The sequence below is a fragment of the Oryza glaberrima genome, chromosome 3, assembly GCF_000147395.1.
Source record: "Oryza glaberrima chromosome 3, OglaRS2, whole genome shotgun sequence".
Classification (NCBI taxonomy): Eukaryota; Viridiplantae; Streptophyta; class Magnoliopsida; order Poales; family Poaceae; genus Oryza; species Oryza glaberrima.
The window spans coordinates 10,078,073-10,146,239 of NC_068328.1; the positions used below are offsets into that span (position 1 = coordinate 10,078,073).

The 68,167-nt window shown below is 45.6% G+C and overlaps 11 protein-coding genes across 15 annotated transcripts in view; 9 read left to right on the plus strand and 2 right to left on the minus strand.

The window, feature by feature from the left end:
* Positions 1-455, plus strand: part of LOC127768385 (pentatricopeptide repeat-containing protein At5g50990) — a 5,403-nt gene extending 4,948 nt beyond the window's left edge. For both annotated transcript variants that reach the window (XM_052293960.1, XM_052293961.1), the window contains exon 4: positions 1-455. This exon is cut by the window's left edge and continues 34 nt beyond it. In XM_052293960.1, the coding sequence (XP_052149920.1) occupies positions 1-175 (175 nt within the window). In that variant the 3' untranslated portion in view covers positions 176-455.
* Positions 456-1,190: 735 nt separating this feature from the next.
* Positions 1,191-3,239, plus strand: LOC127765241 (putative zinc finger CCCH domain-containing protein 21). The gene is made up of 3 exons (XM_052290098.1): positions 1,191-1,196; positions 1,281-2,282; positions 2,928-3,239. Exons 1-3 carry the CDS (start codon positions 1,191-1,193, stop codon positions 3,237-3,239), a joined length of 1,320 nt encoding a protein of 439 aa, XP_052146058.1.
* Positions 3,240-5,234: 1,995 nt separating this feature from the next.
* LOC127765690 (calmodulin-binding protein 60 D-like) lies at positions 5,235-8,808 on the plus strand. The gene is made up of 8 exons (XM_052290632.1): positions 5,235-5,645; positions 5,757-5,838; positions 5,938-5,990; positions 6,404-6,891; positions 6,991-7,151; positions 7,275-7,472; positions 7,667-7,832; positions 7,931-8,808. Exons 1-8 carry the CDS (start codon positions 5,545-5,547, stop codon positions 8,185-8,187), a joined length of 1,506 nt encoding a protein of 501 aa, XP_052146592.1. The 5' UTR covers positions 5,235-5,544; the 3' UTR covers positions 8,188-8,808.
* Positions 8,809-9,130: 322 nt separating this feature from the next.
* Positions 9,131-13,045, minus strand: LOC127768542 (probable protein phosphatase 2C 33). Its single transcript, XM_052294149.1, has 7 exons — positions 12,550-13,045; positions 12,273-12,444; positions 11,955-12,172; positions 11,739-11,846; positions 11,525-11,650; positions 11,186-11,424; positions 9,131-9,998 (listed from the first exon to the last, which is right to left on the minus strand). Exons 1-7 carry the CDS (start codon positions 12,760-12,762, stop codon positions 9,776-9,778), a joined length of 1,299 nt encoding a protein of 432 aa, XP_052150109.1. The 5' UTR covers positions 12,763-13,045; the 3' UTR covers positions 9,131-9,775.
* Positions 13,046-16,039: 2,994 nt separating this feature from the next.
* Positions 16,040-23,907, minus strand: LOC127767573 (kinesin-like protein KIN-14F). Its single transcript, XM_052292952.1, has 19 exons — positions 23,565-23,907; positions 23,270-23,436; positions 23,015-23,161; positions 22,610-22,852; positions 22,449-22,520; positions 22,250-22,318; positions 22,025-22,120; positions 21,759-21,869; positions 21,592-21,673; positions 21,405-21,500; positions 21,116-21,289; positions 20,932-21,038; positions 20,626-20,806; positions 20,346-20,505; positions 20,004-20,257; positions 19,747-19,910; positions 19,474-19,662; positions 18,804-19,300; positions 16,040-18,189 (listed from the first exon to the last, which is right to left on the minus strand). Exons 1-19 carry the CDS (start codon positions 23,683-23,685, stop codon positions 18,057-18,059), a joined length of 3,063 nt encoding a protein of 1,020 aa, XP_052148912.1. The 5' UTR covers positions 23,686-23,907; the 3' UTR covers positions 16,040-18,056.
* A 9,541-nt stretch (positions 23,908-33,448) lies between these two features.
* Positions 33,449-34,738, plus strand: LOC127765522 (peroxisomal membrane protein 11-2). The gene has a single exon (XM_052290437.1). It carries the CDS (start codon positions 33,575-33,577, stop codon positions 34,337-34,339), a length of 765 nt encoding a protein of 254 aa, XP_052146397.1. The 5' UTR covers positions 33,449-33,574; the 3' UTR covers positions 34,340-34,738.
* Positions 34,739-35,266: 528 nt separating this feature from the next.
* Positions 35,267-36,373, plus strand: LOC127765521 (peroxisomal membrane protein 11-3). Its single transcript, XM_052290435.1, has one exon. The coding sequence runs from the start codon at positions 35,377-35,379 to the stop codon at positions 36,283-36,285; it is 909 nt and encodes a 302-aa protein (XP_052146395.1). The 5' UTR covers positions 35,267-35,376; the 3' UTR covers positions 36,286-36,373.
* Positions 36,374-36,512: 139 nt separating this feature from the next.
* Positions 36,513-43,345, plus strand: LOC127765520 (uncharacterized). 2 transcript variants are annotated; one of them, XM_052290433.1, is made up of 5 exons: positions 36,513-37,691; positions 38,213-39,380; positions 39,475-40,910; positions 41,741-42,738; positions 42,906-43,345. In XM_052290433.1, exons 3-4 carry the CDS (start codon positions 39,477-39,479, stop codon positions 42,683-42,685), a joined length of 2,379 nt encoding a protein of 792 aa, XP_052146393.1. In that variant the 5' UTR covers positions 36,513-37,691; positions 38,213-39,380; positions 39,475-39,476; the 3' UTR covers positions 42,686-42,738; positions 42,906-43,345. The 2 variants fall into 2 exon arrangements, with proteins under 2 accessions (XP_052146393.1, XP_052146394.1); XM_052290434.1 differs by having other exon boundaries at positions 38,213-40,910.
* A 6,735-nt stretch (positions 43,346-50,080) lies between these two features.
* LOC127765812 (uncharacterized) lies at positions 50,081-51,258 on the plus strand. Its single transcript, XM_052290773.1, has 2 exons — positions 50,081-50,547; positions 50,946-51,258. Coding segments are annotated over exons 1-2 (363 nt in total). The 5' UTR covers positions 50,081-50,185; the 3' UTR covers positions 50,947-51,258.
* A 7,970-nt stretch (positions 51,259-59,228) lies between these two features.
* LOC127766025 (uncharacterized) lies at positions 59,229-60,279 on the plus strand. The gene has a single exon (XM_052291027.1). It carries the CDS (start codon positions 59,390-59,392, stop codon positions 60,032-60,034), a length of 645 nt encoding a protein of 214 aa, XP_052146987.1. The 5' UTR covers positions 59,229-59,389; the 3' UTR covers positions 60,035-60,279.
* Positions 60,280-65,651: 5,372 nt separating this feature from the next.
* Positions 65,652-68,167, plus strand: part of LOC127768395 (uncharacterized) — a 4,472-nt gene continuing 1,956 nt past the window's right edge. For 2 of the 3 annotated variants that reach the window (XM_052293973.1, XM_052293975.1), the window contains exons 1-4: positions 65,652-65,799; positions 65,944-66,197; positions 66,286-66,344; positions 66,446-68,167. The exon at positions 66,446-68,167 is cut by the window's right edge and continues 45 nt beyond it. In XM_052293973.1, the coding sequence (XP_052149933.1) occupies positions 66,065-66,197; positions 66,286-66,344; positions 66,446-68,167 (1,914 nt within the window). In that variant the 5' untranslated portion in view covers positions 65,652-65,799; positions 65,944-66,064. The remainder of the gene's footprint in view (positions 65,800-65,943; positions 66,198-66,285; positions 66,345-66,445) is intronic. The other variant, XM_052293974.1, reaches the window with a different exon arrangement.

The window sequence follows — 68,167 nt, forward strand, 5'->3', positions numbered from 1 at the left end:
GAGGGAGCACTACAAGATCCCATTGGCAGGGAGCGCTCATCGAGCAATGCAGGATGTGATCACCCTCTGCTATGTTCTCCAGAAGTTGACCTTCGAGCTGAAACTAACTGTTCCTCAGCTCCTTGAGAGGTCATTCCGGGTTTCCGATCTTTCAACCCCTCGCCCTGGAAAATGACTGCAGTTGCCTCGCCGAAAGGATCACACAGAAACCTGGATTGTTTCATTGTCCTTGTATCCAGTGCTGTTGTTTCAGATCCCAGCTCATATGTTGTTCCGACAACAGAATAAGGCAGGCCTGATCGTTACCGTGATATTAATCATTTTTAGTTTAGTACTGATACTTGTTGCCCCTTGAAACATTGATTAGACGTACATTTATTCAAAGTTGTAAAGACCAAAACATGTCCTGGTTTCCAACCTGGAAGAAATGAAACGTTCTTGACTATCTGTAGTCACTGTGGTACTCCTGTTCCAGACAATTTTATGAGCTCCTGTGTGATAGACTGACACGTAGAAGTAACAAAGAGAAATTTATTCTGCCCTTGTTGAGTAGGAGTACTAGCGGAGTAATCTCCGCAAGCGGACTAGCGGAGTCAGGAGCTCAGTGATTTGTCAATTCATTTTCATCCATGCTGGGCTGTAAGCAGAGTGGCGTATCTAGACATTTTATGGGACTGGGCAAGCCTAACAATAAATTATAAAATGTACCTAATTATATACAAATCTATAGATTATTTTGGGGTGAGCATTTGCTTTGTTAGTTGTAGTTTGTTCTAAGCATGTTAATTATGTATGTACACTATACTACTGCTTCTGTCAGTGACTTAGTAATTAAAATGATTAGCAATAGCTAGGTAATTAGGATTAATTTACTGGGACATAGCTGGGCGTTTGCTCCGCCACTGGCTGTAAGCTAAAACCTTTGCTATTAATTAATAGCATGCTTATTCAGAGTTAAAATATACTATGACAATACCACAACAAGGGTTTTAACTGCAAACAAACATTTTTATCTCATTACAGATCATTGCGATGGTCAATTGCAACGTTGAGCACGGAGCCCTCGCAGTTTCCGCGGTGAAGCGTGTTCTGAACTTCTATATAAGGCGGGGGCAATCGAGTCACTTCCCCCGAGTCTCAAACCGCAGCTAACCTCCCGCTTCCCTCCAATTCCCCAACCCAACGGCCACATGAAGGTAACCGCCGCGAGCTCGTCGTCTCCCTCTCGATGAATCGATCCAAACCCTAGCCTCATCTCTCTTCTGCTGCTCCATTTGCAGCTTGGGATCTCGGGTGGCGCGGGCGAGGCGATGGAGGGGGAGCTCAGCTTCGTCTCGCCGGCGAGGTCGTCCTGCTTCTCCTTCGACGGCGGCGGTTCTGGATCCCCGACGTGGGTGTCGACGGTGGAGGCGCTGCTCCGCTCGCCTACATCGAGCGTCTCCGATGGCGGCGGAGGTGGTGGTGGTGGCTACAACTCACCGGCACGGGCGTCGTCCCCGCTGCAGAAGCAGATCCCCGACTGCCGCGACGCTGGCGACTTCAGCTCTCTGACATGGGCGTCAACTCTGGAGAAGCCGCTCGAGTCGCCCTCCTCGTGCATCTCCGACGGCCGCGGCGGTGGCTTCGGCTCGCCGACAAGCGCGTTCCCGCCTGAGAAGCTGCTCATCTCGCCCCCAACGTGCGTCTCCGACAACCGCGGCGTCGGCAACGGTGGCGGCTTCCCCTTTCTGCCATGGGCGTCGTCTCTGGAGAGGCTACTCACGTCGCCCTCATCGTGCGTCTCCGACAGCCGCGGCGTCGGCAACGCTGACGGCTTCCCTTCTCTGCCATGGGCATCATCTCTGGAGAAGCCACTCACGTCGCCCTCATCCTGCGTCTCCGACGGCCGGAGCGGTGGCTACAGCTCGCCTCTCGGGGCCTCGGCGGAGCGAGAGCGCGAGGTGCGCGAGGCGGAGATGCTCCTGCGCGCGATCGCCGAGCGCTACGACGACTGCTTCCTCCGCCTGCGCGACGCCGCGGCCGAGCTCTCAGACCTCCACCGCGAGCGCCTCCGTCTCGCCGCCGAGAACCTCCACCTCTCCCTCCTTCTCGAGGAGCTCGAATCCGAGCAGCGGAAGCAGGCATCCGCCATGGCTCCGCCGAAGCTAGAGGAGGACGAAGCAGCACAGGGGGGCGCACCGAAGAGCATCTCCATTCGTTCGCCGGGCTACCTCTCTCAGAAGCAGCCGCAGGGGCAGGCCAGGCCACAGCGCCTCCGTGTTCGCGCTTCTCAGGCGATGGAGGTGAGCCCCCAATTCCTTGCTTGTTAAGCTCGTCAGACATTTGCACACGAACCCTCACAGATAATTCAGAGTTGGTTCATATGTGATTAGATGGTGAGAATGCCAGCATTAATCCTCACAGATAATTTAGAGTTGGTTCATATGTGATTAGATGGTGACATTGTCAGCATTAAACTTTGCAAACCACACATGCTTTGGTAATTTGATGCCTTGTTTGTGATTTAGCAATGATAGGAAGCAATGTTGAATTGGATATGCTCGATTCTAGATTTGCAAATGCGGTAGCAGTCAATCTCTTAATTCTGAAAGTCTAGTTAGTGAATCTCGTTGGATATTTGCACACGAACCCTCACAGATAATTCAGATTTCTAATAATTCCTGCAAATTGGTTCATCCCTCGGATTACTGATTAGATGGTAACAATGTCAGCATTTAACTTGCAAAACTACACGTGTTCTGGCAATCTGTGTTAGCAATGATACAAAGCATCAAAGTGTGTTGAATTCAATTCTAAGTTGCATTTGCAATAACTTTCAGCCTTGTCAATATTTCTGAAAGTCTAATTACTGAATCTGGAGAAACTTCTTTAAGATTTCGCACCCCAACTGTTTGATTTTTGTGATGGGGAATCAATGTTCACCGAAGGAGGCAGCGGCAGCAGGGGATGAGGAGGATGAGGAGGACAAGGGCGGCGGCGAGGTGGAGGTGGAGGCGTACAGGCAGGGCGCGGCGAAGACGGAGCTGTGCAACAAGTGGGAGCGCGGCGCGTGCCCCTACGGCGCGCGCTGCCGGTTCGCGCACGGCCTCCAGGAGCTGCGCCCCGTCATCCGCCACCCGCGCTACAAGACCCTCCCCTGCCAGATGTTCGCCGCCGCCTCCGGCTGCCCCTACGGCCACCGCTGCCACTTCCGCCACTCCCCGCTCCGCGCCGCCGCCGCCGAGTCCTTCTGCTACTAGGCCGCGTTCAAGGTAAACACGCCTTGCCGCCTCCCTGAGCCCATAAGCTGTTCATGTTTAAGCCTCGTTGCTTGTAGCTCGTTTGGGCCGTGGTAGTGTCTAGCCACGTGATGGGCCAAATGGGCCGTATGTGATATGCTTTGCCTATATAGCCCTGGGCTTCTTATCATCCCATCACATGGATACTGCCATACTGGGTTGGGCTCTATGTAAAGCCTGGATCCTTCCTGTTTTTATCCTGCGCGTGCCCCTGCATGTTTCGATGCTTCTACCACCATGGGGAGTAGGTTAGCAGCGTTGCTGCATCTGCATGTGCCGGATCAGGTCGACCGGAAAGCTGTTTGCATAGCAAATTCAGTAGCCTATAGCCACCTCTTTGCCCGTGTCTGTAAATGTAAAAGGATCAACTCGATGCACGAAGCTGGCGAATCATAAACAGTAAAAAAAACAAAGGGAAGTAAGCAACACAGTAATTCTACAGACCTCCAGGGCTCCATCCAGTTTGCTAGGAACATCAGGGTATAGCACTTAGCATTCTTTGTGCACACCTGTGTGTCGGCCATGTCTCCTAGCCGGCTTAGCTCATGACGACACCGAGTCAGCAGCATCAGCATCAGCAGCAGCCTCGGATACCAAGCGCGAGCCCAGGGACAGCAAAGGGCCGAGCGCGCGCCCAAAGCGGGCGAGGGGAGAATCAGCATCGTGTGCTTAAAGACCTGCCCTTTCTTCCCACATGGACGAGGGGAGAGCTAGGATGCCTCGCCTTTGTTTGAATTGCTTTCCTGGAGATTTGAAGACAGCAATGGCAGTTGTGTGGCAAGAGAAAAAAAAAAAGGAAAGCCCTAGAGGAGGAGGAGCATGATGTAAGCCGCTTTTCAGTTTTTAGGGGCAAAGGCGACGGTAGAGGCGGATGAGAGGCGCTCCCCTCTGCCGCCATGTCGTCTGCTTCGTTATCCTGGGGAAGTGTGTGCGAGTCTGTGCGTGCCTGCCTGCAGATGCCCTGGTTTCGCACTTTCTAGGATTCCTTTTCGGGAATTTGGGGGGATGATAGAAATGAGAAATCCATTTGGATGCCTGCGCCTGCACGTCTGCATGGCCAGTCGGCCACTGCATACCTGCAGACTTCACATCAGGAAATCTGCAGAGAAGAAGACTAGAAGAGGCAGATAGGCAGTGCCTAGATAGAGGATCAGATTAGTGCTGCTGATACTCTGTTGCTCAGGACAAAACAAATTACTAAGACAATACACGCCCTGATCGTTGAACTGACTTACTGAACTCGCACCATTCTTCTTCCGTTCCAAGTTCCAACACAGCAATTTTCAGTAGAACCAATCATGAACTGATCAACAGTGTTCGTTCGATTTTATTCTCACATTTCCACCGCTGAATGGAGCAAAGGAGAGATAAAGTGGAAAAGAAAAAAAAAAGTAAACGCATAGGCTCCTATCACCTCATCTCCTCCATATTCTCGCCATGCAAAACCAGCACACGTACGAACGCACACGAACGCCCGAGAGATGGAGGAGAAGAATCGCAACCCCGCACTCTGTTTTTTTCCTCCTCTGCTTTGCGCTTTCTCCTCCTCAAATCTCCTTTCTTCCCTCTCTCCGGTGTTGCACCGCGCGCGCGAGGCCGCGAAAAGCTCCCCTTTGTACCCATCTTTCATCCCCCCACGAAAGCCTACTACCACCCATCCTCCCCGTAGTAGCCACCACCACCACCACCACCACCATGGCCGCTCTCTGCTTCCTCGAAGCTTCTCCAAATCCAGCCGTGCACCAGCACGGCCCGCACCCCGATGGCCCGGGCGTATGCCCATTCCATCGAACAACTCCGGGGCGCTCTGACCTCGCCCCCCCGCTTTGCCGCTTTCTGACAAAATTCCGCGCCCTTTTTGGTGGCGGCACTGAAAGAGAGGAGCCGAGGTGAGGGGGAGGAGGAGAAAAGGCGGGGAGGAGGGAGGGTGGGTGTGGCCGAATCTTGGCATTTCTAGGGATTCTGATGAGGAGCTCGCCGCTTTGCGATCTTTTTGCCGGGGAGGCCTAGCTCGTCATCTCCTCCTACCGGGAGCGTGTCCGTGACGAGACCGACCCCCCCTCTCCTGCCGCCGCCCGTGGGGAGAAGCTTCCACGCTGCTTCCTCTCCTCTTGCCCCCGCTATTTATAGCCGACGTGGTTTCTCCCCAGGGTTTTACGGCGGTTTTGTTCATCTCAGGTGAACTCAACTCAACTGAAGTCTGGTGCAGTGCAGGGTAGTGTAGTGTAGTGTAGTGTAGCTTGTTGATTCGAGCTGCATTGCGCTGATGGACTTGAAGAGGGTTTTGGAGGTGGAGGAGGAGGTGGTCGACGGCGACGAGGACGAGCTCGCCTCCCCGGAGGCCAAGCGCCGGCGAACTTTCATCAAGTGAGTGAAAATGGCATTGCATTTAGGCATTTCGGTTAAGTTCTTGGGATTCATGAGTTGGGTTCTGACTGACTGACTGACGTTTTGTCCCTTGTCGTTTTCATTGTGCAGTAATAGCTCGATGCAGGAGGCCATTGGCGCGCAGTACATGCAGAGGCATCTGCCCAAGCTGGAGCCGTTTCTGCGCAGAGTTGTAAGCAACATTCTGTAGCAGCTACTATACGGTTAGCTGCCTGTCGAGTTAGATTCTGCTGAATTCTAAATTCTCATGGTGTCACTCTCCTGAATTCAGGTGCAGGAAGAGGTGCAGAATGTTCTTATCCGCCACATTGATTCGGCACACAGGTTGGCCTCTACATTCTATCTGCATTCAGTGTTTCATAGTACTAGTAGACTAGTAGTACTTCCTTTTTGTTTCCATTTACAGAAGTTTATTGCTGTGGCACTACTAATGACAACATAGAGCATCTACGAGTTCAAGACCCTGTTTATATTTTCTCCATGTTATCTCTGAAATTTAATTCTTCTGGAACTTCCAATGTCACTATCGTATGAAACATTCTGAACCTCAATTCTCAGCTCATGCTAAAATTCCTTCAAGCTGTCGCTTATACTAATTTCTGAATGCATGCTGTCAGTTCAGTGTTGTCCTTCACCTTTTGACTGCTATATCAGTTTTACCAAAAATGCCCACTCAGATGTTCCTGTTTTTGTGGTTGGAATGTGTCCTGACTTGATGTTTGTCCTGCATTCGTCAGGCTTCCCCTTCAGCTAAAGACAAGCAGTAAACGATACAAGCTGCAGTTCCAGGGCAACCTGCCTCTGACCCTCTTCACAGGCAACAGAGTGGAAGGGGAGAACAAGCAGCCTCTCCGAATTGTTCTCACCGACGCTGTCAGTAACCAGACGATCACCTCCGGCCCGCTGTCCTCCATGAAGGTTGAGCTCCTCGTTCTTGATGGCGATTTCAACGCTGACGAGCGCTTGGAGTACACCGAGAAGGAGTTCAGCGAGAGCATAGTCTTTGAAAGGGAAGGCAAGAGGCCACTGTTATCCGGCGAGGTGATCATTGTGCTTGAGAAAGGTGTTGCATCTATCCGCGACATTTCTTTCACGGACAACTCTAGCTGGATAAGGAGCAGGAAGTTCAGACTTGGTGCGAGGATCTCTCGGGCCAGCTCCATCGAAGAAAGAGTGCAGGAAGCTGTCAGCAATCCTTTTCTCGTGAAGGATCACCGTGGGGAAGGTATGTCCTTATTGGTATTCATTTCATGCTCAAACTGTTCGTCAGTTCTATCCTTGCAGTGTTAAAGAAGAAATTAATGATAAAATTTTCATGTTTCAGTTTACAAGAAGCATCATCCTCCTGCACTAGCTGATGACGTTTGGCGTTTGGAGAAAATTGGGAAAGACGGCGTTTTCCACAAGAAGCTTGCAGACTTTGGAATTCACACTGTTCAAGATTTCCTCCGGAACTTGGTGATGGATCAATATGGACTACGTAGTGTAAGAAATTAATCATCCCTTTTACAATAAAAACTTCTATTTTTTTAGATAAACTTCTCTGTCCAACTTTAATGTAGCTTCCATGCATATATTCTCATCCTGAACTGCATGTCCATTTTTCAGTTACTTGGCAGTGGAATGTCAAACAAGATGTGGGAAGCAACCGTTGAGCATGCACGGGAGTGCGTTCTGGACGACAAGCTTTACTCCTACTGCAGCGGGCATGGGATAATCCTTCTCTTCAACTGCATCCATGAGGTTGTCGGTGTGATCGTTGGAAGCCACTGCTTCACTCTGAATGCTCTTACTCCAACACAGAAGGTAAACACCTGAAATTCTGAGAAAGACTTGCAAGTTGCCATCAATGGCATCGAAAGATGCCTGATGCACAGATGAAAGGACATCCTCATTATGAGCAGCACCTGGACAGCGTCCAAAAGTAGTTACTAATTGATTCAGATGCATGGCAGTATAATTGTCTTGTCACCCAATTAATATTGCTAATTAATTTGCAGGCGCTGGTGGTGAAGTTGCAGCAAGACGCCTACAAGTTCCCCAACCGCATAGTGGAATTCAAGGTGCAGTCCCAGTGCACCAGCCAGTCATCACCAACCACCATCCAGTCCCAGTCCGTGCAGATGCCGGCTTCAGAGAACGCACAGATTCTGAACCTACCTCAAGGTGCCCATTGCTTTCCATCAGGTGTCTTAGCTAGGTCAAAGCCCTCATAGATCATCCAACACTGACAGAGAAAGAACTCGCCACTGTTTGGTGTACAGGTGAGCTGCCGAGCTCTTCACAGGACTGCTTGCTGAATCCGCTCCAGTACCAGCCGCTCAACGAGGCGCTGGAAGACGTCCTCCAGACAGCCGGCGGCAGCCACCACCAACACCAGGGTGGTAGCGGCGAGCTGCCATGGATAGCGTCGTCGTTCGGAGCGGGCGGCTTCGTCGACGCGAGGGACCCTTTCGACGTGCAGTTCAGCGGCTCCCAGCCGTGCGGGCTGCTGCTCTCCAGCAGCGGCGCCAGATTGTGAGGACGAGACGCGTGCGTGTGCAGCAATGTGCAATGCAAGCCTCCGTCTCTTTGCATGGAGCCGAGTAATGGCGCCGCCATTGTAGCTAAGCTAAGCTCGAGGGTAGTGGCGTGGGGTCCATCTAACTGTTTGTCTGCTAACACTCACAAAGTTGTTTTGGGTGGGATATATAGAGAGAGAGATGATGATGCAGAGAAGACAATAAGTGGGTATAATTTGGTAGGGTATGTGATCTAATCTGTGCTGTTTTGTGGCATGTAAAATGACAAGAAAGCACTGGTCTGGAGATTTTTTTTTTAGTGCTAAACCCTGGATCTCCTTTGTGTAAAAGGTGCTTCTTTGTCTCATCGTCTTTTCTTTAGTGCTCTCTCAGTTTTTTTTTTCCAATTCATTTGCAAGAACAGCAAAATGAAATAGGCTCGTCGGTGGATAGATATGCTATGTGGTGTAATGAGTTTGGATGGGTCCATAGCTGGCAGTACTTGGATTATGTAATCACCTACTTTGGCGTTTCAGCTATTTATAGACCATGGCAATTGGCCGGCATGATGAGTCCCCAACCCACCCTTGTATCTTGTACAGTACTTGGCAACCGAAAATGCTGTGCCATATAAATGCATTCATCAATCATTCGCAGTGAACCAGCAAGGCGTCCTCCTTCGTAAGGGAACATATCCTGTACATATACAAGGTATTTTCAGTTAGTGTGCAGGGCCAGTGCACCTTGTGCGCACATAATACACTCCCCTTTTGTAAAGCAGTAATAATTCATTTGTTGACAATTCTGCAGAGAGAGAGAGAGAGAGAGAGAGAGACGTTCAAGGCTTCAAGGAGAGGTGCAATCGATCAATATCAATGAGAGCGAAAATGCCGTAGTTCTAGAATCAGAAGTCCGGAATCCAACGTAGATTTTTTTCTCGATTACACGATAGATGCACATGTACATAGTTACACACAACATCACATTCACATCCCCGTGAATGCGTTCCTCGACACATGCTAAAGAGAAACCAGCAACATGCCGGCATATCCCTAATATCATAATCCAACACAGATTAGGGATATGCCATGCCCGTTCATAGTGGATAAATTCCACAGGAACTTAGAAGGTAAAGGAAACACCAGATGCCCAAAAGCCTAATACAATGAAAATCAGTCCACGTAGAACACCGAAAGACATTACCATTGATTAGGATAGCATGAGATAAATAAATTAGTTTGTTCGGCTCCACAAGCATATACATTCCAAGGTAGAACAAGGAGCCTTGCCAATTGCCATCTCTTACAAACATTGTTAAGCTAGACATTTCACTTTACATACTAAGGTTAAAAAAAAAAAAACTACGGGGTTGAAATCCTGTGAGCTATCTTCCCAGTGCAAACAGAAATTTTCATCTGCGCTGTTGATAAGACTCCCAAGATTGTTAGTAGCCCAATTTGTTCAGTTCAGGCTAGATTGCAGTTAGTTTCACCAATAATACTTGGATCCAGCAGCAAACAGATTATTATCCTCTTTTTACATGTGGCAGACAACCGAACCAGGAGACCAGTTTGCACGAACAAGGACCAGTTAGTCCTATTGGCAATTTCACCTGCACGCTGTTGAGCGACTAGATCTTTTACCTTCCATTGCATCCTTCTTTTTCCTACAATCTGAACAAAGATAAGGGCCAACCCATGGTGTCGATGGGGCAGAACAGCAACCACCTCCATTATCTGTCACTAAATCTTCAAAAGGTGCTTGATCCACTTGGCAGATTGCACAGCGAGATGGGGACGAGTTTGCTTTTGATGGAAAATTCCTACCCAACCTGCAAAAGTATAGATAGGCTGTTAAGGTTCTGTTCAATAGCCTCAAATGCAGAGACGAGGTAACAACAGAGTGGGCTTCCTCAACAAACAGAACATCAATCAGTAATATATCTTAGTTATCAACAGTTAATTGGACAATGTGATAAAGAAGCGTGTGATAATGAGGAAAACAATTCAACAGAAAACATATTATCCATGGCATAGCTCAAGTAAAATTCTTCTAACTACTGGTGCAATATGTTCATTCAAGCACTATCCAACCTGGGGAACTTGGACCATCAATTGAGAAGATAAAATAGTAGGATGGTGCTGTATAGTCTAGGACTCTAGTAGCATACAACTCAAATATGACATAGTAACTTAGGCTGCAACATAAATGCAAACTAACAGAAGTGATATTTCATTCTTGAAGGTCACAAAAGTTCTGGAACTGCATGAAGCAAAGTAGAAGTTACATGACTTCTGCATTGAAAGAGAGGTTGTCTCCAAATCATATCAACCATATCAAGGTATGCCAATCTATCCTTACCAAGCTAGCTACTCAATCCCTTTTGCTTTGGTCTAACTACAATATCATAAATATTTATGCAATGCAACATAATAACAAAAAGAATGTTTCAAAAGTTAATTCGTCGGCAATTTCCCTATGTGCCATAAGCCACACAAAGGAACAACAGAAACCAAAGATGTGGCAATAGCAACAGGGAGGTCTTAGTATGAGTACATATTATCATGTTGCCAAGCCCACAAGATATAATTGACAAGCCAGGATTCTATTGCATTGAGTTCAACTAATGAGCCACAATCAGGAGTGGAAACACACCACTAACTAAAGAAAATTATGAAGTATTGATGTAGTTTTACTATACTGTTTTTTCATGAAAAAAAAAGCCACAGATGATATTGGACAACTGATCAAGAAAAAGACAACCATGCATCAGGAACTTAGGATGGAAAAGTTCAATTAGTGGTTAGTGGAGGCTGGGGACCCCCAATTGTTCCCCATTTCAAAAATATATCATATGTTATGAAACCAAGCCAGGGACATGTGATAAGGGAAAAATCATAAAGGAATCAATGACGATAACAAATACACAGATGACAATCAACCGAGTGATTAATAATGCATAGTGAGGTACTAAACAGGGGATAACAAAATGAACTGCAACAGGAAAATGATGCATGCCTTTCATCCAACATTGCGGAACCCTCTTCAAATAATTCCTCCACAGAGTCAAATGAAGCAGACTTGTTTCCAAGCTTTCCAACAGAACTATGTGACCTCCTACCAAAAAGAAGAGATCTCAACTTGTTCTGGTTTTTCTTTGGAGATAGTGATGGAGGTGTTGAAGAATGATCAGATGGGATGATATCAACAACCACACAGGTGGTGTCATCTTTCAGCCCACTTGTCTTCAGTGCTTGCTGTACAATATGAATGGATCTCAGTTGGATGATCAAGATAGTGAAGCATTCCATATAAAGTAAGATATAAACAAGAAACTGCAACCACACGTGAAACTACCTTCACGACAAGCTTTGCAGCCAGCTCTGCAGGCAATCCTCGGCATGCCTGAGCAGCAGCTTCTGAGGACAGTGCATCCCATATTCCATCTGATGCAATTATTAGCCTCCCTCCAGCATTTGATAGCTACAATTTCCCAGAATGCAAAGCATACACAGTTAAGTTCATTGCGATAAGCTACTCCTTGCATTTGATCAAACTCTTAAAATTTCACCTTCACTTGCTTGACATGTGGAATTGGCACAATGAACTCCCCAACGTCAGTATCCCCAATCGATCTTGAAAGGCACAATCCACCTGGCCAGCATCTGAGAGGTCCCACCTAAAACAACAGCAAGATTTCACATCAAAACCCATAATGAGAAATGCTTTGACAGCATTGCAGATGTATCCTTGAAGTTCTTTCCAAGAATATTTACTAGCAGCTTACCTCCTGTCCACCACACAGGTTGAGCCGGCTGACCTCCCCTCCACTCGCGGTGACGCGCTCCCGCTCCTCTACATTCTCCTCGAGACGATGGTCCACGGTTAGCAGCGAGATCACACCGCCCTGCGTGTCCAATATGCACCTGGAGTCCCCAACCGACGCCACCGTGACCGTGAACCCATCGACGACGACCAGCGTCGCTGTCGTCCCTGATGCCTCCCCTGCAATCACACTCACACAACATCCCCCAAAGTTAACATCTTCACAGCGGCGATGGTCCAGGCTTTCAAGTTTCAACGGCATTGCGAGGATCTCTCTCACCCTTGCGTTGGAAGTCGATGTCCGTCTTCACGAAGCCCGCGACCAGCGCGCGCGGCAGCGCCTGCAGCCAGTCGTCGCGGCCGATGCCCTGCGGCACGGCGCTCATCACGTGCTCCAGCAGGTGCTCCTTGCTGAACACCGCCGCCGACACGCCATTGTGTCCGTCGAACACCTGCCAAACCGCAGATCCAAGAACAAGAACAAAACCCGACACGCCATCAGCATCACGGAATCCCGAGACGAGACCAGAAACGCGACACGGGGGGAGGGCACGTACGGCGAAGACGGAGAAGGCGGAGGAAGGGTCGCCCGGGACGCGGAGGCAGTCGGGCTTGACGAGGAAGTAGTCCTCGCCGCGCTTGGCGAAGCCGAAGTGGCCGTACCGGACGAGCGGCCGCTCGGAGCCGCCGCCGCGGAGCTCGCGGCCGATCAGGGTCGCCAGGGGAAGCGACGGGGCAGCCTTCCCCTCCTCCCCGGCGGCGCTCTCCATCGCAGCCTCTCCCCGCGCCGCCGCACTCCTAGTCCTCCTACCCACCAAGCATCATCCCAAACTGCCAAGAACTCACCGAAACGGCGCCATCTCTTCCGCGGAAAAAAGCTCCGGCTGCTGCCAACGGCGGGAGGAACCCGAGATGGATCTGAGATTACTCAAGGAGTACTCGGATTTGGAGGCAATGGCGGCGCAATGCGGGTGGCGAACAGCTGCGATTTGGGGGAATTTGGTGGGGAGAGTGAAGGAAGAAGAAGTACCGAACTGAGGAACAACGATTTAATTAGCTGACGATAGTAGAAGAGGTGGGATCTTTTTGTAATTCGTAGGTGAAATAGAGGGCCTCGGTGCAAATGTGCTTGCCAAATGCCTGCATTTCTGCAAGCTTGCAGCAGCAGCGAGGCCAGCTGGTCGATAGTGGTTAGCAACTTTTGGATTAAGAAATCTGAGTTGGATTAAAGAAAAGTGTGTTCATATTGTGGATTTAGCCGCAGGTTGTCCGGTTCTGAGGACTACTAGTAATGTTTTTAAGATTTTTTAAGCATGTTTGAATGTATGGTCGCCAGCTGCTAAAATGGATATGTTTGACTGACCACAGGTGGATTTGGTGTCAGGTGTTATGGACCCATGTGCTATTGCTCGCAAGTCCACAACTCCACATATGAGTACAAGAGTAGTAGTACCAGTAGTAAGCTTTTCCAAAAATGCATTTAAAAACTTAAGATTTGGTGCAATTATTTTATTTAGTCTTTACATTCATATGCAGCTGTTTAGTTTTATGCCGTTATGTGGATATCATTTTTTGGCACGTCTCGTTATAAGTAAAATTAAATGCCTCGTCCTATACATGCTAGGTGGTGTTTGGATCCAAGAACTTTAGTATTAGAGAATGTTTACTGTAGCATCACATAGGCTAATCATGAATTAATTATGCTCAATAGATTCGTCCCGCGAATTAGTTCAAGATTATGGATGGGTTTTATTAATATTCTACGTTTAATATTTATAATTAGATCCCTATCCCATCGAATGTTTGGCCACTAATTATAAATATTAAACGTAGACTATTAATAAAACCCATCCATAATCTTGGACTAATTCATGAGACGAATCTATTGAGCCTAATTAATTCATGATTAGCCTATGTGATGCTACAGTAAACATTCTCTAATTATGGATTAATTAGGCTTAAAAAATTTGTCTCACAAATTAGCTTTCATTTATATAATTAGTTTTGTAAGTAGTCTATATTTAATACTCTAAATTAATGTCTAAATATAGGGACTAAAGTTAAAGTTAAGTTCCTGAATCCAAACACCACCAAATCAAGCGTAATGTCCCTTTCTATGAGAAAATTCAATGAACAAGAAATATAATAAAAACTAGTAGGAGCATGAGTTAGGTGTTGCCCTCCTCCCGACACGCAAAACGAAATATGTATTATTGTATAATTAATTAATAACTATTTTTTCCTAAAAAATAAATTAATATAATTTTTTAAAAAACAACTTTCATATAGAATTTTTCTACAAAGCGTGCGCGCCCTGTAAAAAAAAAACAAAGTGTGTGCGCGAAAAATAAAAGAGGGAAAACTAGGGGAAGAACATAGCCTTAGTGGTGAGTACAGCTGGTGAACCCAGATCACTGCTTGAAAAGCTTTTTTCTTTTTGCTACAGTCTATAAATCGAAAATAGATGATCGAAGTAGCAAAAAAAATTAAGGTTATATTTTTACATTTTAATTCTTAGTTGTCCAAAAGGAAGTCTAGGTAATGAAAGCGATGAAAAAAATTAACAAATTAATTCTAAAATTCAAATCCCAAAAAATACAAATTTGCTCATGACCTCCTCCGAGTTTTTGACACAACGGGCTGTAAAAACACAACTAGCATGCTTTTATCCATTAACCTAAGGGCCGTTCTAACAACCACAGGTTGAAAATGGCTAATTAGTGGCATGTAAAATGAAAAACCTAATTAATTGAGTATTTTTCAAAATTAAATTATGAATTATAATTTATTTTATTTTTTAAAACGATTTTTTATAAAAAGTTTTAACATAAAACATATCGTCTAGCAGTTTAAAAGGTACGCTAAAAAGAGAGAGTAGCGAAACAAATCTTCACTTTACAACATTCCCCAAGTCCAAACGATCATGCAAACAAAATCGCCTGAAACATTTTGTGGCGGTGATTACTCAACTTAAGGTGAACAAGAGAGAACAAAATCACAACCCTATTAGAAACAGAGCGAATAGTTTTCGCCGCTTCAGAGAAAAGCGAGCGAATACGAATATCTTTCGGTTTGGATAATTTTTAGATAGCTCGGATACAGATACGAATACGGATATTTCCTCCCGGATACGAATACAGATATGGTATCGGGGTTTCCGCCGGATAAGGATAATAACTCGGATATCCGACTAACAATGCTATTCGGATATCCGCAGAAGCCATGAGACATACCCTAAATCTTTATAACTCTATGACTTTCAATATACCTTTTTAGATTTTAATAGTAGTTCATCTCTTAATACTAGTCCACACTATTAATATTATTTAATTTTTTAAATAAATATTTATAAATTATACTATATTTTAAATAAAATGCTAATTATATATGTTGATATTTGTTTCTATTAGAAATTGATTTGATTTTTCGTGTTCCAAGAAAAAATTGTTTCCGTATTCGTGTCCGATCATATTCGATTCTTATTTGTATTCAAAGTAATCTGTATTTGTTCTATTTCGAACTATCCGTATTCGTATTCGAAGAAATATAAAAACAAATATGATATGAGCATTATTCGTCCGTACTCATTCCGTTTTCATCCTAAAAGGAACTAGGGTTGGGTGAGACGAGGCCGTGAAGGAGAGGTCCACTCGTCGGTGAAACGGCGTAGCCGCGTAGGCTTTTCTTTCTACGGTCGCGCGGCGTGGCTTTGTTGGTGGTAGGACAGCTCACCTTTTCCCTGCGGTGAGTTGGCCTCGGCTGGCAAACATGGGCTTTGGGTCGCCGCTGCTTAAGAGCAAGTTTAATAGTATAGTCAACTACTAGCTCCAATTCATTTATAGCCAATCTAATAGCTCATTCATACAATAGTTACATACTACACTATTAATACCTGGTCCCACCTGTCATACACACACTGTATCTTGGAATCCGTGCTACAGCTGGCTACAAATCCGTAGACTGCTGCTCTTCTCTCTTCTCATTTATCTTCTTAAAATATGTTTGCAGCTGGCTAAGCCTGCTATTATACCTGCTCTAATTAGACTTTGTTTGCGTAGTTGTTGTCTACTTGCCCGTTGAATACGCGGATGGTTTTCTTGTAAGATCGGTGCTCTTGAATCTTAACTGAACTCGATCCTTCTTCATGCATGCACAGCGTGTTGCATAGTCGCCGAAAATTGCTAGATTATGCTCTAAGTTTCCGAAAAGGCCTCATTGGGCATTGAACCATGATTAGACCAGTCTCTGGCCTTGAACTACTAGGCAGTGCTTTGTAGCTAGACTAACTGGGCCAAAGATTCCTGGTGAGTATTAGAAAAAGAAAGTCTATATTACAATCCGAGTTTCCTCGCAATCGAAAAATCATGTATACAACCTCCCTCAATTATCAATACCAATTCTTCATTTTACCTTCCTATGCAGTTCACACTGGTATCATCTGGCACCTACGTGGCACTTGGGTTGCATTACAATCAATAAAAAAAAATAAATAGTAAATTTCAGAAAACTACAACTTTAGTAACAAAACTATCAGTTTGTTGCAACATTAGCGACATGTTTCAGTTTACTGTAGCAATAGCGTGAGAAATTATTACAAAATTGCAACTTTTATGTTATATGCTGCTACAGTTGTCACCTATATATACTGTAGCAGCATATAACGTAAAAGTTACAGTTTTGTGATAATTTCCCACGCTATTGTTGCAACAAACTGAAACATGTAGCTAATGTTGCAGCAAACTGATAGTTTTATCACTAAAGTTGCAGTTTTCTGAAATTTACTCATAAATAAATAATGCCATGAGACCTATATGTAAAAGACCATGTTTATCTTCTTCCTCCTCGTCTTTCCCTTCTCTCATTTCATGCCATAGTTGGGATTTTGGTCTTGTGGGGCTCGGCTAAGGTCTTTTTTCCATGGAACTCCAAGACTGCATAATGAATTTCCTCCAAGCAATGCTCTTCTCCTCCAACAAATGTGTTGCTCCCTCCGTTTCATATTATAAGTCGTTTGACTATTTCCTAATCAAAATTTGTTAAGTTTGATTAAGTTTATAGAAAAATTTAGCAACATCCAAAATATCAAATTAGTTTTATTGAATCTAGCATTGAATATACTTGATAATATGTTTGTTTTGTGTTGAAAATACTATTATATTTTTCTATAAACTTGGTCAAATAAGTTTGATTAGGAAAAAAGTCAAACCACTTATAAATTATAGTAATATGAAATGGAGGGAGTAACATTTATTGCCCTAAGAGGTAAGCTCAACTCCCTTCAAAAAAAAAAGAAAAAGTAAAGCTACTATACTGTAGTCATTCTGTCTAAAGCTCAGATATATGTTGGACAGTAAAATTGTAAAACATGTCACTGCAATGTATTAGATGGTATGCACCACAGCTACAACAGACATGATTCTGCATGGTCACTTACAGGAATGAATGAAGTGGTATGTACAATCCAACGAGCACTTCCAGAACTTAAGCAAAAGGCAAGACTTCAGGACCATCACCTCTGCAGCAAAAACATGTTTCCAGGTTTCCAGGATGATCAGCAACACAAGTTTGGCTAGCAGTGTCACTGTATGACACGATAGCTGACATAAATCAATATCAATGTACATGAACATGAACATGAACTTCATGGAGCGTGGACCCGTGGAAGAGAATTCCAACCAAAGCAAAAGCTGTACTTGTTAGAATACTGGAGAATAATAAACGAAGGACATTGGAAAGAACCTTTATCAAAAGATAAAAGCGTTCAAAGAGAGAAATTATGCACCTGCTTTTGATCAACCAATTCTCTTTCTTTTCTCTTCATTATATATATTATGAACAATACACAAAGAATTAGCAAGAACTCAACATAGCCTGATAGGCCAAATAAAAAAAAAGGTTAATGGCCTCACACACCAGTTGTTGAGATCACAACTCACCACACTGAGACAATCAATTGGGTTTATTGTCACTCATTGCTGTACTCGAGAAAAACCTCGCAATCTCTCATGACAAACACTGAAAGAAAGCCAAGAAAAAAAAATGCACATGATCATTGTAGTAGTCCCTACTTTGTACCAGCATGTCTACCATTTGATGAGAGCCTTCTGCTATCGCTACCACTTAAAGGTTGCCGTCCAGATCTATTTCCATTGGAGGTTTTTCTCGAAGCAGATGGTATTTGAGAATGGAGTGGTGTCCTGATGAGTAAATACATGGAAGCATGGAATATCTTAATCAGCCTTTCATGGAGTAAAATGATATATCTTATGCGAATAGTTTAGTATGTTATAGTTTAGATTATATATTTTTCTTTTTAAATAAATATTAGTATCAACCAAATATAAAAGAACCAAAAGTTAATGGGATTAATATTTAATAGATATGTACTTCCAGTACACATTTTTCATACTAATTAAATTTCAGAGAATTAGTAACTCTGTGACTAGCCTTAGCAGACCACAATCTTGAAATTCACAGCAATCACTATTATGCATGAGGTGAACTATATCTTTAAATAACAACATAAAGATAATTTTCCATCCATGCACTATTAGTCATAACCCACAATTCACAATTAGTGTAGTCCCAAGTAATACGCTAATATCCAAGTCCATATGACTGTTTATTCAAGTTCAGTTCATCATAGTTAAATTATTTATATCTGCTTTATACCATGAGTATTGTGGGTGCTAAAACAGTGTAGGATGATTTTACTTCAACAAAAACGGGACAAGGGAGTTATTAGCCCTGTTATTCTTAAAACATAATGTTTGTTGTAAAAAAAAGTTGTTAATGTAAAAAAAATGGTTACCTGGTATCTGAGCTCTCTCTTAGCTTCGTTTGTGGTTTCTTGATCTTTGAACCATTCTCGCTAATTGAACTATTGATGCTTTGGACACTGAACTGCCATAGTGCATCTGATTCTGAGGAATCACTTGTTGCAATGTCAATGTCATCAGAATCATCAGTATTTGTGGAATAAAATCTTGGTCTTTGCTGCTCAAACTCATTTCCGTCCTTTTTTCTTGAGTTATTTCTCAGGTATTGCTTATCTCTTGTACCTGAATGGTACCTTTGGTAAAAGAAGTCAGGTAAAGCTGCACTGTCGCCTTCCCAATCACCTACTGAGTTATTGTTGTTCACTACAACCTTATCGATCCATTCCCCACCAATAGTCTCTCTTTCTTCTCCCATTTGAAAATTTGCCCTTGAAATGCTATCTGGCCATGATGGGGAATCATTTGACGCTAATAAGTCCTGGAGATCAAAGCTTGGTTTCTTCTGTCTTAATGTTGGATTGGCTCTAACCTGTATAAAAACCAGATCAAACATGATGGGACAAAAACGTTAACAACAGCATGGCCGCTGAAAGGACAGTTGTATTATCATAATTTGCTAATATCACTTGTGTAACTTGTAAATGTCAAACAAATATGAATCGTAGAAAGGTTTATAGAAGAAATAATGCAAGGCATTAGTACCTCTATGTTTCCAACGTCCTCCATTGGTTGTCTGAAGTTAGTTTGGCTAGACACCAACTCACAACTACCCTGTCGCCTATTTGAAAAGCCAGGTGAAGGCATCTTCATGTTAAATGCCTCAGGGTCACGGTTAATGTTTTGCTCTGATCCTGAATCTTTCATTGCTAATGATGATTTGAGTCGAGCAATCTGGATAGAGATAGAATATATGCATACCTTAAACAACAAATGCAGTGAGAAAATATGATACAAAGCATAGTAGCAGAAACAAACCTGCTCCTTAAGTTCTTTAACTTCTCCAGACTCTTTGTTCAACCGAGCAGCGCCAAGTTCAACAGTGGATACACGCTCGGCAAACTTCAATGTGCTTATGCTTTCTCCTAAAGCATCACTCTCTGGGCTTATATGAACAAACATCAAGGTTTTGGCCTGACCTCCTGTAGACACATTGTTAAAATTCGAGGAAATATAAATTATACTCAGCAGTCAGTGACAGCACATTAAGAAATTGCAAGAAGGTTAAATCTTACCAAGAGAATCTTGCAGGAGTTGTGTTAATTTACTATTCCTGTAAGGTACATGCACACTCTTTTGGGCAAGTGAAGCAATCACATCCCCTAAAGCCGACAATGATTTGTTTATATGTTGTGCTTCTTTTAACCTTTCTCCAGTGACCTCTGACTTATCAACCCGCTCACTGCCTGCGAGATCAACTAAGTGCATGCAGCCACGAAGAATGGTCCCTGATGTCAAATCTCTTCCTTGAACATGTACAGTTAAGCAACTGCAAGATTAAGAGAATATTTCATTATGTTCATTTATCAATTCAAATTATTTCATGTGATTTTTTTACACAGAAAAGGTTGTGTTACCTGTGGGAACGACTGCTCCGGTCATTTAGTGCAGTGGCGCCGACTGCACGGTTCTTCTGCCCAACATTCATCAATTCCATCACGTCCATTGTTGATGCGACACGGACAAGGCTTGCATCCGGCACATTAAGTCCATTCTGAGAATTATTTCGAATCTCTAATGTATATACTTGTTAAGGAAGACTATTTACTTCAGCAGTACAAAATAATTTACTTGTGAAAGCAATTTATAACACAAATAAAGTGGCACAATTTGATAGAAACATGCTGTTGTGAGGATATCTTTTGTTCAGACCATCATTGACAAGGAGGTCCCTGACTTGCTCATTATAAATCTCTATCATTTGCACAGCAATATCATAAATGAATGCTCCTTTCCTTTGTTCAGCAAGCTTAAATAGATCACTTAGTGCCCGATAATTTACACCCTGGGTTTGCTCAGTCATGTTCTTGGGCCCACTCTACATAAAAGAAATAGAGAAGATGTTAACGGTACATGAAGGGAATCCATGGTAGTATATGCTTTAGAAACACTATTAATTGATATCAGTCATATATATTGACCAAATATTGTTACTGTACTCACCATTGTATATGTCTTCCCTGAACCGGTCTGGCCATAAGCAAAGATGCAAACGTTGTATCCATCAAGTACTGAGCGAATAAGGGGCTGGGTATCTAAGAACACCTCATCTGCACGACAAAAAACTATTCGATCTTCTTCCATTCAAGAGCTCGAAAAAAAATTGAGAAATGGACAGGTAGAAAACCTTGTGTTGCTGAAGGGCCAAACACCTTGTTGAAGCTAAAAGTCTTTCGGCCTTCCTTTCCAGACTTGGAAGGAGTGATGATGGTTATATTGCCCTCATCAATTGAACCCACAGCACAAGAACTTACTTGTCCAGGTAAAAAGGGTCGTACTCTACAATATACCCTGATACTCCCTATAAACATGGAAAATAATCAAAATACATGTTTTCTTTCTGCTTCTCACAGAACATTTTTATCCTTAATTGGTCCAGAAACACTTGGCATGAATATTCGATATAACAAGCATACCTTTAAGATCTTGCACTTGGTTGTACAGCTTGCGATTTTCTTCAAGAACTATATGATAACCTGAGGCAGCATGTGCAAGGCTAAACAGATGCCTTCCTGGAATAAAATTTGCAAATGCATACTTTGTTTATTAGCGTTATATTAAAATAGTTAGTGTAATTAAGCACCTCGGGCATGCCCATTTTACCTAAGATGTTGATGTCCTCGGAGTACTTCATTTGCATAAACTCCATGCCAGCTTTTGTAGCTCTAATATCAGCCTTGAGTTCCTAAAGAAAAGAACCACAAGCAGTAATATAAATATTTAATCACCACCAAGACAATGAAAAATAAAATGAATAATTAAAATAATACCTCAACATGCTTTGACTGTAGTTGTAGCATTGAATATTGCTTCAGTGTAACTTCTCCATATGCTTCCTTTTTGGTTTGTCTATGTTTGGAGTAAACCTCTATCGTATCCATCTATAGAGGAAGCAAAAGAAATGTTGGTTGGAAACTAAAAATAGTAGCTGCTAGCAACCTACACCTATCTATTTTTGTGATTGCAACAGAGATTCCTACAGCGGTTGAAAACAAATATTTTGAACATACTAAATAAGAGCAAATTTATAGCTTGCCTTTTTCTCATTAGAATTTGGGGTGGCTTCAACCAGAACCTTTGATTTCGAGAAGGATTTGGTGCCATCTGTACCATTTTTCAGAGCCGCCTTCACCTGTTCCAATGAATTAAAAATTTGATTGTTTATATCATTTCCAGGCGGCCCAGTCTACATATTGCCATATGTCACGCAGAAAACGATTTCAAAAACAACAGATAAGAAGTGTACAAATATGATATCTACCAATTCATGTTGGCTAGTCAATCGATTCTCGAATTCCTCGACGAGTTTACTCAGCATGGACTCCAAGAGCTGCAGGCAAACAATAGCATAAAAACTCCAAGGAACCGGTAAAGCATCACATGAAAGGGAAAGCTGCTTGCATGTATCCCATTGAACCAGTAAACAGCTTACTAAATAATGGGGAACCTGATTGGCCTACCTGTGGAACTTCGTCGGGCCTCTTGTCGGACAAAACTGCACTAACCAACATTTTCAAAGGGCGTGACGTCGACTGCACGAAGCATTAACCGTTTAGCCGCATATCGTCTAGCAAAACAAGACAAATACAAAGCAGCTTCAAAATTGAAGCACGGAGCTAACCATGTCACCGGAATCAAGATGATAATCACCGCTGAATCCAGCCTCCTCGTAAGGCACCTCGCCCTCGTTCATCGATTGGCACCTCCGGAATGGCTCGGAGTTCTTCCTCACGAACGACTTGCCGGAAGCCGACGGCTTCAAATTCCCCCCGTATTTCCATGGCCCGGTGCCACCACATTGTTTCCAGTCACCGTACGACTTCAATGCCAGTACGCAGTTCACCACCCTGGCGCTCTTCCCTCCCTGCGCCCAGAAAGGCAAAAAAAAAAAAAAAAAAAGGCGCGCGTCAAAATCACAGGCTCCACAAGAGTGTGCCTAAAGCAATCGACGATGAGGGTGATGGCTGCTTTGCTGCAGCTGCAAGCAACGGCGCATGGGGGCCGGGTGGCGCGCTCCGACACGAACCTGCTCCAAATCGGAGGCCTCGAAACACGGCAGGCCGATCTCCTGCGCCGCCACGAGGAAGTTGCGCACGTTCTCGAAGTACTGGAACGCCGACAGCGCCGCGCCGTCCGGCTGCAGCACGGAGTCCGCCGCCGTGTTCACCACCACCTGCGGGGCGCGCGCGCGCGCAACATCACAGCAACCAACCATCACGCTACAGTGGCAAACAGCGCAGCGGGAGCGAATCAAATTAACGAACACAACGTGTGCGCATGCCTTGGGGACGGCGCCCGGGTGGACCCTGTTGAGCGCGCCGCAGAGGATCTGGCCGTTGCGGAGGCCGAGCCGGAACTCCTCCTCCGACGGCTCCTCCGGCAGGTCGCGCGCGGCCACCGCCCCCACCGTGCGGCGCAGCCACCCCGCCGCCTCGTTCCGCCTCGCCGCTGCACGGAACCAAACAATGTCGCGTGAGCGAGCGAAGCCAGCCGATAGCGGGTGGCAAATTGGCAAAAGACCACCACGATTCCACGCAGAACACGCGAAGCGACACGACACGACACGACACACGCACCGGCTTCCTCCGCCCTGCGGGAGGCGAGGTCGCGGTCGCTGAGGCGGCACCCGTGCTGCCGCAGCACGTCCTCCACCACGGCGGCCGCGGAGAGCGAGAAGAGCGCCGCCGCCTCCGCCATCCGTGGCTCGCGCGCGGTGCCGCCTCGCCGCTGCAGCTGCTCCGCTCCGCTCCGCTCTGTCTGGTTTGAAATGGACGGTGGAATTAGGGAGGTGGCGAGTCCATTAATGGGGCGATGCGTGGTGGTTTTGTGGGGGTGGTTATAATGGAGGGGGGAGGAGACGGAGAGGTGGGAGCTTTGTGGTTAGCTGCAATGCATTGCGATTTTGCGATGCGACAATGCCTGCGCTGCGTGTATGCGCGCTTTTCTTTCGGCTGCTTCGGGCTTAAAAATTGTGGTTAGTGGAAGTGGATTTCAGTTTTCATTTCCTCCCCTTTTTTGTCTTCCCATCTTCTGCTCTTTTTTCTTTGTTTTCGCCGCTCTGGCGTTTTGTTTGAGTAAAGTGTACTCTGCTCCGGTGCTCCCTAACTACAGTACGGCGGCCGCTTGTTTTTTTTTCTGTTGTTAATTTTTTTTCATAATGAAATGATAAAGATTGGTCCACGCTGCACATGGTATTTTCTTTTTTAAAATACAATTATGTGCTTTATTCAAATATTACATTGATCACTATGAAACTTAAGGCTTGGTTTAGACTACGTGGAGCAACTAAGACGTGAAAATAATCGGTGAAGTAGCTAAAAACAATGCAAAAATATTTTAGAGATAAACCGCGTTCGTTTCGGCATTTTGGTGATTAGCCGCTTAGCTTATCAGGAAAGACACTCAATTAGTATACGATTAACTAACTGCTAGCTAGTATAAAGTTAAAATTTTGAGTTGTTTTAATCTTTTAATACGAAAAGTTTTTCTTAAAAAATGCACCATTTGGTGAAATGTGTTATGTATATGTGTTTGATTATTTTATTTTTTTTAGAAACACAATACAAAACGCAGACACTCACAAGGGCGGCACCCGTGTCAAATCTAGGATTTGAACCCAAGTGGGCTGGTTCCACCACAAGGAACCTAATCAGTCGAGCTATACTCACTTCGCATATGTGTTTGATTATTGCTATACTAGTATATTTTATATTGGAAAATGTCCATATACCACTTCTAAACTTTAGCTTTAAGTTAATAATCTAATCATCATAAACTTTAAAAATGTCCATTTAACTCTCTAAACTTTACAATATTGTTAATATTTTCTAAAGACAATGGAAGCTTTATTGAATTTAACCAATTACATTTGTTCATATAGCCTCCTAAGAGGATTTTGCAAGGTATTATAGTTCCTGAAAACATATATAAGTCGTCTTGTAGTGAATCATACTTATACGTACAAACGTAGGCGCTCAAACAGGTGTATACCACCTATATAAACGCATACATGTACATTCTATCCCTATGAGCACTTTTTAAAAGACTGCACCGTTATATTTTGAGATTTACACTATGAGCATCTCCTAGCAAATCATACTTATACGGTATAAACACAAACACTCAAACATGCGTACACTCACACCCTGCCTCTACGAGCACTTCCAAAATACTGTGCCAGGATATCTTGAGATTGACAAAGTCACCACAGACGTCTCGCTATCGATAAGTACGTTGCATGCCACTAAAAGAATAATTAGTTGTAAACTTGAACCCAGGTGAGCAGATCCCACTGTAACCCATCCAATTTAGCTAATCTCACTTCACATACTTGCAGGTGTAAAACTAAAATCGCCTAGTATTAAAGTAGAATTGCTAGTGGATTTTAAAGAGACTAGCGTGGGAATGTTTTTTTCTAAAAAAAAATCGAGTGCATTCAATTTCAGCATTTCTTCAAACTTATAATAAGTTCTTTTTTTTACCTTTTTATCTGCGATTATGTGTGAAACTACTCCGTCATTTCCGCTAACTCCAACATTCATGCATTCTCTGAAAACGACTGTCTCAAATGACAAGGGGTCGTGAAGGTTATGCACAGAACGATGTTTTTGGCAAGTAAAGTGACTCCATATTGATATTACTGGTTTGGAGGGAAAAAAAGAAGAGAGGTGAAATGTTCCATTCAGCCGTACCTACGTGGTCATCACTAACTAACTTTGTTGTACAATTTGTCTCGGGATCACCAACTCACCATGTTTGACCTTGCCTTGATCCACCAGGCCACCCCCACACAGTAGTGCATATTGCCACTTCTCTTTCTGTAACACCGGTTTTTCTTCCTTTTTTTCTTTTTGTTTGGTAATGAATATTCCTAGATACTGGAGTAGTAGTAGTAGTAGTAGTAGTACCTGCATGTTGTATGTTTTGGTGAATTTTCGTTCGTCCTGTCAACTAACAACATTAACAGTTCAGTACAAGGAGTTCGATTAATTCATGTAACAACCAACGGAGTGCAAATTTCTTCGGACACATTGCAAATTTGTCTTGACCCATCAGCTTTAAAAACGAAGTGTATCGGTTCACAACATTTCTTCGCCGATAGGTCAAGTGTCAGTGTGTCACGGACTTCTCATGTACTTTGCCTTAAATTTCAAGCATGATCTGAAGTGAAGTACTGCATTTATAAGATGGGATCATGGGACGTTGTCCTAATAAAGGACTAGCTAATGCCTAGTATATGTGATCAAATTAAGTGGAGTACTATAGGTTGCAATAGTAATTGTTACATATAGCATGTTTTTTACCGAACTTTTTTCCATTTTCTTCTTAGGGCTTCTTTGAAAAAAATAATCAGTACTATTGTTTGTTCCAAAGAAAAACAGATTTTTTGCCGTTTGCAATATGTTGTGATGGGAAAACCATCAATGGGAGACACTAGGGATGTTTTTGTTACTTGAACATTGTAATAAGAGTAAAATTCTTAGTTCTGTCGGTAAATACAATACCCGTTTTGTTGGTAAATATCAGTTATGTAAAAAATGACAAATGTTTGTGAATATATAACAATACGAGTTATTGCCTTACACTTACTACTATTACTGAATATAAAATATTAGTACCAACTTTCACGGTACAATATATTTACATGTTGTGTTGTATACTGTAGGAAACTGCGCTAAGGCATGCAAGTAGCAGGAACGAAGGGCCATTTTGGATTGGTACCAAAATGTGCCCTACCAATTTTATTGGTACCTTGAATAGTAATAGTATGAGTTTGGATTGAAGCTAAATTATTAGTAATGTCAATGATTAATTTGTCACTAATTTAGAACCTTCTTCTCTATATCATCAATATTTGGCATCATATTGGTAGCAATCCAAATATGTATAATAAATCTCTACCCTACCAAAAAAATTGTAGTACCAAAACATGCCAAAAATTTGCTACTACCATTGATTTGGTAAGGTAGAGAATCAAACAGCCCCGAAAATCTTTTTATAAAGAAAAACCAGGAGAAGTATTTAGATTGCACTCGGTCAAATTTCTAACCCAAAAGCTCCAGAACGGGGGAGTAGTCGAATCCCCGTCGGACCTGATCGCCTGCGGCCCCACGCACGCTCTCGCTCCGCTAATCTCCTCTCCAACGGTCGCCCACAATTTAAACCGGGGCTCGCATCGCACGGCACGGCACGCTCCCACTCCCACTCCGCCGCCCGCTCGGCTTGGCTCCGCTTCCGCCGCGGGCCCGCGCGACGAAAGCGATGGCCCCACCACAGAGATCGGCCCCAGCCGGCGCGCGTCTTTGGGAGGGAGGCCGGCCTCCGTGAGCCGGAGGTAAGGAGAAAAAATGGGAGGCGAGGTGGTTGCCGTCCCATGAAAGCTACCGGCGGTGGTGGTGGCGGGCGTGGGGCCCGCCGTGTCAGAGCGCATGGTGGGAGCTTCGGATCTTCTTCTTCCTGTAGCGACTTGCGACGCGTGGTGAACTGGTGAATGGTGGTCTGGACTTGTTTGGGTAAACAACAACAGTAGTGGGTCAAGGGGCCGAGAGCAATCGAGCGTCCAGTAGAAAGCAATGAAAAGCATCTATACAAAGAAAAGGAAAGAAAAATGTAAAGGACATGGTAAACAAGGTGTCCGACCTGGAAATGGGCATTTCTCTAATCATGTCCAAAGCTGGGATTGGTTAGTCCTAGTACTGAACCACCGATGACTTTAACAATGAGTAGCAACATAACCAGGTGAATTTGACACGGCAGACCGTAAAAGAAGATTGCTCTTGAAAAAACTATGAGGTCCTGATTGGTAGTAGTTGGAACTTGGAAGAAGGCGGAATTTTTTTCCCCACCTAGTAGAACCAAACAATTATAAACTGCTTTTGATAATCGTCCAACCCGCATACTCTGTTCATATGCGAAGAACCGAGGACAGCGAAAACGTAAAAACCTAGGGCAAGTCCTTGATTTTTTTTCTGTTCATTTTTCTTTAGATGTAACAACCCCCAAACTAATTAATAGTGTGCTACAAGCCTATACCCATAATGTTGTTTCCTATGAATCATTTGTTGGCATAGCATCGTGCCTAAAAGTGCACTACTGGCAATGGTCGCCGTCCCTTTTAATTTGTTCTCAATTTCCGGCGTTAGGTGCAGATTATGGGGGTCCATTTCGTCCGAAACTTGGAGCGTGTCATATGGACCGTGCGTCACCACGTCCCGCCCGGGTTGCTGTCACGCTATGAACAAATCTGCTAATGTACGTAGGACACAGAAGATAATATATCAATTAATTTCGCAAGCTTGTACTTTACCAAATCCATTTTGTATCCCGTGGTCACGACAAAATCTAAAATGCTTCCTCATTTTTGGAAAATAATAAAAGCATTTTTCGTCAACAGTTTAACAAACTATTTGAAGAATTTTGCAGGAATTATTTCGCCACTGTTTCCGGATGATTGATATACTTTCTGTCCATTCACTTAGCTTGCACTGTAATATAATGCGTTGTTGCAACATTCAGGGGTAAGCAATAGGACAGGTTAATTATAGTACTGTGGTTAGTACTACCCATTAAGAGTAAGTCTTCTATCTGACAGCAACAAATACTCTGCACTCTACTACTCTAGGACTGTTTTGATTGCCAAATTAAATTGACCCTGGATTATCCAGAAGCTAACACATTACTTAGCTTAATAATAATTCCACGGGTACGAGACACGTCTCTTGCACTAAACTGAAGAAAAGCTCAGTAGTGCTGAGCGTTGTGTAGCACAAAGTAAGCAGCAACAACCACCGGCCTTACGGCTAAAGCGAGGAATTCCCTTAGCTCCAAATCCACCGTTCTAATGCCAAAGCCTTTTTATTCAGTGTCGATGGATCAAAGCTTGGCGAGGAAGAGATCTCGCTCCAGAAAGAAAATTATTGGTAAGGTTGTTGTTAGGTCGTAGAGGTGATCGGTAGTTCCCTGTGATCATGGCATGATCCATCTTGAATCCTTGCTTGCCATCAACAACAGCTACTCTACCTGTTATGTGTTACTTACATCTGCAGCTAGCTTCATCTGGCAAAGAGAGATAAGAGCACAAAAGGAACAAGCTATATGTGCAACCTAAGAACGATCTGCTTACATCTGCAGACTGCAGCTAGCTTCATCTGGTACAGATATGGCAGAAAAGGAACCAGCATAAGAACAATCTGCTTTATGCCTGACAACACGGTATTCTGAGCTCTGATGAAATGTGGGTTCAGAATCTTCAGCTATATCTGTCTACAACCTATGGCAAGCCAGGTCAAAATGGAAAATGCTGGTTCTTCTTCCATGGGTAACACAAGAAACAGAGAGGATCAATGCCTCACTGGAAGCGTCCAAAGCCTAGTCCACTTTAAGCAGCTACTTGCAATGCAGTGTCGGGCAGAGGGAAAATCATGGGGGGAAAAGCGTCTGCCCCGGCGGCCATGAAAATGGCCTGCCTGCCTGTACTCAAGTTAAACGCAATCATCGTCCTTGCTTTCACTGGATTGAATAATGGTCCATGCTTACTTAGCAACAGTCCAGATTAGAAATTTTCTACTGAATCATGCACTCGCTAACCACTTTAGGAATCCTGCCATTTTGTGATTGCTCTCGTCTTTTCCCCGTACGCCAACTTGGAGAGCAAATAGGAACAAAATATATGGTCCTGCGCCTATCGGTGCGTTCTTCTCTTCAGCCCAAGCCTACAAAACTGAAGTACATTTCAGTGACAGTTTCTCAATTTCTGCCCCAATTTTGTTTCGTTTTGGGTGATTAATTTGCAGGAAATTTTAACTGCTATGAAGTGGGTAGTTAACAGAACTTACCGACAGTTCCAATTTTCTTCTGAAAAATGGATATAAAAAGTGGAGTAAAATGGAAAGGGAAAAGAAGATGGTCCAAAGGTGGCTCCTTTTCGCTGGGTGTGGAGCTGGCTGGCTCTGAGATGCACATGACATAGGGCTCAAGCAACACTCAAAAGAAACATATGCCAATATCCTTCCATTGCCTTTTCCCCCTCTACCCTGATGAGCAAGGACTGTACAACTCTCTCTGCCCGGTCTGCTTGAGCCATTGGAAACATCTCTGTGCAGCAATCAAGATGGCCAGGTAGGCCTTGAAGAGCTTTGGGGTGCATCATTGTCTCAGCACCGTAAAGGAGAGGAGGAGGGCGATTGGTGGCAGGCAGCTTGGCAATGCGATTATCCAAATGCACACATAGCCTCTTGACAACTCATTTCACGGCGAAAGCTGCCTCCAAAGACTCAACGATGTGTTGGCACCGAGAAAGATGTTACGACTACTAATTTAGGGAAACTGCAGCGGCTAAGTAGGAGTTGCACTTACGTGTCATGTTCTTTTTTTTCCCCTGAACATACAACATGAAACTATCAAAATGCCTATGCACTGCCGACACTGCGATCCTGCCTGTACATTTGAAGCTTTGCTCATCGTGGAGAGCTATGTTGGAATTTGGATCCCTTGCGTATTCTGCTGGGGGAATCATGGCCTGCGCTTGCATGTGATGTTTTCAGAGACTAAAATCTACTAGCTCGGTTCGTGTATTCAGAAAGCTCAAATGATTGACTGCTAAAGTTTCTCCTTTCCAATTTATTTTAGAGATTTTTTTTCTAAATTTTTCAATTCTTGTGTGAACATTTCAAGATAAACTATTGATCATGCAGCAATGTTGTAATATTAACTTCGAGACCCGAGAGCATCTTTCATTAGATAAGATAAGCAACCAAAGGAAATCATTGCGGGAGCAGCTTGCTGAGTATATGTATCTCAAAAGGCAGGCGAAACGAAATGAAAATGCAATGGAAAGTGTTCTTGGATGTATAGATTACTTCACTGATTGGCACGGGTTATGATCAAACAGCGCTACGATAAGCTAATGCAAAATTAAACATGACCAGGCTACCTAATCTAAGGGGATCTTAATGTAAGAATCAGTGGGCGATGCCATCATTGCACAGGATTGAGAGAATGGCTTCCAGCTCACTCGGGGTTTCCAATCAGTAAGTATATGGCCATGATTTCTCGGGGTCTCGTTCTCGCCGGGTCGTCTCGATATGATAGTCTGCTTCCTTGCAATATGATTTCTAGAGAATCACGCGTGCTAATCCAAATGGTTTTATCGTGGCAAAATTCTACTCACGCATAACCGAAGAGATAAATTCTACTCACGCAGTGGCCCAATTCACGGCCTTCTCAGGACCGAGAGAACTTGGCCCAGATAGCTATACTGGGAGGAAAAAGTACAACGAAGGACCCTCAACTTGTCATCGAGTTACAAAATCGTTCCCTAATCCAGCGTCTGTTAACTAATCAAAATAGGTTAAAATAGGTATTTCGATGGTTTTGACCCGGTTTTATCCTACCTAACGGCTGAGTCAGGAGCTATAGTACTGACTATGCTGCATAGGACTACAAAGGTTCAAAGACAGGATGTATTCCGACGACCTACGTAGGCCCCACATGTTAGGACGCCGCATCAGCGCCCACTCTCTCTTTCCCCTCGTCTCCCTTCCTCTCTCCTTTTTCCCCTGGGCGTTGTGGATGGCGACAGCTTCGTCGACGCAGCGGGGAGGAGGTCAGGAGGCCTGTCGTGGCCGGCGGCTGGCGAGGGACGACTGCGGCGGTCGTCTGCCTTCCCTCCTCCTCCTCCGCGTGCCGTGCGGCGCCATTGCCGTGGTCGAGAGAGCGGAGCGGGGGCGGTGACGGCGGGCCGAGCCGTCGGGCTGGACAAGGCTGTAGAGCTCACCGATGCGGTCGTCCTTACCTCCTCTTCCTCCTCCAGCTGCGCCGGCGCCGCCGCGGATGCCGCCGCTACTCCGCTCCACTCCACCGCCCGAGTGCTCGCCTGCCGCCGCCGCTCTGCTCCGCCGCCTGCCCGCCCGCCCACTGTAGCGCTCGCCCGCTGCGCGCTCGCGGCCGCTCACTAGCCTGCCGCTGCCGCTCTGGTTCTCCAACTGTGCATACATATACCTCTCTGTCTTCTTCATCTAGATGCTCAAGGCATTCATGCCCGTCGCCGTCTACTCCCTCATCGTCTCCTTCCACACCGACTCCTTCCGCCGCGCCTCCATGCTCAACATGCTCGGCATCTCCGCGGGCGTCGCCGTCGCCGTCGCCGCCTACGGCGAGGCGCGGTTCGACGCGTTCGGCGTCATGCTACAGCTCGCCGCCGTCGCCGCCGAGGCCACGTGGCTCGTGCTCATCCAGATACTGGTCACCTCCAAGGGCAAGTCGCTGAACCCCCATTACCTCGCTCTACTATATCGCGCCGTGCTGCCTCGTGTTCTAGACGCTGCCATGGTACTTCGTCGAGCTGCGGATGCCGCCGCCGCTCCGCTCCACTCCACCGCCCGCTCGCTCGCCGCCGCTCTGCTCCACCGGTCGCGCGCTCGCCCGCTGCCGCTCCACTCCCCTCCATCGGCTGCCGCGTGCTCACCCGCCTCCTCGGGTCGTCTTCATCGACCTCCTGCTGCTCACCGTCTCGGCGCAGGCGAAGGCGGCGCCGCCGTGGCTGGCCGCGAACGACGTCGTCACCGCTGTCACCGCCGCCGGCCGCCGGCTGCCGACACCCTCCTCTCTCGTCGGCCTCCTCCCCACACTGACTAGCCTGCGCAAAGAGGTGAGAGAGAGGAGGAAGGGAGAGAAGAAGGGGAAGAGCAAGGGGTGTGACATGGAAACCCTGACATGTAGGCTCATATGGTTCTACGCTGAATCAACCGTTATGTCATGGTTCTATATTGATTTAACCGTCACGTAAAATAAAACTGGGTCAAAACCAAATAAGAATCTAAATTGAATAGTCCAGAGAACAAATATAAGCCCCGAGAGGATAAATATGGCGCTAATCTAGTTCCCTATACACGAATCTGTTGTCATTCGGTGAAAGTTATAAAAATATTACGGCCGCATAACATAGGGCCTGCAGAACCAAGAAATGGGAGGGATGGGGTTTAAGGATTTGAATTATTTAACCTCCTAGCGAGACAAGCGTGGAGAATGCTGCAAGAACAAGAAAGTTTGAGCGCAAGGGTGTTAGGCACGTTTACGCATCTCTTGATCCATCCACATGACCCGTGGTTTTATAAGTTAAGAGATATTCTGTACCTGATATTATGGTTGAGGGACGATTACGTAACTCAATTACTAGTTGAGGATCTTCGGTGTACTTTTTTTCATACTGGGAGGAGGCACGTGGGATTGTGGGCCATCCACATGGTTGCGAGTTGCGAACCACAGCAATGGCAGCAGTCTGACACCATTGTCGGTGGTCGAGGTGGCATTACCGACAGAGCAGAACAGAAGATGAGAAAGAGGGGAAAACGAACAAAGATAGCGATACATCAACTCAGGGTTAGTACATTGTCAAGTCTAAGCTTTGTGTCGTACAAAAACACAAAACGCTCACGAACTCCGCGGCACACAGGCTGCGACGAGCCGACGACTCAAAAGTGTTACATCGCCGGGTTTCCCAGCGAAACGCCCATTCCTCTACCACGCTATAGCCAGCGTCGCACACGAAAACAACCGCACATAACACATTCGCGCGCGCGCCAGCGCCATGGTCACCGCCGCAGGCTCCCCCTCCTCCTCCTCAGCCCGCAAGCCAGCCTCCCGCCCGCGGCTGCCACGCCGCGACATCCTCGTCCACGTCGAGGCCTACCTCTCCCGCCGCGACGGCGTCGACAACCTCCTCAAGGTCTCCCTCTACGCCGCCCGCCTCGCCCTCGCCCTCGCCGCCGGGCAGCCGCCGCTGCCCCACGCCGCCACCGCCCGCCTCAGGTCCTTCGAGTCCAGCGTCGGCCTCAGCCGCAAGGCCTTCCGCCTCGGCAAGTTCGTCCAGTCCATCAACGCCCTCCGCACCGCCGCCTACCACCCCCACCCCCACGTGCACCCGCTCCTCGTCCTCCTCGCGTACGGCGGCCAGGGCGTCTACAACTTCCTCGAGCAGTTCGCGTGGCTGGCCAAGGCCGGCCTCCTGCCGGCGCGCCTCCTCCCCCGCCGCCTCCATCGCATCGGCGTCTGGGCGCAGCTGCTGGCGCACGTCGGCTCCATCGCGATCAAGCTGGAGGAGGTGGCAGAGCTGGAGTGTGGCGTCGAGGCGCGGCTCGAGGAAGGTTGCGGAGAGGAGAGCGAGGTGGTGAGGACGCTGAGCCGGAAGCTGCTGCTCAAGCGGATGTCCCTTGTGCAGGACATGGTGGATTCCGCGATGACGGTAGGGGACGTGACCGGCCGGAAGGGTTTGCTCGGCAGCTCGACGCTAATGGCGTCCGCCGGCTTGCTGTCCGCGCTGATCAGCGTTCACAAGAACTGGAATTCGTGCTGAACTGAAAGCCCACCAAAGGTACATGTTATAAAACATGATGTAATTGAACAATAATTAAATCTTAAAGTGGAGAGAGTTTGAATTAGTAAATCAAATTACTCCTGGACTCTGGATGTCGGGGTATAAATTAATCAAAAGGTGGTGCTGGTGCATTTGAGCGGATACAAAAACTGGGCTTTCTCCGCCATGGTGATCATTCATTTTTTTGCTCATGCTTCTCCTTATTAACAAGTGTATATCAACAAAGCCGATTAATATGTTTCCTCATAATTTTTTATTTCTTTCTGGAACTATAGCCTGTATAAACTTTTTTAAGATATATAAACTGTTTACACTGTAAGGCTGCTGTAATACTAACTTCAAAAGCATCTTTCGTTAGATAAGCAACGAAAAGTAAATAATCGTGGAGCTGCTTACCAAGTATATAGGAGTATGTCTCAAAAATTAAAGCAGAGGGAAAATGAAAATGCAACGGAAAGTGTTCTTAGATGTACTAGTATATATTACTCCCCTGATTTTTTAGATTACTTCATTAATTGGCACGGCTTGTGATCAAACAATGTATGCTATCCCAAGCTAATGCGAAATTAAACACGATCATGCTACTAATCCAAGGAGATATTAACGCAGTAAGAATCAATGGGCGATGCCATCATGCATTCTTCAAAGAAAAGAGTGGCCTCCACATCCTCTGAAGTCTGAATTCCGAAGCCAGGCTTTCCGGTCAGTGCCAGTATAAATAAACATGATTTATCGATATGATAGGCTACTTAATTTCATGTGATATTTACTATGCATCCAAAATCACAAATGGTAGGTGCATTGTGAGCGTCTATATTTGTACTATGTTTCTAGGAAAAATCACAGATGATTTTGTTGTGACAGAATTCTATGCATACATAACAAGAAAATCCCAACAAAGTGGGTCAGGAAACACTGGGCTTAAAAGCAAAGGTCCAGAAAGATGATAAAGCGGCCCAAGAAGGTCCAATGTAAGAGTTTAAGGCCCATTTGCTAGGCTGACGCATGGGACCCATATGGCGGTTCGGCCCAATGACACGTCACCCTTCGTCAAGTCCAAGTTCCAAACCCGTACGAAACGCCCACTCCCCTACCACGACCAGCCCGCACCGCACACGCAATCACCGCCCAACTCGCGCGCACCCAACGACGGCGCCGCCGCTCCGCCTCTCTCTTCCACGCAGCAACCGGCCGCCATGGCCGCCGCCGCCGCCGCCGCGGGCTCCTCCGATTCCCGCAAGCCAGCCGCTCACCCGCCGCCCCGCGACTTCCTCGTCCACGTCGAGGCCTACCTCTCCCGCCGCGACGGCGTCGACAAGCTCCTCAAGATCTCCCGCTACGCCGCCCGCCTCGCCCTCGCCGCGGGCCCGCTGCCCCCCGCCGCCTCCGCCCGCCTCAAGTCGTTCGAGTCCAGCGTCGGCCTCAGCCGCAAGGCCTTCCGCCTCGGCAAGTTCGTCCAGAACGTCAACGCCCTCCGCGCCCATCCCCATCCGCCCCCGGCCGTCGCGCTCCTCGCCTACGGCGGGGAGGGCGTCTACTACTTCCTCGAACAGTTCGTGTGGCTGGCCAAGGCCGGCCTCCTGCCCGCGCACCTCCTCCCACGCCTCCAGCGACTCAGCGCCTGGGCCGAGCTGCTGGGATACGTTGGTTCCATCACGATTAAGCTGGAAGAGATCGGCAAACTGGAGTCTTCCGTCAAGATGCGGCTGAAGGAAGGTTGCAGGGAGGAGAGCGATGTGGTGAGGACGCTACGGGTGAAGCTGCTGCTCAAGCGGATGTCCGTTGTGCAGGACGTTGCGGACGCCGTGATGGCGCTAGGGGACGTGACCGACGGGAAGGGTTTGCTCGGCAGCTCGACGCTCATGGCGTCCGCCGGCTTACTGTCCGCGTTGATCAGCGCTCACAAGAATTGGAATTCGTGCTGAAGCCCAAAGGTATATATATATGTTGTAAAACACGATGAGATGAAATAATAAAGCTCAAACTGGAGCAAAATTAAAACAATAAACAAAAGTTGTCCCTGGATTATGGATGTTGGGGGGTATAAATCAAAAGCGTGGCTTTATCACCATGGTTGTTATTCAATGTTTTATTTGTGCTTCTCCTTAAAAAGGGTAATGGTTCTCATCAAAACCGAAAACCGATTAATATGTTTCCATATACCTTTCTCCTTTATGTAATAAAGAGTTTGTGTTCTTTCAACTATAGGTTTAGGTTTATGTAAAAGGTACAATTTGTAGTTAGAATTAAAAAAGAGAAAAGCTAAAGACACTCTGGCGGTGACTTCTTCTCAATGTCTTGTATACATAACCATGCCAATGAAAATTACTTTGCACTTTGCAGCACTATATTTTCGTATATCAATTTAGTGATTGGTTAGCAACTCACTATAATATGGCCTGCATGCACAATGTACATGTTAGTAGAAAGATACTTCAAAATATTGGATATTTAAATCGTCACCGTTTTATCCTTTTTTCTCCTCTCTGTTCATATCAAAGAGACCAAGGAAAAGTTGCCGAGTTGAACAGCATAAACAAAAACTATGAACAGCATGATTAAAGCATGATACACCATGGAACTGAACTCTGTAGCATAATTATGTGAAGTGGATGAATACAAGCTGAAACCATGAATGAACTTGACAATAAGATGAAATCCAAGCCTGATTATAGTTCAATACAGTTCTAGTATCCAGTCCCTCAGTCTGTGATTCTTTGTTTTGCAGAATCATAAATCAATAGTACATGGAATTGTTAACTTGATCTAGAAACTTTGCCTAACATGGATTTGATACATTTGCTATTATGCTTGATTGCTACCTACTACTAAATTAGTTTAACTCAACATGCAACTATGCATATTGGTAACCACCTGCATCTTTTACTAGTATAAAACGTACCAAACTATCTAATTGGCATGTATTCATAGATTCCCTGAGTTACATAGTGAACACATCAGGATTGGTGAGAGTGTTGCAACTTTTATGTGGAATATACTATAATAAGGGCACCGATTGTCTGGTATTGTGTTGTGCTTGTACTTGCTGTTTTTTTTTTCCAGTATGTAGTCCACAACAATTTGAATGAGCCATTTCGGATTTTCCTTTTTATGAAAACCTTCTTTGTTTAGTTCATTACTTCCAAATTCTACCAAGAGTTGCCCTGCAGAGCTTACAGGCGGTCAGGTAGTTGCTTCTTATGTTCCTTCCAACAGTATTGGCCCCCTGGTGTATAAAGTTCTACTGTACTTTCTGTGAGCACTGAAGATCACTTAAAATTCACTCTTCTATTGAACCGGTGATGATGGAGGGCCCCGGCACTCTACTGAGGTAAGCAGTTGAAATCTCCAGAGGGCAGAGATCACTGGTCTGCACTAACATATTTGTGTCTGTTAAGCACCATTGACACTCAAATGTCTGAGCAATCGTTAAGCATCTTAGATTGGTATTTCAGCCACGTTTTGGATTAAGAGGCTGCATATGAAGAATTGATTGTCGAGCTAAGAAAATTGCATATATGGCAACACAACTCTGGTTACTTTGATTGTAGTAATGTCAGTTTAATTACTCGCTGTTCTGGCATTCAGCAACGGCTGACAGGCTGAGTAGGTGCTGTAATTTAAATTCATTTAATCATTTCTTCAATTGCTCAAAGAAAAGAGAAGAAGCCACAATATAGCTATTAATATTAGGATTGAAACAGCAGGATGGTATTATTAACCTATTAGCAGTTGACATAAAAATGTATCCTATGATTCGATGCAGCAAGTTACTTCTATTTCTGTCGAATTTGATTTGTTCAATGCCTGCTGAAAAAACTCGATTTCTAATGCCTGCTTATAATTTGACAGGTCGGAAAGAAATTATTCTGGGTCGTGATGAATTGCCTTTTGGGCGCTGTTTGACAGTTTGAGACGGCATGATTTTGGCAAATCATAGCTGCTGTGATTCCCCTTGGTGTGCCCCTTCACTGAAATCACGAAATGCCATAGTTGTCTCTAACCTAGATGGAAGAAACTCTCATTGATCTTTTGCACCCAGACCACGACATGAAAACAGATTTCTGTTTTAATAGCAATACCTGCCAAGGCGACCAATCATCTGATTCCTACTAGTGCTGCAGCCTGCAGGCTCGAGTCCTGCCCTGTCCATGGAGCAGGTAAAGCTACTGCAACTCTGCGAGTACTCGGGTCGGGCACAAGGCGATGCCGTCAGATTCCAGCAAGGGAAGGGAGAAAAAACGAGGGCCGGCCGATGCGCTCCGAAACGGAGCAATCCGCACGTCTCCTTTTCCGGCTCCCCGACGAGTCACGTACACGTCAGTCTCCACCACCACCACGGCACGGCACGGCACTGCCCCCCACCGCTGGCGCACCCAGCGCGCGCGCGGGCACACGGCCGAAACCCACCAAAAAACCGATGGGAAAACACGCCCCGCCCGAAACACCAATCATCCGCACAGCTGCACAGGCATAGCAGCACGTGAGAAAACCGGGCTGCAGCGTGTGTACGTTCGCCATCGATACCGCGGCGCGCGGGGCGGGGGCGACTAGTCCAACTCCAGCAACGGGCCAACCAACCACTAGTAGCTAGGGAGCCGGAGCCAGGAGGAAGCCACCAGCCCGGCCAAGCCAGCCAGCCACCCCTACCAACGCGTCCCGTGCGAGGAGAGAGAGGTTGCAAGCGAGGATAAAGCGCCCGCACCTCGCCGTACTCCGATCCGATGCTTCCCCCCTCCGTCCCCTCGTAGCCTCCGCGTTCCCCCGTCCCCGTCCCGGCGCGCGCGCGCGCCCCCCTTTCCGTTTTCGAGCCGAGCTCCTCGCCGCCGCCTTCTCTGACCTGCGCGTGGTCGTATATATTAAACCGATTCAAACCCACGGGGTAACCACTAGGCGCTGGAAAGGGAAACCACCAGATAAGCTCTGGAGCTGGTATTGGATTAGTGGGTGGTGGTGGTGGTGGTGCGAGGCCGTCGCTGGGCGGTGCTGGTTTTCTCGCGCGGCTGGTGCGATCGGAGAGGTGGGTGTGTGCTTGTTTCGGCGTGTGATTTGGGCGGAGGGATCCGGCGATCTGGTTCTGATTCGTTGTTTTTTTTCTTCCTCTTGGTGTGTAGGGATGGGGAAGGGAGGGGAAGGGGCGGTTCCCGTGGGGGAGAGCGGCGGGCGGCGGCGGAGGAGGCCGGGCGAGGACGGAGGCGACGACGACGACGAGGAGTATGTGGTGGAGGAGGATGAGGAGGAAGAGTGCGACGAGGATCTGTCTGCCTCGAGCGCCGGCGAGGGAGGAGAGGGCACAGACGAGGAATACGAAGAGGGTGATGAGGACGAAGAGGAGGATGAGACCCCGCGGCCGAGGCAGCCTGTCAAGAGCCGCGAGAATGGGCGGAAGGGGAAGGCAGACCCACCCGTTGCGCGATCTCGTCGACGTAAGTACGAGGATGACGATGACTACTCGGAAGAAGAAGACGATGGGGTCGACGAGTACGGCGAGGATCTTGAGGAGGAAGAAGAGGAGGACGATGAGGTGCCACGATCCAAGCGCATGAAGAAACGTGGTGGCCGCAACGTGGAGGGGAAGCTTCCTCTGGAGCGATCAAATCGCCGGAGGTATGAGGAGGACATGGACTTTGACCCTGACATGGATGAGGAGGAAGAGGAGGAGGATGTTGATTTCGATCCTGAAGTGGAGGACGAGGAGGAAGAAGATTTTGAGGATGAGGAAGATGATGAATTGGAAGCGACTAAGGTGAGGGTTAAGAATATGGGGCGGCGAAAGTCTGCTTTGAATCAGCGACGAGGGAAGATGAAGAGCAGCTCTAAGGTGGCCAGTCGGAAGGTGGATTCAGTCAAGGCAAGGAACGCTGCTTCTATAAGACGGAGGCAGAAAAAACGTTCAATGCTTGATCGTTATGAGGATGACGACTTCATTGTGGAGGACGAGGTTACGGCTGATTGGCAACCAAGGAAAAAGGCTAGAATTAGGAAGCAGATGGAGGTTGATCCTCCGACACCAGTTTTTGAGGCTGAGATATGGCCTACTATTGATTCAGACACGACAGACTTCGAATTTGTAACATCCGATGAGGAAGCAGCCATTGCTGAGCCTACTAGGGTTATTAAGAAGGGGAGGAAGAAAAGGGTATTTGTGTCAGATTCATCCTCAGATTCTGAATTCGTTGTATCAGATAAGGAATTGGGGAATTTGAAGGAGTCTGAGCCTCCAGAGTCTCTGAAAGTGCTGCCTTCATCACCCAGGAAGATTTCTGTTACAGGTAATGGGGAGCACAAGGGGAAGGAGAAAAAGGAACCACAGGAGGCTGGAAGGGCAACGTGCGGGATTTGCCTTTCTGAAGAACAGAGAGTGACTGTGCAGGGTGTGCTGGATTGCTGTTCACACTATTTTTGCTTTGCATGCATCATGCAATGGTCTAAGGTTGAGTCAAGGTGTCCGTTGTGTAAACGGCGGTTCACAACAATCACAAAGTCGTCAAAGGAGGATACTGGTTTGGAACTGACAAATTCTGTAATTAGGGTTGAAGAACGTGATCAGGTAACCTTTCCTTGCTGCGGTTGTCATATAATATCAAATCCGACAGCTAAATTTGTTAACTTCATTTTTGATTTATATGGGCAGTCTATTCAAAATAATATTCATGAATATGTTTACTGTCATTCTGCTGTAGACGTTTCATTTATTCTTATAAATACTCTTATCCTTTCATTATTTTTATGTGACTTCTCACTGTTACTGCGTTTGTTCATTTCCATGTTAGAACTAGTTGCCTTAGGGGACAAATGTTATTTGGAGAACTAATTTTCGGAACTATTTTTCATTTACCATTTACAAATCATAGGCAATGTTATTTTTTGCATTAGCTTTCCTGGTACTTCAGCTATATACAGTTTGCAAAGCCTTCCCCGTCTTAATGGTCTTTGCAGAGAAAATTTATTCTTGCTAATCTGGTGGAGATTTTCCATCGTCATACTATGCTGTCAATATAAAGACAAATCTTTATTGCTCTTACGATCAAGTATAGAAAGCTATTTGATGGATGAGATGGCATAGGATATCTGAGGTCCAACTTGTGGCCAGATGATGGGGAGGCTCTTGACAACGCCTTCTTTTGTTCCAAAAATGGAGGGAAAGGGCAAACTTCATGTTTGGTTTATTTTTGTTTGTTGATTTCTAAAATGCCAGAGATCTAGTGTTTTATATAAGAGTTTGTTATGTACAGTGCAATAATATTATAATCTTGGAACATCTGAACATGTAACATCCTGCACAGTTGGCGTTGTTGGAGTGTTCAATGTAAACCACATTAATTCCCTGGTTTGATTATGTTCTTGGACATCATATGCTGTCTCTTGATTTTTGCACAGGTTTATCAGCCTACGGAAGAGGAAATAAGACGTTGGCTAGATCCATACGAGAATGTTGTGTGCATAGAGTGCAATCAAGGTGGTGATGACAGTCTCATGTTACTATGCGATATTTGTGACTCCTCAGCACATACTTACTGTGTTGGTTTGGGAAGAGAAGTACCTGAAGGAAATTGGTACTGTGGAGGTTGTAGACTCGATGGCGAAGCACATTCATACCATAATCATGTGAATGGCAATTCTGGGATGTTTGGTGCAATTTCACCAATTGGCACTTTTGAAAGGCAGGGGATTGATCTAAATGTATCTCCAAGAGAGATTCCTAGGGGAAATCATTCTGTTGAGTCTCAAGCTTCTACTGCAGGAGCATCAACTCCATCTGGAAGGCAGACAAACGCAACGAATTTTAGAAGACGTCAAATGCATGACTGGATACGCAGTTTGCTTTCTAGACCAAGGACAACACTTGGGCCAGTTATGCATCATAATGGTGTGCATCAGAGTGGTTTTGTACCAAGCACTGAACCAGACCACATGAACTTTTGCGCACCATTAGAATCTGACACTTTACACAACACTGGGTCTGTACCACGAAGTGAACCAAGCCAGAACTTCCATGTTATGTCAGAAGCCAACACTTCAGAGACTTCCTTTGGAAGGCATGCAGCTCTTTCTGAAAGACGTCAAATTTATGAACGTTTTTTCATGTTGCTATCTAGACCAAGCCCGACTATTAGACCGGACTTGTGCCATAATGCCTCAGAGCATGGTAGTTCTATACCAAGAGTTGAACCAAACCACATGAACTTTCATGCTCCGCCAGTAGCCAACAGTCCACAAACTCTGCTTGATGGCATTCCAAACCGCAGCAATGGTTTTTCTTTTACTCAGGCTCACAGTAATTTTGTAGATGGAAACAACTTCCAAGGAACTGAAGGTGTCTAGAGCAACAGCAACTTGTCAAGCAAATATGTATGCAGAGTACAAGTACTTGCTAGGTAAATTGCTAGTTAAGTCATTTCTTTATACTTCACTATACAAAAAGAATGGTGAATTTTGCTACGCATGCCAATGTAGCGAAGTGAAAGTATAGTTCACACTGTTTAGGAATTTACTTTATTTTTCTGGTGTTTCATAGGCTCTAACATGTCCTTGCTTGTTTCAGAAGAAACCCACAAACATATTCAGGGGAGTAAAATGTGCCCATCGATGAGAGGCTTATGGAAATCGAGACAAGGGGACGCTGGTTGTCACCCCTTCATGTCCTCCTAGCAATTGCTGTCATTCTCCGGGCAATTATTCTTGTTGAAAATAGCTGTTCATCATGCTGCTTATCTGTCAGCAATGTGATCGATGACATAAACGGCATGCTTTTGTAAAGTTTTTCTGTTTTAGACTAGGCATTTATATCTGCTGTTACTGCCATTTGTTCAGTCGTAAAGGCGACCTAAAAGATCACACAACGGCCAAGATAATTTGGATAGCTTAGAATGTATAGATTGTGCCATTGGGGAAATCAGGTTTTAGGAAGGCCATTCATTCTGTTGACACGCTCTTTCGCCCATGAATATTTTTTTTTCTAATTGAATTGCCCTATTTGTCTCATTTGTATGATTTTTTATTGTGATGTGGTATTCGATCATCTCTTAAAGGTGGTGGTTTTATCCTTTGCGGCAGGCTGCTCTTGGCTCATCTTTTAATTTCGATAGAGTTGGGAAAGAAAATGTTATAATTCTAGATGTAAGCTGCCACCGCATATATAATTATAATGATATTAAGATTCTAATTGCTCACCATCTTTATAATCTATATAAAAAAGTGATGATTATGTTGCCTTAGGCGGCAGCTTCAAAACTCAATATTTTCTTTACCAGATTGACATCTTTTACTTCAAGATGTATAACCACATACATTTGACATTGTAACTCCTATGTTCATCTTCGTCCGTCTTTGGCGTAATTCCTGGACTGCTGATGATCAGTCTGTAAAGCAGACTGGTTTGTGGGCTTACTTTGAGGGGATCTTGCTTTGCTGCTTTCAGTTTCTACTTCTGCGTGTTGTTTTTTATGCTACTTGTGCAGCATAGATGTACATACATATACTTCTAGCACCTGCATGTTTTTTTTCCCCTTTTTGTGGTCCAAATAATGGGAGCAGCAGCAAGAGGAGATGAAACTGAAACTGGAAGCTGTGGCAACCATCCCAGGCTGCGCGACCAATGGTCCATTGGTCCCCTTCCTCCTCCAAAGCTCAAACTGGAGGGACTGTCTGGTCCCAACGGCAAGTGCTTCAATTCCAAATAATGCATGGCCTGCATGATGCTTCGCCGATCTGTTGTTGCCCTTTCAATGCTATTCTTGCATTAGGTGTGTTTCTTCAATGCGCGCTATTAAGCCTTGGTTTAAGGTTTTGATTGTTCTCCTGGCCTGTGATGCCTGTCCGCGTTCAATCCCCAAGCTTGAACAATGTCCTGCGCTACAGTGCAGGAGGAGTAGCTCATGGTGAAACGGCGAGTCCGGGGGTCAAACCTTCTCTACACATGTGCAACCCTGAAACCCGGCGTGGTCTACGTGTGCTACAGCGCCTGCCTTTTGTCCTGGATGGATAGCAGCATCTTGCTGAGGCTGAGCTGTGGACTGTGGTAGTAGTACGCTGGTATGACCCGTCATGTAGCAGTACACTAGTACTGTAGCAGTAGTCGTTTTCCTGTGAAAGTTTCACACAGGATGGGCAACGTTTCCATGCCTCGAGTTGATTCTTGGTGATTGGCACTTTGGCAGTGCGGCACGCTATTTTTCTCAGTTCTGGCAGTTAAGTTTGACCGAGAATTCGTCAAAGTATTTTTCCGATCTTGTCTGAAATTTATGCGATTGCTGTGTTCTAAATACATGCTTCGAAGGCAGCCTTCTCAGAAGGTAGAAGAAGAGAACGGGAATAGGGCATAACAGAGCGGAGAGCACACATGCAAACAACGTGTGATGAATTCTAGGAATAAAAACTGGCCAAGCCAGATCACCGGCACAAGGTTTGCACATGGGACAGGAGGAAGATGCCTCTGTCCTTGATCGGCAGCGCCATTAAATCAACTCCTAATTGAGCTTACCGATGACTCCAGCCAGTGGATTACGACTAACTAATGATCGCCGATTATGCCCCAGTCAGAGTGAGAACCCGCGGAACTTGCATTTGTTCTGGCGGTATCTGCTTATCAATTATCATCAATCAACTTATGATGAACATGTGGAGGTGTAGTTGCACTACGCAACTTGCCATGCTCCTCTCTTCATTTTGCAGTTGATTTAAACTCTAACCCACCTTAATAAAAGCTGTTTTTGGCTCAAGTTGAAAAAAAAAACAAGATCAGCCATGACATTCAGGTATTACTGCGAAAAAGGAGGGCTTGAAATTTGGTCGATTAGCCGCTCAACTGAACAGTAGTAGCTTCTTAAAAAGAAAAACTGAATAGTTGCCAGCTGTACGTCATTCGTCACTGTATGCCAGACATACGCAAAGCTACAGAATTGGTCAAAGACAAGGCCCGTCTAGAAGAGCGAAAAGAATAGGGAAAAAAATACTTTTATATATTGCCCAAGAAAATGCCATACATCTGAAAACACGATGATTCCTTCACAAATATGCCGAGAAAAGTATTCCTGGACCAATATGACCGCATCGCTGCAGCTCGCAATGCAGGACAATGTTAATTGTGGCGTGCAAAAGCAAGCGATGCAGGACGGGCGGCGCTAATTGACGTAGAATGGTTGTTTGATGTACTTAAATTGATACTAGTACTAGCATCTAATGCAGTCATTAGCCTTAAAAGATGCAGTTTTCAGTTGATTGATTGCTTGATAGAGGCTAGGCGACGGCGATTGTTTCCAGCACTAATCACACATTCACACCCTCGCTCTTCGCCGTAAAGCAAATCACATCCTCCGCAAAAGGGTAAGAAAAGAAAAGGTGAAACAAATAACAAAATCGCAACGATCGACGATGCCATTTTACCCGGTGACCGTGGCGTGCTTGAGACTGGATATTTTGGCTCAATTTGCTCGGTAATAATATACGTAGTAGAAAAGGAATTCCTAGTTGTGCCTCCTATTGCAGCACTCGTGGTACCAATTGTGTAGTTGACCTCTACAAGTCACCCGGCCCGCTGGTGTGAAGAAAATTACTTTTTAGTCCTTCCTACGAAGGAGAGAGAGAGAGAGAGAGAGAGAGAGAGAGAGAGAGAGAGAGAGAGAGAGAGAGAGAGAGACCCACTTGTCTTTTACAAGTCCGGCTAGCTTTATAAACCTTTGATATGTATTTGAATAAAAGGTATTTTAAAAAAAAATGATAACCTCCCTTTATTAGTGGATTATGGATTTAAGGTTACACGGCAAATTATCAATGAAAATCTTATTCCAGAAATCTGGTTGATATATTCATGATAGTTTTATGAGGATGAATGGAGAACTTTGTGCCCCTTTTGTTTTTTTAAATAATGGAATAGAATCCCTTTGTTCAAAGAGCTACAACCAATTATTACACCAATTCAAACAAACCAAAAATACATGGCAAAAAAGTCATAAAAACACAGGCCTAAAACGACAGAAACACACGCTAAGTACTAAAAACAAAAACAAGAAAAGACTACAAAATTATTGAATTCTATTTGTGAATCTCCATTCGAAGTTGGCAAAAAGCTGTATCACACATTTGCAGTTGTGCCCAGGACCAGAGCCAGTGTGTTGCCCTGAAAAGAACCTGCATATAAGATATAGATAGTGATTTGTCAAAAACCATATCATCTCCACTCAACCATAGAGCCCAACATATAGCGGAAGCTCCTACCAGAATAACTTTACTGGTTTTTTTTATCAATCCCCAGAAGCCAATTCTCAAAAATATGAGATATACTATGTGGAATATTTAAACCAGAAGAAAATTAAAATGCTCTCCAAACAAATTTTGTATAATGACATTCCATAAATAAATGTTGGATAGTTTTATTTTTTTATACAGAAGCAACATTTCAGACTACCATGCCAATTTCTTTTAACCAATTTATCCTTTAGTAAGACAATCCCTTTAAGCAGGTGCCCCTTTTGTAACTGTCTTAAAGATTGTTTGTATCTTTGTTGGCTTCTTTTAGGCTTTATAAAGAGGAATATTTTATCTACTTTTTCATGTCTAGGATATCACTATTAACAAAGTATGTTTGTTTATAGGAAGGGATATTTATTCAACTTTTTTCCCCTGATATTCATGGAACATGGTGGAGACTGAGTAGTCAACCTCATACCTTTCTAACCTGATCTTTCGCCTTTGCTGAAGAGGAAGAAGAAATATTCTGACCTTTTCTAGGCTGTGTTCTTCCCCATTTTCTCAACCCACCTCTCTCGTTTTTCACGCGCACGTTTTTCAAACTGTTAAACGGTGTGATTTATGCAAAAACTTTCTATAATAAAGTTGTTTAAAAAATTCATATTAATCCACTTTTCAAAACAAAGATAGTAAATACTTAATTAATCATGCAATAAAACGAACTTTATTTTGCGTGCAGGGAAGGAGGGGTTCCCAACCCCCTCCTCCGAACACAGCCTTAAGAAGTGTAAGCTGAGTGCTACTGTGAATCATATATACATTTTTAGGTTTTGTGAGATATTTAGAGCATCGAACAAATATGTAGTGTGCAATATATGGTAAAAACACAAATTTGTAGGGCCACATTTATTAGTTTGTGGTAATTAGGACTTATGAGCAGTTTGTCATATAGACAGCGTCATGATAAAAACACCCTTTAAAGGAAATTTGATGATTTTTTATTATTATTAAGATGATGGATTTGATGATCTGTCCAACTGGCCCGCACGTTATTGAAACAAACGATTCGATATGTTATTGTCATATGATGATAAGCAGCAATCTACAGAGTGATAAATCATCAAATTTGACCCTTTAAAAATGAGATTTTACTTATTCGCTACGATAGTTGAATTATCTTCGTGAAATTGACGTAAAATTAAGGATAAAAAAGATTGTACATACTCCAATTAAACTAAGGCTGAAACTAGTCCCTTTTTTATTTATCTACATGCGTCCTGTCTCTACTCTAGACCGGTCAATACCAAACCTTGGAGATCAGTTGTCATGATAACTCGATTAACCCGTGTATTAAACATTTGGAGGTTGACAATTACAAAAGGATGACAAAAATGGTGGTACACTGCAAGACTGGAGTCCACCCGGCAAAGACACATGATGCGAATCCGCGTACAACCTTCCACAAACCGAGCATCGCGTGTGCTACTCCTGATTTTTTTTTACTTTTAAAACATTTTTTATTTTTTATTTTAAAAGTAAACCATTTTAAAACATATTTATAAAATTTGAACCTTGGATGCTAGCTCGTCTAGCATGCTAAAATAATATTGTCATGCCACTCCTAACGAGCGGGATGGTTTAATTCTACCATACCAACCTAGCAGGACAATGCTATCACGCGATTCAAATAGCGTGGAAGTGTACTTTTGCCACTCCAACTCGTTTTGCGTGACCAATAATTCAGATACTAAAAATAAGTCTTACAAAACTTTATTTTTAAAATTTAAAAATAAAAAATTACTACTCCCCTCCAGCCTACTCCCTCATTAAAAAAACTCAACCTAACAAATAGAACGGATCGAAAAGAAATTATTTAAATTCATGTTATTACGAGGAGTCACATTCTAGTCTAGTTTTTTTTTCAAATGGAGTAGTCTATATCTAGCAAACAGACGAACAAATAAATCCATTTTTATTTTCGACTCGGAGCCTGGTGCTTTTTTTATTTTTTGGCTGTGTACACCCTCCAGCCTACTCTTTTCTTTGGCTGTGTACACCCTGTGTATATACATAGGCCGGGTTTAATATAAAGGAAAAAGTACGAATTATCCTCTGAACAATTGCGACAGTATGAATTACCCCCTCCAAACCACAAAATCAGACATATTACACCCTCAACTATTCATGCCAGACATATAACCCCCCTCACACTGTTTTGACCGGTTTTGACTTCAACTTGTACACGTGGCGCCAACGTGTCAATCCAGTCAAAAAAAAAGTAACCGTTGGGGCCCACCTGTCATAACCTTCATCAACCCAATCCCCCCTCCTCTCTCTCTCTCTCGCTGTCTCGCACACGCGCTCGGACGGCTGGCAGCGGAGGAGGGGCACACTCTCAGACGACCGACGGCGGAGGCGAAGCTCGTCCGGAACTCCGTCTGTGGAGATGGAGATCGCCCGCGTGGCCGGCGGCGGAGGCGGAGCTTGCCTCAGTTGCCTGGGAGTCCGGCGGCGGAGGCAGAGATTGCCCAAGCGGCACTTGTACGAGGAGCACTTGTACGACAGGGACACCGGCAACTGCACCGCCGGCGTCGACTTCCACAAGTGTAGCCACTTCGTCTTCATGGTTTGACTCAACTTCACCAGGATCGGCTGCGCGCGCGCCGAGTGCTTCAACGGCGGTGTCTTCATCACCTGCAACTACTACAAAGACGAGGAGCAGCCGGCTGCCCGTCCTACCTACTCCTAGTTGCATGATATGCTCTTCTTCTTCTCTCTCATCAACACCTTACTTACTGCCTGCCTGCCTGCCTGCCTCATGTACATACAGCTACCCGAACCACCGCCGACGCCGCCGCCTTTTTCACTCGGACCGCCGTCGCCGCCTTCTCAGCCTGACCACCGTCGCTGCACTGGAAAGGAGAGGGAATCGGAAGAGAAGGAGAGGGGAAAGGGATGAGTGGCGGCCGTGGCCCTCCTGTGCAGCTCCATCTCGTGCGTCGCCGTCGTGGACGCGGCCACCGACACCGCCCTCCGCTCCCGCCAGGACGCCCTCCGCCTCGAGTGCGACTCCCTCCGCCGCGACGCCGTGCTCCTGCCACGCCCGCCCCCGCCACGCCCGTCGCCCGCTCTCAGCCATGCCTACCGCCCGCCTCGCCCATCGCCGGCCACCTAGTCGCCGCTCCCGGCGACATCTGAGAGAGAGAGAGAGAGAGATTGAGAGGAAGGGAAAAGGGAAAGAGAGAGGTGGGTCCCACCATGTTTTATTTGTTTTTGGCTGACAAGCGGGTCCCATATCTTTTTTATTTGTTTTGCTGACTAGAGTGCCATGTATGCATCCACGTAGGATCAAAACTGCCCTGGATCGACATAGGGGGGGTAATTTATCCGGTTTGTAAAGTTTAGGGTTAAAAATAACTGGTATTAGAGTTGAGGAGGGTAACTCGAATGACGCGATTGTTCCGGGGGTAATTCGTACTTTTTCCTAATATAAATCCATTATCTAAAAAATTTTCGACTCGGAAACCCGCAGGGCGAAAAAAAATTCAAGAGGGCAGCCGCTGGGAATTTCTCCCACCTCCCCTCCCCCACACGAAGCGAAGCGCAACTCGGCAGCGGAAGCCGCGCGCGACGACGATGGCCGCCGCCGACGCCGACTACGAGTACCGCGCCTACGGGGCCCCCGCCGACCACGACCGCCCCTACCACGGCCGCGAGGTGGTGCCGTACGGGGACCGCCGCATCGACGTCGTCGTCAAGCCCCCGGGCACCACCACCACCACCACCACGAGGTCGCCTCCGCCGCCGCTGCCGGTGACCAAGGTTGGGGGCGGGGGAGGAGGCATGGGATCCGCCTGGTGCTTCAGCGACCCGGAGATGAAGAGGCGGCGGCGGGTGGCGAGCTACAAGGCGTACTCGGTGGAGGGGAAGGTCAAGTCCTCCCTCCGCAGGGGTTTCCGCTGGATCAAGGCCAAGTGCTCCGAGTTGATCCATGGCTGGTATGGATCACTTCTTCTCCCCCTATCCTTTTCCTTGGATGATTCTATCATCACCTCGAAGCAAGCGCTCTCTTGATTGCTGTGACGGCCATGGCTGGTTTGGGGCCTGATCACGGTGGAGACCCATCCTTCCTCTGTGCAATGGATTTTTGTCCAAGAACCAAATTATTCCATTAGCCTTTTCTTCGGTTTGTTTGCGTTTCATCTTTAGAAGTTTCAGCATATTGAAGGACAGCCACAGGAATTCAGCAACTCACAAACTGGTCACTAGTTTTGGTCTATCAATATACTGTTCTACTTGGAAGTAGTAGTAGCTTGCAAGAAGAAGCGAAGATATTCATTTGTTCCTGCAAAATTTCTCTCATCTGATCTGTATTCCGTTCTGTTGTTTTCTTCAGAGCCGTGGGATCTTGGTGGAGTTCAGTTTGGGTTGGAACACGATACAAGCCTGCAACCATGTGCAAGGAGTGTACTCGCTACTACTAATTTTCTGCCAAAACTGCGGAAGGATTTGTCCAAGAGACCGAGGGAAACTGTTCTTGGGTGGTCAGGTTATAGGAAAGGAAAAGAAAACTTGTTAGGAGCTTTCTGATGAGATTGCTTCTCTTGCCGATGCTGTTGTTACTGTCTGCTAATTCTAGCCTAATTTTTTCAACAATTTTCCTAAGAGGAGTTGAATCTTCGCAAAGGAATCGATCCATTTGCATGAGACATCGATCGCTATCTTGTTTGTCCGTGATCTTGTGGAGGCCTATACTTTGATTTCGTACGAAGACCTTGCAAATAACCAGGTCGTCGTCTTCTTCTTCTTCTTTTTCGTTAGTGTTTTGGATTGGGACAGATTACCATTTGTATAGCCTACGTGATGAAGGCATGATCAAGCGAATAGTTAGAGGAGAGGAAGGAAAATCATTTGAGTTGTATTTCCAAATGAGAGCACCTTCAGCAACCCTGTTTAGGTGAAATCAGCAAATCCACGATATAAATGCAATGCGACTACGTGCATAGTTGTTGTAGTTTACCCTTTTTCTCATGTTCCTACAGGTAGTACAGGACTACAGAGAACCTCAAACCTGGCAACTGTTGTTGCTTGTGCCATCTTATTACAAGCCTGACAAATATTTGCCCTGCTTATTATAGTATATATATGACATTTGTCATACACTAGGTGTCAATTTTGTTATATTTCTGATTTAAGGCAGACTAATCAAGCACAATGACCTGTACAGGACGATATCCAAAGTTTAATTAGGAAACTAATTACTCAGGAGACAGAGTTCAACGAACGCTGATCATTCCTACTACTACTAGCAGACGAGTATTACTTTCCTTTGATGAAAAGCAGACGTCAAGACCCATACGCACTAGCATCAGCGTCAATCAGACCATCGACTACCATTACCATCAACTGCAGCTGGAGACGATGGCTGTCACTGCAGCTGGAGAGGGTGGCCCTGCCTTTGCCGGAAATTAGGCCGGTTGGAGAGGTTTGCGAATACGAGACGTACGTACTGTATGCCGTGACAGGCCCAGCACAACGAGAACAGCAGCAGGTGCCACTACGGATGGAAGGGAGCAGGTTGACGGGAAGCGATTAATTTCCTGTACCAACCGCCACAGTTTTGTTTTCCCGGTAGGTAGAATTGATCTGCAACGCCAGTGCCATCTTTAATCCGACTGGGCCGTTTCGTTGTTGCACTGACACGATAGCTGTGTGACATTGTGCCTTTACATGGACGGGTCGACGTGTCGTGTAATCGTGTTGCTTGCTGGATGAAACAACACACAGGCGTAACTAACATCATGATATTTGGGCCGAAAGAGCCCATGTAAGGGTTAGAGGCCCGGTCCATCCAAACTTGCGGCCGCATCGCGGCATCCACCAACGAGGCCGTCATCTCGGCCCGCGCGCGGGCATTGGGCCACGGTGGCATCTCGGGCATTCCGGCCCACGTATCGGTGTAACGGCGAAATCGCTAGCCGCACACGCGAGCGGAGCCGGAGAAGGAGACGGAGCCGGCAGGATCCACCACTGCTCCAGCTCTCTCCACTCTCACTCCCCGATTCGCCGGCGAGCAGGCGGCGGCGGCGGCGGCGGCGGAGCTCAAGGCTTCCTCTCCGCTCCGCAGGTAAACACCAGGCACCATCCCCTCGGCTGTGGCTCCCCCGTTCCTCTTGTCCCACTCTCTCTTGGCCCCGACCCTCGGGAGTCCGGCGCTACCGAATCCGTCTTCCCCCCGGAGCTGTCGAAGGAGCGCCGCGTGCGGCCGTGCTACTCCCACCGACGCCGCGTCACCTCGAAGGCGAAGGGGCTCTTCTCCCCTCCCCTCCAATGGACTGAGGCGTATCCCGTCTAGGCCGATTTATTCTGTTGAGACGGAAGCCCTAACATAGCTAGATTGTTTTTTCCAATGATTTGTCGCTTGCTACCAGCAATCAAATCCTTGTGTTATTTTTTGCTTGTCTGTGGCCACTCCAATCCACACATATAGTCGCATATTTGATTTGATTTTATTACTCGAATGGCAGCTTGCTTTGCAAAATTTTCAGAAGCGCAACTGAACCCTCGCGCCTGATATCTAAATAGCTGCTCACGAATCCACCTCCCTTATTGTGTACCAGGTACCAAGATGAAGGTCAAGATTCTTCAGTGGCATTCGGTGGCTTCTTGGACATGGGACGCCCAGGATGAAACCTGTGGTATATGCAGGATGGCATTCGACGGCTGCTGCCCTGATTGTAAGTTCCCCGGCGACGATTGCCCGCTCATCTGGGGCTCCTGCAACCACGCTTTCCATCTCCACTGCATACTCAAGTGGGTCAATTCTCAAACATCCACACCACTTTGCCCAATGTGCCGTAGGGAGTGGCAATTCAAGGGCTAATGGCATCTGAAATTATATCACTAGTATCTAGTTTGCATGTTTCCTTGTAGAGAACTGCAGGAAAACTTTTCTGGAACTTAGAAATGTTGTCTTCAAGTACTATGTACTAATATTTTCTGCAAATGCTGATGGTCACAATCTGCTAAGTGAAACTGTGAGCCAGTTTCATATCTGTAGTGTCCTTTTGGGAGTCTGATCGAGCAAATGAATTGTTACATTTGAAAGGCTGAATAATCTGAGGTTATCACAAATTTTCTCTTACTGTTTATTTTCAGAAAGATTATATATTTATATTTACCAACCAAAGATGATTAATTGTGTTCGTGTAGACTAGTACAAAAGCAATCATGTAACATCTAGCAGGTTGTGTATATTTTTTCCCTGTAATTCCTAACTTCATCAAAGCATCTCTCCCTTTGAGGAGCAACTGATAGACCCTAACCTAAAAATGCAGTATGATTCAGAACGAGTTATACCAGTGTTTGTTTATATGGTGAGACCCATTGTACAGTCACTCACAGAAAGTTTTATCTTAATAAATTCATGACATGCTTACATAACTTAAATCACTAAGTGCTGATTAGGTATTGTTCTTTGTTTTGCACTCAGAGTTGCACGTGCATTTTGGATTTTATATATTGAAAGCTAAATTTTGATATAGGCTCGTGTTAGCTTAGAATTGCCATAACTCAAATGTAAGGATCTGTTCCAAGTATCCCCTTCCACCTATAAATTGCATCTTGTACATGTTAATATTAATACTGTACCGTTGTATATCAGTATATGACCAACAAAGAACTGCAGAACCTTTTATATTTATGACCTAGCAAGTGACAGGATGAATCAATTTGAATGAATGAAAAGAAAACATTAATGATGAATGTTACTTTGTTGTATTGTGGTAAATGACGTTATCCATTCCCTGCAAAATATTTGCTCTCTAGTTTACTTAGGAAAAAGTACGAATTACTCCCCCCCCCCACTATTGTGGTCGTCCAAATTACCCCCTGAACCACAAAACCAGACATTCTTCACCTCCAACTATGTAAACCGGACGAATTACCCCCCTCAACCCAATCTGCGGTAGTTTTGGTCTACGTGGCATACACGTGGCAGTCCAGTCAGCATTCTATTTATTAAAAAACATGGGACCCACCTGTCATATCCTCTTCCATTGTTCCTCTCTCTCTTCTCTCTCTCTCTCACGCGCACGGCAGCAGGCGGCGGCGGCGCACACGCACGCGGACGGGGCCGGAGGCGGCGGCGAGGACAGCGGCGTGGCCGAGACGCGCACGGTGGCGAGGACGGCAGCACGCACGCACGCGGACAGGGGCCGGAGGCGGCGGTGAGGACGGTGGCATGCACGGCGCTGCGGCGCGCACGGCGGCACGCACGCGGACGCAGGCTCGAGGCCTCGACCTCCCTCTGCCCCGCGCGCTCGTCCTCCTCGACACGCCGTCCCATCCACGCCGAGTTCCGCGTCGTCGGCGGCGTCTCCAGCAGGCCCAACTAGAGGTGGTGGCTCATCGATCCCGCGTGCTGGAGCTCAAGCTTGCTCGGCGGCTCGTCGATCCCGCGGAGGAACTCGAGGAGGGGTGGTCACCATCGCCGCTGCCACGCCTCTTCGCGCCCCGCGCCGTCGCCGTCGCCCCTCGAGCCCCGCCCGCGCCGCGCGCCGTCGTCCATCGCCCATCGCCGTCATCACCTCGAGCCCCATCCGCGCGCCGCCCACGGCTACGACGGGTGCGTCGGCAGCTTCCTGTACTAGGACGGACACCATCGCGGCGGCCCGGGCGTGGCGTTCTCGTTCGACGGCCTCTGCGACCTCGTCCTGCTCAAGGCCGTCGTCGTCGACATCAGACGAGAATAATCGAAATTGTACCACACCAGAATATGATTCTTAATTTTATACCTTCATCGATACGTGTTTAGGCTAGATGTTTGTGTTGATTGGTAAAAGACGTTGGATATATGCTGGGAAACCATTTTGATTGTGTTGTTGCTCCAAACCACTAAGCTCACTCGTGTCAGCCGAGCAAAGCTAAAGCAGCCATGGCTCAAGGCCAACTCGACGCCCAGAGTGTCGTCCCTACCGCCACCGGAGACGAGGGATACGACATCCTCGCGTTGCTTCCGATGAGGGAAGGATGGTGGACGACGTTCGTCCTCTACCACGGCTGCTGGATGGCGCGGCAGACAGCGAGCAGCGTGTCATCAGCGACATGGCAAGGCACGGGGACGGCAAGCTCAACACGGTGCACCTCTCCAGCAAGGTCGCGCGCTGTAAGTTCGAGTGCTGCTACCTCGCCGGAGCACCGCGCGGCACGCTCTACCTCCTCAAGCGGGTGTACAAGCGCAAGCAGGTCGGCGGCGGCGGCGCCTCGAGCCCCGTCCGCTTGCCCGCGTGCTGCTGCCATCGCGTCGCGTCGCCTCCTCGCGCCCCGCCCCGCCGCGCCGTCCTCGCCGCCGCCTCCGGCCCCCGTCCGCGTGCGTGCATGCCGCCGCCGCCGCCCCCGCCTGCTGCCATGCGCGTGAGATAGAGAGGGGAAGGGGGAAGAGTGAGAGTGAGAGTGAGAGAGAGAGAGAGAGAGAGAAGAGAGAGGAAGAGAGAGAGGAATAGTGAAAGAGGATATGACAGGTGGGTCCCATATTTTTTTATAAATAGAATGCTGGCTGGACTGCCACGCGTACACCACGTAGACCAAAATCACCGTGGATTGGGTCGAGGGGGGTAATTCGTCCGGTTTGCATAGTTGGGGGTGAAGAATGTCCGGTTTTGTGGTTTAGGGGGTAATTCGGACGACCGCAATAGTTCGAGGGGGTAATTCGTACTTTTTCCTTTTACTTATCTAGAAAATGCAAACAATAAAATCTGAAAGCTGTGTAATTGGGGATTGAACACCTTTGCATAACTTCTTATAAACATCTCACTTTTCTCATATCTGCGTCTATTCAGGGCAGATTTATTTGCATGTTGCTGAATGGTGACTATGTGGCTGGGTGCATTTCACTTTACTCATTGTCTACCAGTGATCAGAGCAGACCTTTTTTGCCTGTTGAGTAAATTGTGGCCTTTGTGGCAGGGCGTATACATTTATGTGTCTCATAATTTGTTGTCTTGTACTCTTGTAGAATATTGCAATTATATGATCTATCCATATTTTTATTAAATTTGTGCAAGTAAGTAATCTATTGTTGTTGGCGGCTCGGCTGGTACGCTTTCGAGAATTTAATCTCTTTCTTTCTTTTGCAAAATGAGTAGAATTTCAGCCTTCTTGGAGAGGTTTGTTCTCTTTGCCTGGTTACTAGATAGCCTAGAAGAGCATTTTTTAAATTTATTTAGTCAAAAGTGATTTTTAGTGATATTTCCAGAAACTGTGCTAAAAATTACCATGTTTCTATATCCAGGTTCCAGCTCATTCTTTTCATTTTGATAAGCAAACTAGGTGTCCTTTTTTCATAAGCAGGAAGGGAAATCTTAGGATAAATTAGTACCCTTCCTGTTTTTAAAATTTATTATAAGATACGTTGAAGTATTCTTTTGAAATAAAATTGGAATTTAAAGCAATCTTCCAGGCCGTTAATTGGGGCCATACAGACTGGGTCTTCACTTTTCTAATGCCTTTCGGTCTGAATTATGTTTCGTATAGCTGCTCCTTTTCTTTTCAGGGCAGGAAGCTGCACCTCGTCCATGTTGTGCTGTCTAGGGTCCAGGCTCCAGGCTCGCTTGCAACTGTGGGCAAATCTCGTGGTATTTCGTGGCCGCTACTCCACCATTTCATGCTAAGCAGCTAATGCCTGTCGGGCTAATGGCATCACGCATTTCATTAGCTACTGACAAAAAATGATATTCTCTCCTCCTGATGATGGTTGCCAGCAGTGAGCGTTACAGTTAAGCTTGTTCTCCAAAAATATCATATTGTTCTACTACTTGCAGATCTCCCATTCTACATGGCTCCAAATTTCAGGTGAACTGCTCCTTTCCAATGGAGCCTTGGCACGAAAGCGACCTGGATTTTGCGAGGCTGCCACTACGTGACAACAATTGTGATAGGCAGTTTGGTGGTGGCCGCATGCAGCTGCTTGCCTTGACTGAAAATTGGTTTTCCAGCTTGTGACCACTGTTTCTGGCTGTCAGCTTGCTCCGGAGATACATACCATGTGACCCCATGGATCAGTGGCATGGAATTCCTTTGGTGTTTTCAGGTTGCTTGAATTTCTGGGAAGCTTCCTGTTAGGCTACAACGTTAACAGTGTTTGAGCCAGTTCGTTTTTAGTACTCCGTACATTTCAATCCGTGGTAAGACCTGAAAAAATTTCACGTGTGTAGCCATGCTCTGATTTAAGCCTGTTCGGTCGCTTTGTACAGCAGTACAGGCCAGGTCATCTGCATTGGTTGCTGGGTGTCCGTATACGATTTTACCTGTGCCTGGTCACCTGGCCTTGCTGCCTTGCATATGATAAGCTGTATCCTGGTGAGGCTTGACTCGGAGTAAACTAGTGCCATTCTGAAACGGGCGCAGCCGCGGAAATTACGCTGTTATGGTGGTTGCAGACTTGCAGCTCATGGCAGAGTGCTACGCGGTTCACATCTTAATCAATCGAGGAAGCCATGTTCCCCACTGACGAGCAGCAGCCAGCTACCGAGCATGGTGCGCTGTTACCCTTGGACATTGGATACTTTGGGGTATCATTACGAAATTGTTACTGACGCAGCAACGTTGTAGGGCTAGCCGGGCAGCGGCATCTGTTTCCCGATTGCAGTAAATGCAAGTGACGAGATCGAGGCAACATGAGCCGGAACTCTTATCTTTTCGCCTATGCTTATACTCTCTTCATACTCATAAAGAAAAGAAAGTCGTTTAAAATAATGTTTAAGTCAAACATTGGGAACATAAATCATGAATACCTCTTAAATTGTTGAGTTTGAAAATGTAAAAATTATATGTATAGATTTATCTTGAAAAATACTTTCATAAAAGCATACATATATCACTTTTCAATAAATACTTTTATAGAAACAAGAAATCAAAGAAATCAAAGTTGTGTTTTGGAGACCGTGTCATTGTCCTAAACGACTTCCTTTACGAGTATGGAGGGAGTACTTATCAGCCAAAATTTAAATTTTCAACCTTAAATTTAAAGTTGTTTTTAGAGTTTTTTATTGAAGTTTATTTTTTCAGCCTTTGCTTTTAGATCGTTAAGAATACATATATAAAAATTCTATTCACAAATTACTACTTCTCTCTGTTTCACAGCATCAATATGGATGTGAGAAATGTTAAAATGACTTACATCGTTTGCAAATATAGCGTTTGGTGGGGCCGCTGGATTCTGGAAGTAACCGAGAATGATCAAGGAAAACTCGTCAAGTTCTGGCACTTGTCAGAGTGAAATTTCGGAATACTATCCTCCTGATAATTCGATTACTAGATTCCTGATAATTACCCGGACGGGCAAACCGTGTCAGGGAATTCGGTTTGTGCATCCAAGGCACGAAACGGGTGAAGTGAACAGAGCGGCACGTCGGGGCGACAAGGGCCCCACCGTTCAGTTTCAGTGGCACGAAGCGACGCGACGCGTGTTCGCATGACCCGCCGCATTCCGCGGCCGTGCCGAAAGTGTGAACGGTGAACCTCTCCCCTGGCCCGCGGGCCCCACCCCCCAATCATCTTCTCCTGGCCTCCAGCCTCCAGCTGATGCCAACTGCCATGTCAGCAACTAACGCGCTCGCTTCCTTCCCGCCTCGCCTCAACGCAAAGCGAGATCCCCCCTATACCTATTAATACCTCATCTTGTCGTCTCGTATCATCTCATCTCATCACATCAGCACACATCACACGCGCCGATTCCGAAGAAATCAATCAACCAACTACTAGGCGAAAGCAAGAGCGGATCGGGAGCTGCATTTCGCGGTCGTTTTCTTCCTCTGAATTCTGGTGTTTGCGGTTGCGGCAATGGCGTTGGTGGCGGCAGCGGCGGCGAATCCGAAGCAGAAACAGAAGCAGCAGAAGGCGTCGATCGGGAGGCGGGCGTGGCGGCTGCTGCGCCTGGCGGTGCTCTGGGCGAGGAAGGGCAGCGCGGTGCACAGCCTCCGCCTGCTCAGCAACCTGCGGCGCGCCGGCGTGGGCCTCGGCGTCGTCGGCCGCGGCGACCGCCTGGGGTACGGCGAGCGGGAGTACTCGATCGAGGAGACGCCGGCGTTCCGGTTCCGCACGCCGTCGGCGCGGGTGCTCCGCCTAATCCCCTGCATCGCCCCCGCCGTCCCGGACACGCCCGGGCTCTACGGCGACGAGGACCGCTACTTCTTCGCCCGCCGCGACACGGAGCCCGAGTGCGGCGGCGGCGTCGGGTACTACGACTACAATGGCGAGCCGGGCGAGTGCGGCGGCGTGGACGACGAGAGCTTCCGCGACGGCGCGATGGAGGAGCAGCTCCTCGAGCTGTCCATGCTGGAGGCGAGCGCCGCCGCCGTGACGGAGGACGCCGGCGTGGACGCCAAGGCGGAGGAGTTCATCGCCAAATTCCACGCGCAGATGAAGCTACAGAGGCAAATCTCATGGCTGCAGTACAACGAGATGATGGAGAGGAGCCTCCGCTAGATGATTATTCCTACCCAATAAGATCCATTTTTTGCGTTTTGTTTCACCGATTCAAATTCATACACCAGCTAAAAATACAGAGATATTGAGGAGTAGCTTCGTATACGTACAGTACAGATCAATACATTTTTAAATTTATTTTTCTTCCTTGAGCATTGATATTGGTTTGGTTCATTGGTTGCGAATTGATATCTGTACATTTTGTGCATTGAGAATAAACGAGCAGAGCAGAAATTTCAGATTCAGGAGGAGGCTTCTTCTTGGACGCGCAGAAGAACATGCAGTTGCTTTGGCTCAATGTAAGCTGTACTGCTGTGTATCCGCATGGTACACCTGCTTGATTCAATTGTGGTATTACTCTTTACCTAATTTGTTCGTTGGGTTACATAATTAGATGTACGTACACCTGGATCTTGAATCTAATGATGACAGCATTTGACGATATTAATGAAAACCCGTACCAAGGCTACGTTTAGTTTCTAAAATTGAAAAGAAGTTTAGAGAAAGTTGTTAGTTTAGAAAAAAAAGTTAGGAGTTTATGTGAGTAGGAAAGTTTTCGATGTGATGTGATGTGATGGAAAGTTGAGAGTTCGGGGGAAGTTTGGTTTGAACTAAACAGGAAATTTGTTTATGGATAATTATAGTGAATTCGTGTCACAAATGAGTATGTTCACGTCAACCATTGCTGCCTTTCTGGTTTGAGTTCACGCCAAAATTAAAGGTTTAGTTGAAATTAGAATAATATAACGGAAAAGTTAAAATTTTATGTGTGTAGGAAAATTTTGATACGATGAAAAAGATAGAAGTTTAAAGAAAAAGTTTAGAACTAAACAGGCCTTAACCAATCAGTTCGGCTCGACTGATCTAGACATCACAGTTTATGCACTAGTACGACCGATCTGCCTGTCCTTGTTTGCGTCGTGCCGACCGACCGCCACGCCGTGGCTGGGTTTAGCGGAAACCAGCGACCTGCCCTGACGCCGTCAAGCGGCGAGGATTTAGAATCCTCTGCTGCAAGGCTGGAATGGAAAAAGGCTGCTAACACAAACCGAGTCTGGCGATCGAATCATTTCTGTACCTGTTATTACTGGTACTATAAATCGGGTTTAAAATTTTTTATATATATTATTAAAATGTGTTATATTTTGTATTTGGTTTATTTTGAAGTGGGAACAGTAATGAGTGATGTATAGAGTAATCCACGTTTCACCGAGCTGCTGTTGGCTCGTAGTTTTTTTTCACTGTTTAACCACTCGTCTAATTAAAAAAAATTAAAATTATTATTTATTTCTTACTTACTTTATTATTTAAAGTATTTTAAGCATAACGTTTCGTTTTTTATATTTACATAAATTTTTTAAATAAAATGAGTGATCAAACAATATAAGAAAAACTAAAAATCCTTATAAGACGGAGGGAGTAATTTTTGGGCAGATCGTCTCTCCGGAGTCGAGAGCAAGAACGTGAGAGGTTATTATTCCTTGACCGAACCGAGCTGATCCCTGTAAAGAACGTGGTGCGTGGAAGATGGGCCGGACGATCTTCGGAACTCCATGTGAAGTTGCAAAAGTCTTGACGGCTATAGTCCTTGCACGTTTGATTGGGCTTTTCAGCCATGAACAACGCAAAACCACAACTAGAAGTGGTCTCGGGGACTGAATTTCCCCTTTTTGTCTTTTTCTTTCAAAAAAAATATTTTATAAGTAGATCAGTGATAAAACTTATTTCAAGAATGGAACTTTTTCAACGTCATTATCATTGATGTCGTGATTCAACATACTAACGCTAGCGTCATCTCTCTAGCCTCGTCGTGAAAGCTAGGTCACTTATGTTAAGAGCGAGGGGCCAATGACATTAGCACTGATAACCTATTTATATTTTTTTAAAAAATGATTTATCTGTAATTAAAAAAACTATTTACAAATAGTTCCTTAGAGCTAGTGTCATTGACATTGAGGCTATATTTAGTAAATATTTTTTATTATTACAAATAGATCATTTTTACTTTTTTATAAATAGATCCTTGGCCTCAATGGCATTAGCACCGACCCCCTTCATACAAGTGACTTAGTTCTCACGGGGAGGCTAGTGGGACGTCACTAATGTCATTGATGTCGAAAAAGAGTCTATTCTCGGAAGAAATTTTTTAGGGTGCCTATTTATAAAATAAGTTCTTAAAATTCTAAAATATATATAAAAAATCCATATCTTAGGGATAGAAAATATGCCATATAGGATGAGACTAAGATTAATGTTAGCGGTACTACCTTTCCCATGTACAGTAGCTTCAAGTATAACACATTCATTATTTTTATTGCCCATTTTAATTTTGGCTCCTCCATTTTACATTCAAGTTCTTATATAATTTTACAACAGAAACTCCTAGATAAAAAAATACACTCACATATTAAACCAATAGTCACAGCCGTTCCTCCCTTCACCATCATCGATGACCGCTCCACCATCCTTCTCCCACTCCGGCCACCGCAACATCTCCCGCTTCTTGCTCCGGCCATCAAGCTGCTCCCCTTTCACTCAAATCTTAAAAGTGTGGAGTTCATCTTCATCGGGTCGCCATCGCTTCTCCTCTCTTAAGCGGCGCCATGACCCCCCCTCCTCGTCGTCGTAGGCTACATATGGATAAGATGGGGGTGGCTGACTGGCAGTCGAGGAGGCGAGGTGATGTCTGGCAATGAGGTGAGCCTAGGTGAGACGTCGGCTCGTCTCTTTCAAGGCCAATACCGGTGAATCCCCAAGCTCGACGCCAAATCCTTATGCATAGTGTCTTCCTGCTCATTGTGGGCTTCATCTCCACTGTCCAGTCTTGTCGTTCACCTAGAACATGCCATAGTTGCAGGCCAATAAATGCCAACATGGTGTATATCAACATCAAAACAACGAGTTCCCAAATACAACTGCTATCTCTATGTTCTTCGACCATCATTTTTCCCTATCTCCTCTCCAATTGCCCTTCCCCTTTGCGGCCGCCTTCTACCAAGAAATCAAGCGAGGCAGAGGGGACCACACTGGTCGCTTGGGAGGTACGCCGTCTTGACACAACGTTGCTTTTGGTCATGTCTACACCACCATGTGGCTTCAGGGCTGCAAGGCACTAATGTTGTCTACAAGCCACAGTTGGCTCTAATGGGCCTATGCACAACTAACAATGGCAAACGGTATAAAATTTGTCAAAAATAAATTATTTTTAAATTTTATTTGAGTCTAATAGGGTTACCGCGGTTTTACATTTACCGTATCTGACGGTAAGCGCAATTAATGTGTGGTTACCGCCTTTTTGTAAACCATGGCTATGAGTGGTGCTTATGCAAATTTGTTCAGGGGTAAGCTTGCAAAGTTGCACTGAGTGGTGCACATACAAGTTCGTCCAGCTTAGCGTGTGTTTAGTTCACGCCAAAAATAAAAGTTTGATTGAAATTGGAACGATGTGATGAAAAAGTTGGAAGTTTGTGTTCGTAGGAAGTTTGATGAAATAAAAAAAAACTAGCATGGTGGCCCGCGCAGATTGCGTGCCTCTGCGCGCCTAGCATCATTATATTTTCTTTCATATAATATCATATATGTTTTCTCATTATATTATTCAAATATATTAAAATAACAACATAATTTTAAATTTTGCAATAACTTTACAAAACTACTAATGTGTAATATTCATATTATATTTTATATACATGTTAGTTACTAATTATTTTTAATATCAAATTTTAGTTATTTGTAAATTATATATATTCCTATATGGACTATAGACTCATCTTTTAATATTTCTTTTTTTTAATTCCGAATTTTCTGTAAATTGTATTTCTATATAGACTCTATGCTCTTCTTCCCATATTATTTATTTTTATTTCTGAATTTTTATTATTTCTAATTGTATTTCTATGTGGACTCTAAACTCTTCTTTCAATACTATTTAATTTTTAATTTCGAATTTCAGTTACTTCTAAATTGTATTCCTATATTGACTTTGAACTCTTATTCCAATGTTTTTCTTAATTTTAAATTTTAGTTATTTGTAAATTGTATTTTTATACGGGCTCTAAACTCTACTTTTAATTTTATTATGTTTATTTCAAATTTTAGTTAGTTTTAAATTCCTATATGGACTCTATACTCTACTTCTAATATTCCTTATTTTTTAATTCTAAATTTCTATTTTTTTCTTAATTGTATTTCTATATAGACTCTATACTCTACTTCTAATATTCCTTATTTTTAATTTCAAAATTCTATTATTTCCTAATTGTATTTATATATAGACTCTATACTCTACTTCTAATCTTCCTTATTTGTAATTCCGAATTTCGGTTATTTCCTAATTGTATTTCAATATAGACTCTATACTCTACTTCTAATATTCCTTATTTTTAATTCCGAATTTCAGTTATTTCCTAATTGTATTTCTATATGGACTCTAGTCTCATTTTCTAATATTCCTTATTTTTTAATTCCGAATTTCAACTATTTCTAAATTGTATTTCTATATGGACTCTAGTCTCCTCTTCGAATATTCCTTATTTTTTAATTCCGAATTTCAGCTATTTCTAAATTGTATTTCTATATGGACTCTGCTTTTTCTTTCTATATGGACTCTAGTCTTCTCTTCTAATATTCCTTAGTTTTTAATTCCGAATTTCAGCTATTTCTAAATTATATTCCTATATAGACTCTGCTTTTTCTTTTTTCTCCGATTAACGTGGGAATTTCTAGCTCATGAAAGCGAACGTGGTGTCTCCTTTTTCTATTCTTTTAATAGTATAATAGATTAAAAATTTGAAGAAAAAGTTAATAACTAAACCAGGCCTTACTCTAGTCAATGGCTGGGATAACGCACCTGATCTAGCATCTACTCCCAGACGGCAAGATTGCACGCCCAGGATTACGATTCTATGCATCGGCTACAAAAAAAAAAAAAGTTGTGGACGATACTGATCGCCGGATCCCAAGATTCAAATCGATCTGGTGGCATCGGCTGGTGCTGACCTGCTGATGCAATCGCCGGCCCTGCCACCGAACCAGTACCAACGGCTCAATCCAATCCGGGCCCACCTGTCATACAAATATCCACGACAACTCTCCCAACAAAATCATTTTTTTCAAACCGCCCCTGGCCCACCACCCAGATGTGTTTGACCCGGGGCTCCAAGCCTCCAAACTCTCGATCCGAACAGCGCCCACCCAATAGGACCACGCCACGTCACCGCCTACGGTGTTCGCTGCTCGATCGGACATCCCTGCCGTCCGTCACGCGCATCAAGATTCGCGCGTGGTTCGCCGCACGCTTCAGCCACACCCCTCCTCGTGATGGGATTCCCCTTCCGCACCGAGAAGAATTTGAAATCCTGGTCGCTTGAAAAAGAGCCGTTGCCTCCTCTTTCATCGTTTTCCCCACCACGCACACACCACCTGCTCCCGTCCACGCCACGGCGCGGGGACTCTCACCGACACGTGGGACCCACCCGCGCGTGGGGCCCACGCGTCAGCCTCGCTCACCACCAACGGTAGTGCGGGGCCCACCTCCCCCCACCCCCCGAATTCGAAAAAAAACCCACCACCATTCGTGCTGCCGCTTGCGTGTTGTTATTACTCCTTGGATCGACTCGGCCAGCATAAATGCCCCGCCTTTAATGGCTTCCCCGATCTGATGCTTCCGCCCTCCGCTTCTCGCCTCGCCGCCGCCGCTGCCGAGAATACCGCCGCTGCGGCGCTCCACGTCGTCGCCGTCGCCGCGAGGCCACGTCGGTAGGCAGGTACTCCCCCGTGTTCTTCTCCCCGCTCTCTGTTGTTAGGCTCGTGTTGCGTCGCGATCGATTTGATGAGGTGTTTGTGGCTCCGATCCGTTGGTTTCTGTACGGGTGAGGTGAGGTGGATTTTTATGATTGATTTTGTGGTAGGTGTTGTATTGGTGATTTTTTGTTGCGGGGGATCGAGCGGATCGGATGCTGAAGAACGGGGGAGAAAAGTGTTGGTTTTAAGTAGAGATTGTTTGGGATTTGAAGGGAGTTGCTACGAGCGATGGGGACGGAGAAAGGTGGAGCAAAGATTGGTGGCGGCGGCGGCGGAGGAGGAGGAGGAGGTGGGGGTGGGCTGTTCAACCTGTTTGACTGGAAGCGCAAGTCCCGGAAGAAGCTGTTCTCCAACTCACCCGGTAGGTGTTCGCTGGAATGCCTCGCTAGTTTTGTTCTTCCTCTGTTGCCGTGCTTTCTTAGCCTTTTTTCGCGTCATCTTTGTTACAGAGGGTGCTAAGCTCGTGAAGAGAGGCGAAGAAACCTTGCCGTCTGGGCGCCTCCACTTGGTGAGTGATCTCTGATCTTGTCGTTGCCCTTGCTCTGCGCTGTGATTTGCATTGTGCCGTGGAACTTGTGTTCATGGGTGTTTGCGGTATTGTATCTGCAGATTGATGATGATGAGGGGATTGGTGTGTCAAGCTTCAAAGGGAGCAGCGACTACAGCTGTGCTTCCTCGGTTACTGACGAGGAAGGGCGTGAGATGAAGGCGCCAGGAGTGGTGGCCAGGCTCATGGGCTTGGATGCCATGCCCTCTACCGGGGTCCCGGAGCCGTACTGCACACCATTCCGTGACACACGGTCGTTTAGGGACAGCCAGAGCCTAAAGAGAAGCCCAGAGTACTCCGGGAGTGACCAGTTCAGTTATGTGCCACGAAGAGTTGATGGCTACATGAGGAAGCCATTGGATCTGAGAGCTCAGAAGATGCCGAGCAGCCCGATTGAGAGGTTCCAGATAGAAACATTGCCGCCAAGGTCAGCCAAACCCTTACCAATGTCCCATCACAGATTGTTATCTCCAATAAAGAATCCGGGATTTAGTTCAGCAAGAAATGCGGCTCAAATCATGGAGGCAGCAGCCAAGATTCTTGAGCCAAGGCCACAGGTCAGTTCTAGGGAGAAAATCTGCTCATACAGTCCTGCGCGGATTCCTTTGAGGATTTCTGAGACACGGGAGAATATCCCAGCTTCTCAGAGGGCAGTGTCTCGGCAGCTGCAGTCATCGCGGACCAATCTTGAGCTGCCTGATGTGAGATTTTCCAGGGGGCAGCAAATGAACAGGAGCTGGAATAGCGAAGATGACATTGTGATCTTTAGGACTTCATCTGATTCTTATGAGATTAATAACCCTGGCTTTTCAAAGAACAACAAGGGGAAGTCCATTTCATTGGCACTGCAGGCAAAGGTGAATGTGCAAAAGAGAGAAGGATTGGGTTCTTCTGGGAAGAATTCAGGAGGACAGAAAGATCGTGACGAGTGCAGAACAAGCCAACCTTTTAGGAGTCAGTCCAATGCCCAGAAGAATAAGCAGCAGAAGAAGCCGTCATCATCAGGTACTTCCTCCCCTGTCCTTAGGCAAAACAACCAGAAACAAAATTCTATGGTAAGCAGAGGAAAGTCAGCACCAAACAAATCAGTCTCAAGCCAGCAAGGTAGAAAGATGGCTGGAGATTCCTCAACTGGGAAGCTGAAGAATGCAAGCAAAATATCTAAAGGTGGCAGCAGAAAGGATATTGTAGAAAGCATAAGTTGTGATAAGGAAGGTTCATCGTCAAACAACAAGGACTTTCCACAAAAGAAGCGTTTGATAGAGAGGAACTCCACCAATGAGAAGGGTATGTTCGTGCCTGAAAAATCAGCAGCTAGACTTCAGAAGCAAGTTCAACCTAATGTTGTCATGGATGAGCACATTAAGTGGAACAACGATAGTAAAGATTCTACAGATGTAGTATCATTTACCTTTACCTCACCATTGGTTAAACCATCAGCAGGACCCTCCAGACTGTCAGGGAAGTGGGATACAAGAAGCAATTTTAATTTGGATGCCATAAATGAGAAGGATGATTCAGACAAAAAGTCCGAAGGGGTAGGATTGAACTTTGTAAATGGTGATGCTTTGAGCCTTCTCCTAGAAAAGAAACTAAAGGAGCTAACATCAAAGATTGAGCCATCCATCAACTTTACTAGGGGCGACACATTTGTGCCCGCAAACTTTTCCTTGGAAGAGCCCGTGGTCTCCTCTTCCAGCAATTGGGATATGGAAAGCGGAGTATTTGACTGCAGCCCTTCTGAAGGAAAACCTTCTCAATATGTTGATTATTGCCAATCAGCG

Excerpts from the sequence above, each read along its gene's own strand:
- LOC127765241 (XM_052290098.1), top strand. Across the intron at positions 2,283-2,927 it reads GCGCTTCTCAGGCGATGGAG|GAGGCAGCGGCAGCAGGGGA; the intron begins GTGAGCCCCCAA and ends TGTTCACCGAAG.
- LOC127765690 (XM_052290632.1), top strand. The coding sequence starts at position 5,545 with ATGGACTTGAAGAGGGTTTTGGAGGTGGAGGAGGAGGTGGTCGACGGC. Across the intron at positions 5,991-6,403 it reads CACATTGATTCGGCACACAG|GCTTCCCCTTCAGCTAAAGA; the intron begins GTTGGCCTCTAC and ends TGCATTCGTCAG. Across the intron at positions 7,473-7,666 it reads CTCTTACTCCAACACAGAAG|GCGCTGGTGGTGAAGTTGCA; the intron begins GTAAACACCTGA and ends ATTAATTTGCAG.
- LOC127768542 (XM_052294149.1), bottom strand. The coding sequence starts at position 12,762 with ATGGAGAGCGCCGCCGGGGAGGAGGGGAAGGCTGCCCCGTCGCTTCCC. Across the intron at positions 12,445-12,549 it reads CCGCCTTCTCCGTCTTCGCC|GTGTTCGACGGACACAATGG; the intron begins GTACGTGCCCTC and ends GCGGTTTGGCAG. Across the intron at positions 12,173-12,272 it reads CATCGACTTCCAACGCAAGG|GGGAGGCATCAGGGACGACA; the intron begins GTGAGAGAGATC and ends GTGTGATTGCAG.
- LOC127767573 (XM_052292952.1), bottom strand. The coding sequence starts at position 23,685 with ATGGCGGAGGCGGCGGCGCTCTTCTCGCTCTCCGCGGCCGCCGTGGTG. Across the intron at positions 23,162-23,269 it reads ACCCGGGCGCCGTCCCCAAG|GTGGTGGTGAACACGGCGGC; the intron begins GCATGCGCACAC and ends CGCGCCCCGCAG. Across the intron at positions 20,807-20,931 it reads CAGGGAAGACATATACAATG|AGTGGGCCCAAGAACATGAC; the intron begins GTGAGTACAGTA and ends TCTTTTATGTAG.
- LOC127765522 (XM_052290437.1), top strand. The coding sequence starts at position 33,575 with ATGGTCACCGCCGCAGGCTCCCCCTCCTCCTCCTCAGCCCGCAAGCCA.
- LOC127765521 (XM_052290435.1), top strand. The coding sequence starts at position 35,377 with ATGGCGGTTCGGCCCAATGACACGTCACCCTTCGTCAAGTCCAAGTTC.
- LOC127765520 (XM_052290434.1), top strand. The coding sequence starts at position 39,477 with ATGGGGAAGGGAGGGGAAGGGGCGGTTCCCGTGGGGGAGAGCGGCGGG. Across the intron at positions 40,911-41,740 it reads GGGTTGAAGAACGTGATCAG|GTTTATCAGCCTACGGAAGA; the intron begins GTAACCTTTCCT and ends ATTTTTGCACAG.
- LOC127765812 (XM_052290773.1), top strand. The coding sequence starts at position 50,186 with ATGGCCGCCGCCGACGCCGACTACGAGTACCGCGCCTACGGGGCCCCC.
- LOC127766025 (XM_052291027.1), top strand. The coding sequence starts at position 59,390 with ATGGCGTTGGTGGCGGCAGCGGCGGCGAATCCGAAGCAGAAACAGAAG.